Raw genomic sequence first — 72,089 nt, 5'->3', positions numbered from 1 at the left:
TCAATCACTAATTAGGAAAATCCCTTATATCTGGATATGGTGGGATCATTTTCTCAATTAAAGTTTCCTCTTTTCTGATAAATCTAGCTTGTATCAAGTTTGACATAAAACTAGCCAGCATATTAGTTTGAGAAAATAGTTCATGCTAACTTCAAAATTTGTCACAATGCTAGTAAAGAAATGCATTTTGAACTTTGAGCTTAGGTATGCAAATTTATAGGAAGATATGACACCCATTGAGTCAAAAGTATTTCTTCTTTATGGATGTGGAGAAAGGGAGTCCTCATTCACTGTTGGTAAGGGTGTAAACTGGTCCACCTATTCTGGAAACTCCCCAAAGAGTTAAAAAACAAACCTGTTACATGACCCAGCTCTATCACCCATCAACATATTCCCAAAGTATTCAATATTTTACTTCACAGATACTTGCTCAGTCATATTTATTGCTGTTCTAGTCACAATTGCACAACCAAATTTCCTTCAACTGAAGAATGGATATTAAAAATGAGGTACATGACTGCTCTGCAGGGAGTGATTTTGGAGGTCAGGCCACCACCATTTTCTCTCTGCTGACCAAGTGTGAAAGTACAGCCAGGAGGCAGGGAACAGGAGCTGCAGAACAGCTGGGTCCATCCATGCTCCACCTGCACCTAGGGGCTGGGCAGCTCCACAGTCCTCTGTGCACTGATTCTGCCAGGGGAGTACCACTCTGCAGGGAGTTATTTGACTCCCCGCTTTGGAGGTCAGGCCTCTGCCATCTCAGCGGTCAGGTTCAGACAGAAGTTCAGGGAACACAGCAGTGGCAGAGCAGCTGGGGTAGAATCAGTCCTGGCTCCACCTGCACCCAGGACTGGGCGGACAGCACCACAGCACTCTATGCCAAGGGAGAACCAGTTACTGAGGGGTGATGAGACAGGCTTGCAGGCCCACAGTAGGGACACGCACCTGCCAGAGACAGCAGGACAACCAGAGATAACCAGATGGCGAAAGGCAAATGTTGGAACATTACCAACAGAAATCAAGGCAACATGGCACCATCTGAACCCAATTTTCCCACAATAGCAAGTCCTGGATACCCCAGCACACCAGAAAAGCAAGCTTTGGATTTAAAAATCACAGCTCATGATGTTGATAGAGGGCTTCAAGAAGGACATAAATAAGACACTTAAAGAAATATAGGAGAACACAGGTAAACAGGTAGAAGCCCTTAAAGAACTACAGGAAAGCACAACGAAACAGGTGAAGGAATTGAACAAAACCATCCAGAATCTAAAAATGGAAGTAGAAAAAAATAAATCACAAAGGGAAACAACTCTGGACATAGAAAACCTAGGAAAGAAGTCAGGAGTCATGGATGCAAGCATCAAGAACAGAATACAAGAGATAGAAGAAAGAATCTCAGATGCAGAAGATACCATAGAAAGCATCGAAACAACAGTCAAAGAAAATGAAAAAAATGCAAAAAGCACCTAACCCAGAACATCCAGGAAATCCAGGACAAAATGAGAAGACCAAACCTAAGGATTATAAGTATAGAAGAGAGTGAAGATTTCCTACTTAAAGGGCCAGTAAATGTCTTCAATAAAATTATAGAAGAAAATTTCCCCAACTTAAAGAAAGAGATGCCCATGAACATACAAGAAGCCTACAGAACTCCAAATAGATTTGACCAGAAAAGAAAGCCATCCCTTCACATAATAATCAAAACACCAAATGTACTAAACAAAGAAAGAATATTAAAAGCAGTAAGGGGAAAAGGTCAAGTAACATATAAAGGTAGACCTATCAGAATTACACCGATTTCTCACCAGAGACTATGAAAGTCATAAGAGCCTGGGCAGATCTCATGCAGACCCTAAGGAAACACAAATGCCAACCTAGGCTACTATACCCAGCAAAACTCTCAATTACCATAGATGGAGAAACCAAGGTTTTTCATGACAAAAACAAATTTACACACTATCTTTCCACAAATCCAGCCCTCCAAAGAATGATGAATGGAAAACACCGTCCTGGACTCAGGCCATGTGGTGGGGCAGCCTCTGATGACAGGTCCGTTTCTGACTAGTTGCCTGAAGAGTGGATTTTTGTTTTTGTTTTTGTTTTCTTCTAGTAACTGGCTTGCCTGGGCTTGTCTGGACTAAGGCCTAGTCTCCTAAACTGCCAGCTTATCACGAAGTCAGCCTAGTATTCTCAAAACCTTGATACTTTTACTGATGCCATGTTCTAGCATGGCTCTACCAGCAGATGACTGAGACAGATGCAGATATAGCCAACCATTTGACTGAGGTTGAGGATCCCTATGGAAGATTTAGGAGAAGGATTTAAGGAGCTGAAAGGAATGGCAAATCCACAGGAAGTCCAACAGTATCAACTAACCCAGACCCCTGGGAGCTCCCAGAGACTAAGCCACCAATCAAAGAGCATATATGGGCTGGTTTGTGGCCCTGGGCACACATATAGCAGAGAACTGCTTTTCTGGTTTCATTGGGAAAGGATGAGCCTAATCCTATAGAGATTTGATGTCCCAGGGAAGGGGATGAGGGTTGTGTGGGATGTGGTGGGGAAGGGAGGGTGGGTGAGTGGGTGGGGAAGCACACTCTCTAGGCAAAGGGGAGGGGGGGATACGGTGAAGAACTCTTGGAGGAATGCAGCATTTGGTATGTAAATAAATAAAACAATTAAAATATCTTTTAAGAGAACTGTAAATATTATTTTTGAAAAAATAAAAGAGAGTAAGTCTATTAAACTGTGATGAAGCCATTAATTTTCTGGCCATAGATGGTCAGTCTTGCATGACACTTTATACATATTCTCTCTCTCTCTCTCTCTCTCTCTCTCTCTCTCTCTCTCTCTCTCTCTCTCACACACACACACACACACACACACACACACAGGCTCAGAGACCAATTCTCACCATAAAACTTTTTTTTTTTTTTGGTGTTTTGGATTTGGTTGTTTCGAGACAGGGTTTCTCTGTGTAGCCCTGGCTGTCCTGGAACTCACGCTGTAGACCAGGCTGGCCTCGAACTCAGAAATCTGCCTGCCTCTGCCTCCCAGAGTGCTGGGATTACAGGCGTGAGCCACCACCACTCGGCTCATAAAACTTTTATAAATAACATTAATTTTCAGGGTTTTGCTATTGTGGCTTGAATTCTTGTTCTTAGAAACTAACATTCATGGGGGAAAAAAAGGAGCAGAATGTTCAAATGTCAAAATCATAAGAATTCTATTTCATAAAACTTGCCTGTAGGAATTAAAGCATATTAATTGTAGCCGCCCGCGGCCACATGTGAACTGGAGACCTGGAAGAGAATTCTGGGGATAAACGGGAAGGCGACGAAAGAGATTTGAGTCAAGACGACAGTTTGCCGATCAAGACTGACTTTACTATTATTTAGCCAAAATATATAGTCTTTAGAAAACAACCCTGCGCTCTTCCATTTCCTTCTTCAGAGTCTTGAAGTTCTTGTCATACAGATCTTTCACATGTTTGGTAAGAGTCACCCCAAGATACTTTATACTGTTTGTGGCTATTGTGAAGGGGGTCATTTCCCTAATTTCTTTCTCAGCCTGCTTATCCTTTGAGTATAGGAAGGCCACTGATTTGTTTGAGTTGATTTTATAACCTGCCACTTTGCTGAAGTTGTTTATCAGCTGTAGGAGTTCTCTAGTGGAGTTTTTTGGGTCCCTTAGGTAGACTATCATATCATCTGCAAATAATGATAGTTTGACTTCTTCCTTTCCAATTTGTATCCCTTTGACCTCCTTATCTTGTCGAATTGCCCGAGCTAGTACTTCAAGTACAATATTGAAAATATAAGGAGAAAGGGGGCAGCCCTGTCTAGTCCCTGATTTTAGTGGGATTGCTTCAAGTTTCTCTCCATTTAGTTTGATGCTGGCTACTGGTTTGTTGTATATTGCTTTTACTATGTTTAGGTATGGGAAAACCTCCCATGCTCATGGATCGTTAGAATCAATATAGTTAAAATGGCCATTTTGCCAAAAGCAATATACAGATTCAATGCAATACCCATCAAAATCCCAACTCAATTCTTCACAGAGTTAGAAAGAGCAATTATCAAATTCATCTGGAACAACAAAAAACCCAGGATAGCTAAAACTATTCTCAGCAACAAAAGAAATTTTGGGGGAATTAGTATCCCTGACATCAAGCAATACTACAGAGCAATAGTGTTAAAAACTGCATGGTATTGGTACAGTGACAGGCAGGAGGATCAATGGAACAGGATTGAAGATCCAGAAATGAACCCACACACCTATGGCCACTTGATCCTCGACAAAGAGGCTGAAAACATCCAATGGAAAAAAGATAGCCTTTTCAACAAATGGTGCTGGTTCAACTGGAGGTCAGCATGCAGAAGAATGCGAATTGATCCATCCTTGTCTCCTTGTACTAAGCTCAAATCCAAATGGATCAAGGACCTCCACATAAAGCCAGACACTCTGAAGCTACTAGAAAAGAAACTGGGGAAGACCCTTGAGGACATCGGTACAGGGAGAAAGTTTCTGAACAGAACACCAATAGTGTATGCTCTAAGAGCAAGAATTGACAAATGGGACCTCATAAAATTACAAAGTTTCTGTAAGGCAAAGGACACCATCAAGAGGACAAATCGGCAACCAACAAATTGGGAAAAGATCTTCACCAATCCTACATCAGATAGAGGGCTAATATCCAATATATATAAAGAACTCAAGAAGTTAGACTCCAGAAAACCAAATAACCCTATTAAAAAATGGGGTACAGAGTTAAACAAAGAATTCTCACCTGAAGAACTTCAGATGGCGGAGAAACATCTTAAAAAATGCTCAACTTCATTAGTCATTAGGGAAATGCAAATCAAAACAACCCTGAGATTTCACCTTACACCAGTCAGAATGGCTAAGATTAAAAATTCAGGAGACAGCAGGTGTTGGAGAGGGTGTGGAGAAAGAGGTACACTCCTCCACTGCTGGTGGGGTTGCAAATTGGTACAACCACTCTGGAAATCAGTCTGGCGGTTCCTCAGAAAACTGGGCACCTCACTTCCAGAAGATCCTGCTATACCACTCCTGGGCATATACCCAGAGGATTCCCCACCATGTAATAAGGATACATGCTCTACTATGTTCATAGCAGCCCTATTTATAATTACCAGGAGCTGGAAAGAATCCAGGTATCCATCAACAGAAGAGTGGATGCAAAAAATGTGGTATATCTACACAATGGAGTACTATTCAGCCATTAGAAACAATGAATTCATGAAATTCTTAGGCAAATGGATGGACCTAGAGAACATCATACTAAGTGAGGTAACCCAGACTCAAAATGTGAATCATGGTATGCACTCAATAATAAGTGGATATTAACCTAGAAACCTGGAATACCCAAAACATAATCCACACATCAAATGAGGTACAAGAAGAAAGGAGGAGTGGCCTCTTGTTCTGGAAAGACTCAGTGAAGCAGTATTCAGCAAAACCAGAACGGGGAAGTGGGAAGGGGTGGGTGGGAGGACAGGGGGAGAGAAGGGGGCTTATGGGACTTTCGGGGAGTGGGGTTCCAGAAAAGGGTAAATCATTTGAAATGCAAATAAAAAAATATATCGAATTAAAAAAAAAAAAGAAAACAACCCTCCCCCCCCATCAAGGAGTAGGCTGTGAACTCCTTGGCCCCACTTCTCAGCGGGTAGTCTAGCAGGTCTCTGCTGGTCTCCAGGTGAGACTGCCCTGAGGCAGCCTTGGTTGTCAAGGTGAAAGCAGCTGTATTGTTCCCAGCAGAACAAAGGCCATAGATAACACCAGCAGAAGGCTAGGCGCTGCCAGCCAGGAATGTGGGGAATGGGCTGGGAAGTCCAGCTCAATGCTGTGGGGGAAGGGACAATTAGTAAGAAAACACAGTTTCCTATATTTACTCTGAATAGACACTCACCATGTGCCTACTAAGTGCAAGGCACTCGTAGGAGTCTGACTTGTTTTAATGTTCACATTCAAGAGATGCTGAATGGACACTAGGAATTTATTTTTTATGAGTACTTTGAGTGAGTCCAATCAGACACACTGTTTATCATTTGAGCATTTCATAGCATACATGATGTATTTTGATCAACTCCACTTACCCCACTCCCCTCACTCCCCTCAGACTCCTACCCTGCCCCCTAATACTTTTCTTACATGTGCTTCATTTCGAACATATTCAGTCCACTATTACTATAATACTATCTAATACTAATACTAACACTAATATATACTAATACTCAGTCCACTATAACACTATAATACTTTAATACTACCACTATGTACACTGGTATAGGTCAAAGTACTGAAGCAAGGGCAGTCTATCAGAGTCATATTCCTGAATAAAACTGACTTATTCTTCTGTAGAAGCTACCAATTGCCAATAGCCCCCCAAAATTTAGATGAGACAGTGTGATCCCTCCCTCATCTATGCTAGAATTCTGGCCAACTTGGTTTTATATATGTCTTGTATATACAGTCATAGCTGTTGTGAGTTCATTTACATAGTGGCCCTGTCATGTCCTGAAATACTGTTTTGTAGCAGTCGTCACTACTCTTACAGTATTTCTCCCTCATCTTTTGTGATGATCCTTGAGCCTTGACAGGGGTGGTGATGGTGGTGGTGGTGTGATACATATGTGTCATTTAGGATTGAGTGCTCCATTCTTAGTCTCTGAACATTGACTAGTTGTGCATCTTTGTATTAATATTTACTGCCAAAAGAAACTTCTCTGATGAGAGTCGAGAGATCCACTAATCAATGGGTATAAAGATGTATACTTTGGAAGTAGTTTAATACAATGGTCTAGTTATCAGAATAATAGTATAAAACTTTCCCCTATGTTCTATGACCTACCCAGTCATGAGATCTTGATCCAATTAAAAGTACCAGGTTTGAATTCTGTCTTGTGGAGTGGACTTTAACTAGCATCAGAAAATGGTTGGTGACTCCCATAATATTCATGTCAATATTGCACCAGAGAAAATATAAGGGCAATTATTGTAACTCAGGGTTTACAGTTAGGTAAGACTAAGGTTTCTTTTTTATCCCCCCCCCCAGTAACATTCATAGAACTTTACAACTTAATATCTGTTGAAAATTGGTTTGTTGAGAACTAGGTGACAGAAAATTCACAGTGGGAAGCAATAATAAGCACATTGTGATGATGTCTTCTACCCTGAGTTTCTGCGTATTGAAAATCTGTTGTGATCTTAATCAACCAACTGGTGACAGAGATGGCATTTCAGAGAGAACACTAAAGAGCTTCTTATCTATTCTAGCTATGATGAAAATTCAACTCAAAGAAGCTTCAGAAATACCTTAGTATATCAAAACTTTTCTCTAAATAAAAAACCCCAAATCTTTCTATTCAAGTGCTTAAAGTAGCCTTTTTTGATGTCACCTAATTATTCAGAATGGCCCTTTAAGGATGGAGCTGGAGAATATCATACTAAGTGAGGTAACCCAGACTCAAAAGATCAATCATGGTATGCACTCACTAATAAGTGGATATTAACCTAGAAAACTGGAATACCCAAAACATAATCAACACATCAAATGAGGTACAAGAAGAACGGAGGAGTGGCCCCTGGTTCTGGAAAGACTCAGTGAAGAAGTATAGGGCAAAACCAGAATGGGGAAGTGGGAAGGGGTGGGTGGGAAAACAGGGGGAGGGAAGAGGACTGATGGGACTTTCAGGGAGTGGGGGGCCAGAAGGGGGGAAATCATTTGAAATGTAAATAAAAAATATATCGAATAAAAAATAATAATTAAAAAAAGATATTCATGTTAAGGTTTTGAGCGCTGCATCTTAGTATGAATCTTGAACCATGATTGGTCTTTAATTACAAAAAAGTTAAGCAATTGTTTCAGTTCAATAGGGAAACTTGGGTTAAGGTATGAAGTAGTGTGATGACTAAACTTGGTTGTCAGTTGATACACTTGGGAGAGGAAGCCTCGACTGAGGAACTGCCTCCATCGAATTGGCATGTGGGCATGTCTACAGGGAAAGTTCTTGATTAATTCTTGGAGAGGGCCAAGTTCACTGTTATCAGTGACATACCTGAACAAGTGGTCCTGTGTTGTATAAGAAAGGTACGTGAACAGCCATGAACAAGCCAGTAAGCAGAATTCCTGCATGGCTTCTGCTTCCTTCCCCTGTATTCACACTCTGCTTGAGTTTCCTTTGATGGTGGACTATGGTATAGAACTATGAGCAGAACTAAACTCTTGCCTCCATTAGTTGCTTTTGATTATGGTAGTTTTTTTTAACACAGCAATGGAACTTTAAGAAGACAGGAATCAAGAAATTAGCATCATAAAAATTAATGTTTTTGATGTTAAATGAACCACAGTCACTGATCCAATAAATAGAAGTACATATTCAATGATAATCTTCTTTTTCATTCACTAATTGGCTGGTTGCTCCATTAGCCATCTAACCAATCTTAATGTACTCAATCATTTGGAAATTCCAACATACAAGATAGACATAATTCTTGACCTCCTAGCACAGTATTCTTCTCTAGAAAAAATGGATAAGAGATGATGAAATATTATTTAGCTGAATAATTACTTGGCATAGCTGAGAATTTTGAAGATTAATAGATTTTTCTACAGTACTTCCTAAAAATCAAAATTAGCATCCTGCTCTCCTGGAAAGAGGTAAAGGAATTTAAGTTTTTGCAATAGGCATCTCTTGATATTCAAGAGTCTATGGATGTTGCTAGGATACAAGCTCCATGAGGGCAAAGACTTTGATTTCTTTGATACCTTATGTTCCTTGAGAAACAACTTGCTGATTGGATCCAGATGGGGTGAGGAATTAAGTTACATTTCTTGGTTTAGCATCAAGTTGGTTGAAGAGAGGAAGAAAGATGTTTTGTTCAGACCCTAACACCTGTTGGCATCTAGCAGACTCAGATCTTCACAAATCAAACATTTTGTGATGACTCTTTCTGGAGAAATCACACCCCAAACAATCAGTGCTTGGTTCTTGTAATACTTAGAATGGTCTTAGAGGGTAAGAGATCTTGGAGAATATTCTGAACTTCCCCGTTTGAAAGGATATCACACAAGTTACTCCAGTTTGTCCTACTAGCTTGATTGCATATAAAACTCCAATTAGTAGATGATGATCCTCAACTTCTATTTCCTTTAATGTGAGAGACAGACAACTGTTGGAATTTGTTGTGGGATATATTTAGTCTCAGTCAAGGGGTTTCTACCCCTCCTTAGACCATTCAGTTCCTGGATAAAGGACAAGTATAACCTTTATATTTACAACAAGCCTTAATCAGCAATAGAGCTGGACAGATATCTATCCTGTTTGCTCCTATGTCTTTTTTCCTGGCAATAACCCCGCTCTATGATTTGCTGTGCTTTGTTTGGTCTGCTCTTAATGCCAGTTAGCCAGCCTTCATGGCCCTTATTTAAAGATTCTTAACCCACGGTGTCTTCTCCTCTCTACCTTCCTCTTTCTCCTCATGGTCTCCTCAGACACCTAGCCCAGGAACCCCAGACTCCACATAAGTCTCTTCTGCCAAGGATCCTTCTGCCCAGGATTCTTCAGGAATCTTTGTGAATTTCTATCACAACTTTCCTGGATAAAAATTCCTGATATATTTCATTTACTAGATTAAAAAAATAGGAAAAAGAAAAAGAGATTTAGTTGAGACACAAGTCTGATAGGTAGGTTGTGTTTATCAGAGCATATGGATTTTATTGCCTAGGGTTCTCTTCATAGTAGTTTTAAATTGCTTTGTGAACAGCACTGCTACAAAGTTCCATGTACATTTTTAAAAATTAAGGTGTCATGATCTCTGAGGGAGTGGAGTTGGAAGATCAGAAAAAGTAATTTGGTTCTTGATCACAACTGTTTTCAAAATGGACAGTTTTCAGAATTGGACTGTTAATAATTGTGGATGACTTTAGTTAATATTAAATTCTTTATTAGATTTGACAAAATCTGTTTAGAGAATAGAGTATGAATAGCTTGAGATAAATAATCAGAAGAAATAATCAAATATTTATTGGGGACATACTTAGTATCCAAATCATCATTTTGTATTCCTTAATAAGATTAATAAAAATATAAACTTCTTCAAGAAGGTAAAATTGATATTAGTAAAAGTTATTAGAAGGCTAAAAAGCTGGTAAAATGGTAAATAATTGCTGATGAGTAGTGAATAAAGACAGCATATAATAAAAATAACTAGCTTCTGAAATCATGAGAAACATTAAGATTTTATCCAAGCAGTGAGAAATACATTGGAGTTCTCTGTGCACCTAATAATGTTCTTTGAATGCAGATGACAGACCTCTAAAATTCTCCAGAATCTCTATTGGCATTCAGTGGATCAGTATGGGTATTAACAACCATGATAAAGTTAGTTCAGATGGACATACAAAGCATTTCAGTTGTTTTTTCCCCAGAACACCAAGCGTAGAGAACCAAGGCCCAGGCTTGCTGTATCATTATACTCCTTTTAAAAATAAGGTTGTTTGCATAAATTGAATCGAACGTTTATTGTCATATTCCAGACCATAATGCTTTAATAAATAATGAAACTACAAACAGGATGAGTTCTTAGTGGTGTTAGTAGTGAATTATCAATCTAGGAGGATACATTAATGAAAGCTCGCCTTACAAAGAAATTACACAATTTTTGTTTAACTTAAACTTTGCTTGTTTTTGTTTGTTAGTTTGTTTTGGTTTTGATTTGGCTTAATACTTTAAATCGAACAATATTACATTATGTTTTTACATTATTTCCTATACTATGAAGGAAGAGCTGTGCTTACAATCTAAAGTCAGCGTTATTTGAATCTAGTGGGATGAGGTTGTATGTCTTCATTGGGAACAGTTTCTATTTGGTGTTGACAAGATGCATTGTGTAAATGTACCACATTTTCTGTATCCATTCCTCTGTTGAAGGACGTCTGGGTTCTTTCCAGCTTCTGGTTATTATAAAAAAGGCAGCTATGAACATAGTAAGTGGAGCATGTGCCCTTGTTATATGTTGGAGTATCTTCTGGGTATATGCCCAGGAGTTGTTTATCTGGGTCCTCAGGTAATATGACCCCCTAGAGCTCCCAGTGACTAAACCACCAACCCAAGAGTGCACATGGAGGGACCCATGGCTCCAGATGCATATGTAGCAGAGGATGGCCTTGCTGGGCATCAGTGGGAGGAGAGGCTCTTGGTCCTGTGAAGGCTTAATGCCCCAGTGTAGGGGAATACCAGAGTGGGGAGGCAGGAGTGGGTGGGTGGGAGGGGGAACACCCTCATAGAAGCAGGTGGAGCAGGAATGGATAGGGGGTTTTCAGGGCGGTTGACAGAGAATGGGAATACCATTTGAAATGTAAATAAAGAAAATATCCAATAAAAAAGAAAAAAGTTTGGGGATGAACAAAGGCCAAATCGTGAGTTTGTAATAATAATTGAATTACAAATTTGTTTTCGGCTTGCAATGAGTGACACATAGTGTTAAAAAAAAGGTTCACATCATTCCTTTATGTTTTAATACCTAAAAATGCCTTTACTGTCAGAAATAAGAACATTAATTCAAAAGGAAGGTCCTGACCAAATTTACTATGAAACATTTTATGTAGATTCTGCATAACCAACATGGATTATCAAGAGCTGAAAATGCGGAGGGATAATTGTTGGCTATTTAAGATTTAAAAATGTACAATTAAATATGTTGGGCCAGCAAGATGGCTCATGGAGCAAACTCCTTGACAAGCCTGATGACTTTTGTTTAATAATTCCTCCAATCCACGGTTAACTCTCTGGCCCCTTCAATCCGTCCCCTTCTTCTACGGGATTTGCCCAGCTCCGCCCAATGTTTGGCCATAGGGCTCTGCATCTGTTTCCATCAGCTACTGGGTGAAGCCTCTCAGAGGACAGTCAGTTGTAGGCTCCTGTCTGCAGGAATATCATTAGTAGGTGGGCTCTCTCTCATGGCACTGGGCCACTCATTTGTTGGCCAATCCCTTGATTTATGCTCCATCTTTACTCCTGTACATCTTGTAGTCAGAAGCGTCTGAGGGTCAAAGGCTATGCAGTTGGGTTGGAGTCCCCATCCCTCCATTGGAAGTCTTGTCTGATTTCAGGAGATGGCCATTTCAGTTTCCATATCCCAAATTGTTAGGAGTCTCAGCTAGGAGCGCCCTCATAGATTCCTGGGAGTTCCAATGTCCTAGGTTTCAGGCTTGTCTCAGAGATGCCAACCACTGATGCCAGTCCTCTATTTCTCTGTCCTCCCCACACTTGATTTCTCCCGCTCCCCTCCCTGACCCCTTTCCCACCTGGATCCCTCACTCCATCTACCTTCTATGTCTGTTTTATCTCCCCTTCTCAGTGACATTCAAGGATCCCACCTTGGGCCCTCTTTGTTACTTTTATGGATCTATTGTTTTGTAGCATGGTTTATGTTGTACTTTATGGCTAATATCCACTCATAAATGAGTACACACCAAGTTTGTCTTTCTGGGTCTGGGTTCCCTTACTTAGGATGATCTTTTCTATCTATTTACCTGAAAGTTTCATGATGTCATTTCTTTTAAAGGCTGAACAATATTCCATTGTGTAAATGTTCCATGCTTTCTTTAGTATTCATTCTTCAGTTTAAGGATGTGTAGGTTGTTTTTAGTTTCTGGCTATGGAGGCCCACATCTCATAGCCTTGTCCCAAGGACAGGAACCAGGCCATTCTGTTCCCACCATGGCCATGCAGGACTCGGCAAAGAACATGGGAGATCTTTCCATCTTCTTTAGGCGTGCTATAAATTGCCTCATTATGTTTAGGTATGTCCCTCGTTTCTCTGATCTCTCTCCAGAAATTTACATCATGAAGGGGTATTAAATTTTGTCAAAAGCAGAAGTGGCCCAAATCAGCTAGAATCACCTAAGTCCTTTGGTGAATTTCTCTCTACAAAGTGAAGATAGGCGAAGACCAGCGCAGACCAACAAAGCTTTGCATGGCATGGCAACACAAGAGTGTGCTCTCACTGTTCATAGGGTTCTATCTATATTCTTTTAAACATTACATGCCTTCTAAAGCTTCTGTTTACAGGAAAACATCACATGCGCTCTCATATGACAGCATCCAGAAAACATTACGTGACCACAGCGGAGCTGTCAAAGGAACCAGAAACTTCCACTCATGTCACCTTGAGTAGCTTCAGCCCTTTGCTTTGAAGAGATATGGCAGCTCCCTGAAACAGACCGAAGATCTAAGATCCTTTTCTTCTGATAACTTGGGCTGCAGCTGAGGAACGAAGCCCCAGCAGAATGGAAAGCCCCTTCTCACTGCCTTTTCACCCCACCGGATGGCTGAAGGAAAAGGTTTGCAATTATGCTAACGACAAAAAAAAAAAAGGTTTGCAATTATGCTAACGACCTGGTCCGACCAAGCATCTAACGGAATACACCTTTTCTCTGTGTTAGTGTGAGTCTTTGAGTAAAGAAACTGGTGGGTAGGCTTTCCTTTCCCCATCCATGTGCCTACTTAGAAAGTTTTCTGTCCCCTGAAACAGTTCTTTGGAAAATTGGAGCAGAACCTGTGATAGTTTAGTTAAAATCCCAGCCATCTCTTACGCAGAGCTGAGACCTTGTCTAGAGAGACGAGCCAGTGTAAAGTCTGCCTTCGGGCTATCTCTGTGCTATGCAAACACACGGAGCTGAACATTACATTCCTCCTCAGCGCTACACATCTGCAGATACGGTGTGTAGCTCATCAGTCAGAATAAAAGTTAACTAAACTGGAAATATGCTGAACAGCTTGGCTTTAAGAGATGAGGATAAATCTATTAAACGCAACTGTGTTAGGTATTCATGACATTCAGGACTGTCTTTAGAGTTAGAAAGCTATCTTCTTCTCTTCTTCCTCACCAGCAAAACTTTGAACCCTTTGAAAAACCATTTTAATTACAGGACAACCAGAGTCCATTTTAGGGGCGGGACTGCCAGATTAAAGATGGCGTTTCTTCTCACCTTGGTTTAAACTGAGAAGCATAAAAAAAGTGCAAGGTAACAATGGGAGTGCATAGCCTAGCCGTGTATCACTGCCACAGAGCTCCCGGTGTCCTGTCATGGACGTGATACCTGTATGCCATGACATCACTTTCTTTTGTCTCTTGCTGTGAAAATAGTTTATATTATTTGCAAATTGAATGCTTCTTTAGTTAAAATTCGTTTTGGGTAGTGCCATAATCAGTTTGTGGACTGTAAGAAGTAAATAATTATTTAAAAATTTTAAACATTTTATAAAGTTGGCATACAAAGTGATGGGTTTCATCATGGGGTTTCCATACATATTTGTTTATGCTGACCTTTCTCCAAATCTTCTCGTCCCTCTCCTGTCTTCTTCTCCCAGGAGCTCTGTCTCCTTTCATGTCAAGTGATGTTTTTACTTTTCTCTCAGTGGTTTTGGCTCCCACCTTGTCTACCTCTCACTCTTGTCTCCACCCTGAGATCCCTTTTTGCTCTTTCCTGGTTTTATGAATGATAATGCCATGCATATAAGTACAAGCATGTAAAAATTAAAATCTAGGATCTGCATATGAGAGAAAATGAGCAGTCTTTCTTATTCTGAGTCTGGTTCTTTTGTCCGACATACTCCTAGCTCCACCCATTTTTCTTCCAATGCTGTTATTTCATTTGTCTTTATACCTGGGTAAAATAGTGTCTATGCAGTACACATTCCATACCCATTCATCTATTGGTGGACATCTGTGTTGGTTCCATTTCCTAGCTATTGAAAATAGAACAGCAATAAGCATTGCTGTGCCAGTAACTTCCAAAGTACTACAGCCGGGCCATGTGCTAGTCCTATTTTTAGTTTTCTGAGAAGTCTACATATGATTATCATAGTGTCTGTACTGGATTATACTCCCTCTGTAGTGAATAAGGCTTCTCCCCTTCACTCCCTCACTAGGATTTTTTTGTCATATGTTTTCTAGATGTTAGTTACTCTGACATTTTCCCCCTGGCGAAGGATATTGAAGACTTTTTTTTAAATAGTAAAAAGCAAATATCCTTAGCTAAACATATAAGCAATCATACCAGCAACACATGAAAATTTATTGATATTTCAACTGCAGATAGAAATCTACATGAAGTGTGTAAGTCCTGAAAGTCTTGATAGAACACGAATTTTATAACTTCTGAGCACTTACTTTGGACAGCCAGCTAGGTTATAAATTTTAAAATTGCTAACAATTCAAATTTAAGTGCAAAAGCATGATGCAATTTAGAAAGATGGTGCAGAAAAAATTAAATGTGAAACCATTCTCCCCCTCCACCCCCCCCCCCAGAACACCCACTTTCTTAGCTGGAGAGAAAATATTACTTTCTTACGTTGTGATTCATCAAAGCTATTGTTTTTTTATTTTAGGTAGTTTAGTGATTGGATCTGTCCGACAAGCTGCCACTAATTTCCTCAGGTTTCTTTGTAGTGTGCTTGTCACACACTTCTGTAAGGGGAAGTTTGGGAACTTTAAATGAAAGTGTATAAAGTTTTCTCTGCTGAGTGTTATTAACCGAGGGACTCTGGATTAATTTAGCATCCAGGTCTGTTCTTCCAGCCATAAGCCTTGCTGTCAGGGAAACTTAATTACACTTTAAGTGGTATGCAAATGAGTTGTGACACTACATCATTTCACGTGAAAGGTTCATTACTTACATTAACTCATGACTTACTAAGCTCCCTCCTATTGTAACCTCATTACAATATTTTTGGGATTACTTAAAAAAACATATTTAATGCAAGTAGGTTTTTTTAAACTTTTAATAGCCTGTTATTTTCCTAATGTCATTTAAGACTACAAATGTTCACTTTATTAAATGACTATGAGTTGAACTCCTGGTACATGACTGTACTAAAGCTGTAAGAAAAAAATTTCTAGCATATATCGGCTCCCTTGCATGTCTCAGGACCAGTTATCCTTTAGAGCTACATTTTGTAATTCCTTCCTTATCATTCCTACACATGATGAGGCAGAAAATTAACAAACCTTAAAATCAGAAGTCTACCAACTTTATTCCAAGATATAAACAGATTTTTCTGAGCATAAGTTAGGAAAAGAAATATGTAAATATAATGGAATAACTTGTTCCTTATTGATAGATTAACACCTTGAGATAAATCCATTGTGATTATCTGGCAAAGTGTTAGGTGTACAGAATATGTTTGTTCCCTCTTTGAAAAAAAATAGGTAAATGGTTTTAGAGAGAATTCACTTTAGATTTATATCTCTATTCTCTGATGTGGTGATTAGAGAGTTTTAGAAGAAATTAGTTGTTTCTTCTTACCTTAATCAGCCACCATAATCAATCAGGTTTTTGACAGTTATTCTCAAGTATATACATATGTAGTAAAAATGGTAATGAATATTTATTGAGCACTTATGTTCATGATAAAGCCCTAAGTGCTTTGCTTACATAAGCTTACTTACTGATCTCTCTCTTCTCTCTCTATCCCATCTCTCTTTCTCTCTCACACTCTCTCTCTCTTACACACTCATGTGCTCATGTATGCACACACACACTCACACACACACACACACACACACACACGATGTTGTGTTTGCCTTTGAATCTACCCTTCATTGTTTGTTTTCTGTTCATAGAGATGAATTCTGTAAGCTTTTCTTTTGCTAGCATGCACAGTACTATGTTGTATCAAACAACTGTGATCATTGGACAGACAAAATAAAGGGAATTGATATTGTTACATGGGCTTCTGGTCTCCTCTCTGCTTCTACTGTATGTTTTCAGTGACATATGGGTTGAGGACATCCTGTTGTGCTACTCCTTACAAGCGCTTTGTAATCTTACCATTTTGGCCCTGACTTAGTGACATCATCATTTCTATTATGAACATGATAAACCCTTACTGATATGTAAAGTAACATGTATGTGACATTAGTGAAGAACATTATCATATAAAAGAGTTGAAATCTTAGGAGACAACTACTGTAATTCTTCATTTTTTTTTCAGGAATCTTGAGAAGCTAATTCTCTTTTTCTACAGTTTTGTTTTTTATTATGTCTTTGAGAATTTTATATGTTGTATTTTGATCACATGCATTCCCCTCATTCCTTCCAGATAATACACACATACCCTACTCACCCAACTTGGTGACCTCATTTTTATGTGACAATAAACACTATCTTAATCTTCTCTTTAAGAGCTTTTTTTTTTTTTTGAAATAATGACACCATCTGGGTTTATTTAAAGCTATCATTGTGAAATGCACATTTTATTTTGGAATTCAGTGTGTATTTATTGACTTGTTAAACTCCCAAAGTGATTCATGAAGCCTAAGATTACAAACTATGTTTTTATAGCCAAGACTAAAGTAACAGTTTAAGACTTCAATGAAATAATAATATAAGTTGGAATATAATAAGAATGGCAAAACTTGTTTAGAAAGAGATTGGAGTTATATTTGTGGCAAAAGGGAATGATTTTTTGGTAACAAAACAGGCATTTAAAGAGGCCTTATGGTACATATTGCTTTATGTGTTAGACTAGAGGCATCAGAATTATGGCCCTGTGAACAGGATGTAACAGAGATCAGACATAGAAAAAAACTGACTTTAATAGTATTTTTACTACATTTTATTTATATATTTTTCTGTCCATTTATTTTTGTGCTACCCACTGTAGCACATTGTGGATGTCAGAGAAGAGTTTGTAAGAGTTGGGTCCCTCCTTCAACTGAGTAGGTCCTAGGGATTGAATTTTGTCAGGTTTGGCATTAAGCACTTTACCCTCTAAGACATCTTGTCAACCCTAGAAATTTTTTGCTTGACTGAGGGATTAATCTGTTTTGCATCTCCATGATAAATCACTCAAAGCAAGTTACTTTGTAAAGAAAAGTATGCTTATTTTGTACATAGTGATATGAAGGTCCAAGACCAAAGGCCCCCATTTAGTAGTGATGTTTCTGGTAGAATCCTGAGGTGCTTCTGTGCATCATATAGTAAGAAACAGGGTACACATGTCTCTGTGGTCTATGTGTCTGTTTTGGTCTCTCCTTGAAAAGTAGGATTCAATCACTGGAATTCACCCTGATAGATTTACCTAATCTTCATGGTGTTCACAAGTATCACTGCTAAATTCCATAATTAGGTTCTTTGCATTTTTTTGAGACTTCAAAACAGGGTTTAAATTTCATGGACTCTTTGAGGGTTGTTGTGTAATAATTTTCTTGAGGAGAAATGAACCAATGTCTACTTACCCTAGATAAGAAAGATATGACAGAACAAGGTAACAGTAACATCACTGTCCAACTTAACAAAGCAATGTTTATTGGGATTACCTACAGGGAAATGGGTGTGTCAGTGTCTCAAAGGCACATGCACCACTGAAATCCTGCGCCATTGTGGTTGATGACCCAGGCAAGTTGGAACTGTGGACTTCTTTTTATGACTCATAGGCAGCATGGCAGTTTAGACAGTTTCCTCTCCTCAGCAGTTTCTACTGCTCATATAGCCTTGAGAGAGAAGAGGCCTTGTGGATGTGCTGCATATCAGAGACATCCAGAGACTTGTGAGTTGTCCTTTCTTGAGCATTAATGAACTTTCTTTTAGAACTTGTTGAGTCTTCAGGAGCCTCCCCTCAGAACTTCCCTAGTCTTTACAAGCTTCCCTCCTATGTTGCAATTCAGAAGATATCGTTATATAACACAGACACACTTAATTGTATCCAAACACAAATTTTGAGTGAAATAAAACTTGGAACTTTAAATTTGGTAGCAACACAAGTGGTTGGTAGAATGCCATCTTGAGATACTGGTGAATATCCTTTGGACAAATGACTTTAGACAGGTGTTCATGTTCTTGTTACATTTTTCTTTCTCTACTTGAATAGAATTACTCACTACACAGTAGCAATTCTAAATGCTGGGATAAATATATTTTTCTAGATCAATTTGTGTTTATTATGTTGTAGCCTAGCTCTGGGCCCAAGGGACTTATGACTCAAGATATGTAGTTATATTTTTAAATTATTTATGTATTTTTTCATTACAGAAGTAATGCATATTTCTATGTATTTAGAACTATGTATTTCAGGAAAGGAAGATGCTCTATTCATAAGTAATAATATCATTACAAATGTATTTATATCTTGAACACAGAAGCAGACTGAATGTTACTAAAAAGCACTGAATGTTAACAATAGATAAAAATTATCCCATATATATATAATAGTATATATATACACACATATATACTATTCAATAATATGTATAGTTTCTTTATGTTTGTCACTTCATGATCTTTATCATGTACTAACTTTGAAGACACATTTTCTTGCACATTTGACACAGATATTTTGTCTTTTAATTTTTCAAGTTCTAGTTAATTTTAGCAACCTTTTCATTATTATTTATATCATTATATAAGCTTAAAACAATATTACTTAACACTTTAACAGTTATTAATTTTGTGTGTGCACATGTTTGCCATGTGTGTGTACACAGTGTGTTCTCTCTTTCCACCTTCATGAGAACTCTTGGGATTGAACTCATGATACCAGGGCCTGAATTGATCCTCTACCACCTGAGCTGTCTAGCCAGCCTTCAAACAACATACTTGAAATCAAGACTATATCCATATCTGCCTTCATTGGAATACTTTATTAATTTATTTTTAAATTTAATATCTCACCAAATATTCGGAAGTGTATTTTATTATTGAATTTTCTAGTATTCTTTTCAAATACGATTTTTAAATCTGTATAACTCAGACATTAATGTTAAACCCAAAATTTGTTTATTATGACTAGCTTTTATTTATTCATGGCTGTATCTTGATGTATCTTGCCTGATAAGTTAGTACCGTAGCATTCAGGGTTTACAGATGGATAAGACCCTGATGGCAGTGAACATCATCACATCCCAACAGTAGGAGAGCTAGGAAGGACAGTTTCAGGTCAGTTACAACTTCGTTTTTCTATATCCTTAAACCAAGTGTGTTGTATCTTCAGTAATAAGGCCTTACTATCTAGCTATGGTGGGCAAAAATGAATGGCAACTTGTTGTTTGGTGATTTGCAGAGAAGACTCATGCATGGCTCTGAGATTTTCATTTAATAACCCATGTCTTCTGTGCTTCTGGGGCAAACACTGTTCAGTCAAACAGGGCATCTGTGTTCAAATTACTTTTTACAAGTTTTGTATTTTAAATTAGCTTAAAAACACATACTCCTATAAAAATTCTTCATATATCCTTAGTTTTGGTTAACTTACTCTCATATCCTATACACATAAGCATTCATTTTATTTCTTACTAATTATTTTATTTATATTCCATATGTTGACCCCTTTGCTGGTCTCCCCTCCACGAGTTCTTCATCCTCTCTTCCCTCCCCTTTGCTTCTGAAAAATGGCTATAGATAAAAATCTAAGACTAGTATGATACTGGTGATTGTGGCCATTTCAACCAAAAACCAAAAATTTTTGAAGTTAGGACATTTAGAGTTCACCTTCCCTAGCTTTAAGGATGCTTTTTGATATATGATAAAGCCCAGTTCACATTGATCAAATAATTTACTCCTATCTTCTTGGGTAGATACCTCAGAAGCTAATGCTTTTGTTTCCTAACCCTGAGTTTTGATGGCAATACATTAAGCTTCCCTTTTGGTAGATTATAAAGTGTGACATAAAAAACAGCCGAAACCACACTTCTTGTTATCTTTGATATTACATTTTTATTTTTGGTTTTCCTCATTTCATGCATCTACACTTCTAAAGTTTAACAAGCCACAAATTACAAAAAAATGATCGACAATGGGAAACACACCAGAGAGAGGGTCTTTCTTGTTTCACAGCTTTGCTTTTGTGTAGCCACAAAAACACAGGTAATGCATTGTTAATTATGAAATCTGACCAGTTTGTCACAAAGATCCTGGTGTCCAAGCACCAGTGGACTTAGCTCTCTATGGCCACATCAGCAGCTCACACCTGAAGACTTAATGACTCTTGGCCACTGTACCAGTGATGGAAAGTGTGCGTCAGGCCACTGGAGAAGAACCTTAGGAGGAATCTCCATCTTTGTCCCTGTCTCTCAGACCAGTTGTTAACTATGCAGCCCTGGCTGGCCTGGAATTCAGGCTTCCCTGCAGTTCACAGAGACTCACATGCCTCTGCCTCCCAAGTAGTGACACTGATGGTGTGTACCAACCTGCCTGGCAGAAGGAAATTTAGTTTTACTCATTTGTACTTTAGAAGAGCTGCTTCTCTGAAGGTTTTCTGAACCATCTGATGTCTTTGGAGGGCAAGGCAATGTCCAGTGGGATTTGGGGCCTGAAAAATGGCCCAGGTGTAATCATCACTGTTCTATTACCAGCCTTTAATCTGCTCCCTCTGTCTTTCACTGCTGGGGAATCCTATTTTAAGATGACTTTCTCTTTTGGCAAAAATATCACGCTCCCTCGCAGCAGTTTTTCCTGAAACAATATCTTGAGAAAGCAGACTTTGGGGAAGTATTATTGCAGAAATGAGTTTCCTCAGCCTCTGGTTACTTTTAGACTCAGACCATTTTAAACTATGCCTAAGTAAGAGCTGTTCTGGCATGTGCTGTGGGTACTCTAATTTGTGAATTTGTGATACAGAATGAACGAAGTGACAGGATCTCTGCAGCTGATTTTTTTTTTCTAAATAACCACTCAAACCCTCATGGTTCCATACATGGACTAAGATGAAAAATCAGTGCAATTGGGGGAAAAACAATGGTTTAAAACGTTTGGAAGAAAGAAAGTATCCCAATAAATCACTTGTCATTGCGGATAATGGAATACTGCATCATCTCCTATCAGCCAGAATGAAGGTGAGGATGCTGCTTGCCCCGGAAATGCTGGTCCGTGCCGGCATATTCAAGAGCAGATTCCATCATTACTGTCCTTTTGGTAATGGAGACACTTCTCTTTTCTGTAATTGTTTGTAATTCTGAAGACTCTCAGGGAATGCCATCTTCTCTAATAAGTAATAAATTCTCTGCTGAGTGGGTACCAGCAAGCAAGCGAGCAAGACATTTCCTTTTCCAACACGCATAAAATACTGACAGAATGCTTCACAAATTATTTAAAACATTTTGCATTAAAAGGGGGACTTTAGAAAAGAAAGGTTGTCTTGCTCTAAAAAATGATAGGGTTAAAGTACAAGGGTATAGCATTGAAAACTTAATTTGAAAACCTTGAGGTATTCTAGCCAGGCCATTATCAGCAGCAATCTGTCACTCAACCCAGCCATTAGTTCTTCTGAAGTTTACCTCTTGACTCCAATCATCTCTTGGTACTTTTTCTTTTTTCATTTCCATCTTCTTTTTGAAAAATTTTGAAGACTTAATTTAAATGTGCATTTCATTTAAAGAACTGAAATATTCTTTTTTGATTACTACAGAAGCACTGGTCTGCAGATACACTTCCCACTCTCGTATACCCAGTGAGTGAACTCACACCTGAATATTTGGCCATTTATTTGATGCTTCTAATAAAATGTTTATAGTGCTGAATTTAGTTGTTCTATTTCAGTTGTCATCTCTTACCTTTCCACTTTAGGATAGAGCTATAGCTCTTTTTTTTCTTCATGTGTCTATCATACACACACACACACACACACACACACACACACACACACACACACACACATTCATATACAGACATATTCAAATATGTACATTCATATCTGTATACATTGATATACATTCACTGACACTTTTTAATGAAGTTCCTTTATGAAATTGGATAAATGAAATCCAGTGATTTCACATTGATAGGTAAGTAGCTAGAGAAAGCTAAGTTAATAAACTACCTTTTCTAAATTGCTTCTCATTTTCTCACAAACAAACACCTCATTTCTTTGGTTTTGTTGTTCTTCAATGAACCTTTTCAAAAAATAAATTTAATGCCCTCTTTAATTGCTCACATGTTTAGATCCTCCACAAATTATTTTAAAAATATTTCTTTATTCTTATTTTTTGGTGTATGGGTGTTCTTAATGCCTGTATATACATACATAATGATGTATATATGTCTAGTGCCCAAGGAGGGCGGAAGACAGTGTCAGACTCTCTGGATTCTGAGTGACAGGATTGTGAGACAACATATAGGTGCTGAGAATTGAACCTGGGTCATCTGGAAGAACGTCCAATGCTCTTAACAACTGAACTATCTTTCTGGCCCCTAATAAATCAGTGTTTTTGGAGGCATCTTTTTAAATTGCTCCAATATGGGCTGCTTTCCTACACATCTGGATACAATTGTTATATATACTGTAAGTTGCATAAATCATTAATAATGCACATGTGATTATAAATGTATATGTCTTATAAGCCACCCAAATTAACACATAACACCTCCATTAGTTAAAAGGGTTAGTTCCCAATACCATTCAGTAAAACACTTTATAGACTAATATTACTATGATTATGGCATTAATTTTATCTTTGAAAACCTAAAATAATGTTAATGTATTTTTGTGTGTGTATATATATATATATATATACACACACACACACACAAAATGTCTGTATATATACATTTATATATATACAATTGCTTTTCTGTATACAATGTATGTATTTATATATATACACACACAAAATAGGTATTCATTTCAATATATATATATATATATATATATATATATATGGAAACCTGGTATGTTTTGTCATTAATTTATATAATACTAATTATAGGACTTTTCACTTGTTTAATGTTATACATATGACTAGAACATAAATGCCTCACATTTTTTCTAGAAAATTTAAAAAATGTAATTTACACTTAATACTTGCACCTCTCTAATTGCACATCTCTCTAAAACTATTTTTGCATGTGGCATAAAACAAGGATCAAGATTTATTTTTCTTACGGATGTTCAATCTCTAGCAATATTTATGAAAAAAGCAGGATGTACTCTACTGAACTGCGGGAGCATCTTTGAGGTCAATCAGATAGCTACCCTGGAGATCTTCATCAGCCCTCTCCTCTAGTCTCTTGACCTATTTGTCTGTCGGAATTATTAACATTGTCTTGGTAGCTGTGAGTTTGATTTCTAGACCTATAAATATGCCGATTTAATTTTATTTAATCTTATTTTCATCCCAGATTTTTGCTATTTTTAGGAATGTTATTGTTTAAGATGTCATTTGTCAATTATTTGTTGATAATATATACAATACAACTAATTTTCATATGCTGAGCTAATTTTTATATGTATCCATAGCTCTTACTCCATTTAGCCACTCAAACAATTGCTTTTTCTGTATTATTTTGATTTTCTACATACATAACATCATATATAAACAATGACAATTTCTTTTTTTGCTATAAATTATATTTTAATATTTTTATTTGTTCTCTCAAATTTTTTATTTGATATATTATTTATTTACATTTCAAGTGATATCCCATTTCCTGGCTCCCCCCTCCCCAAAAGTCCCATAAGCTCTCTTCCCTCCCCTTGTTCCCTAATCCACCCCTTCCCATTTCCCTGTCCTGGTACTCCCCTACACTGCTGCACTGAGCCTTTCCAGAACCAGGGGCCACTCCTTCCTTCTTCTTGGGCATCATTTGATATGTGAATTGTTTTTTGGGTATTCCAAGTTTCTGGGCTAATATCTGCTTATCAGTGAGTACATACCATGTGTGTTCTTTTGTGATTGGATCATCTCACTCAAGATGACATTCTCCAGTTCCACCCACTTGCCTAAGAATTTCATGAATTCATTGTTTTTTATAGATGAGTGGTATTCCATAGTGTAAATATACCACATTTTCTGTATCCATTCCTCTGTTGAGGAATATCTGGGTTCTTTCCAGCTTCTGGCTATTATAAATAGGGCTGCTATGCACATAGCATGTGTCCTTATTGCATGCTGGGGAATCCTCTGGGTATATGCCCAGGAGTGGTATAGTGAGGTCCTTTGGTAGTATCATGTCCAGTTTTCTGAGGAACAGCCAGACTGATTTCCAGAATGGTTGTACCAGCTTGCAACCCTACCAGCACTGGAGGAGTGTTCCTCTTTCTCCACATCCTCGCCAGCACCTGTTTTCTCCTGAGTTTTTTATCTTAGCTATTCTGAATGGTGTGAGGTGAAATCTCGGGGTTGTTTTGATGTGCATTTCCCTGATGACTAAAGATGTTAAACATTTCTTTAGGTGCTTCTCAGCCATTCGATATTCCTCAGGTGAAAATTCTTTGTTTAGCTCTATGTGTTCATCTAGTACCTATAGTGTAGAACCCCCTCAACAGTATTTGACACATGTAGTGATTATTTGTTTGTTTCTTTATTTATTTATCTCCATTTGACTTAGGGCGACATAACTTTTCTTTAGTGCCTGAACTCAGTTTGAGAAATAAGAATTTTCTTATTGCTAGCTTTTTGGGAGTTTTTAGTATTAATGGATATTGAGTTTTATTTATTGCTTTTTTTGTTTAGTGATATATTGTCTTAGTTGGTGTTTTATTGCTGTAGAGAGATACTATGACCATAGAAATTCTTGTAAAAGAAAGCATTTAATTTAGGATTACTTAAAGTTTCAGAGGTTTAGTCTATTTTTGTCATGGTGGGGAGTATAAGGCCATGGTGATAGAGAGGTTGGTGAGAGTTCTACATTTTAATCTACAGGGATTGAGAAGAGAGGGCCACAGGGCCTGGCTTAAGCTCTTGAAACCTCAAAGCCAATTGAGTGACATACTTCCTCCAACAAGGCCTCCAACTACCCCTTTCAAATAGTGCCACTCCCTGATAGTAATGCACTTAGATCTATGATGCTATGGAATGCTATTTTCATTCAAGCCACCACATAAATATCAATCTATAATATAATATATGATATATGATGTGTGATATACGATATGTGGTATGTGGTATGTGATATGTGATATATGATTGATATATGATATATGATATAAATTTTCCTTTATCCTATTGATGTAGGAATATGTGCTGATTGTAGTTCAAATGTTAAGTCAATCTTGCATTCTGAGAAGGAACTGGATTCTGATTGTCTGTTTGATTGGTATACTGCTGTGTTTGTTTTGCTGGCATTTAACCTACGAGAGATCTTACTCAGAAGTTTTATTTTGTAATGTCCTTATCAGGTTCTTTTATCAGGATTACAACAATTTCACACTTGAACAACAGATTAATTGGTTGCTGAATACTAGTGTGGAAATAACTTTGCTTAAACATTTGAATTGTTGCCCGACTTTCTTCTAACATCCAATAAGCTCTTGCGGATGGTGCGGTGACTGAATTATATTGTAGTTTACAGTGTCTTCTGAGTTTTCATTGTGCTGGGGTTTGTTGTGACTTGGCTTTCTTCCTGGTTGTGTAGTTTAACAGTATCTTTTATTCACCTGATGTAACTGTCATCTTGGAGGCTCACCTAGTCCTAGTTCTGGAAGCTTCTGGCCTCTACACACTCTAATCTAGGCCTAAAATGTTTTCAGATTCTGAGACTGACTGCTGAATAAGCTAACACTTTCTAGTTATTTCTGAATTCTGGATGGCTGGTTCAACTCTGCTGTTATGGTTTAAAATCCTCTCCAAGCAGATTGATTCAATCTGGCTTTTCTCTTTTTGCTGTGCTTGGCTTCAAACTATCTCTGGAAATCTGTTCTAATCTTCTGGCTCCTTCTCATTCTATGGCTTGTTCTGTCTTTACCTGGGTCTAGCTTGTTCTCTCTTCCACATGTCTCTAAAACTCTCCTATTAAAACTGCTTCCCTCACTCCACTTTATCTCCCTTTGTATTGCTCTCTTAAGTAGCCTCTCTATTCTTGTGCTAGAGCTGAGTGACACCACAACAGGAACAGTTTTTTTCAGTAAATAACATAATCTTGGGTTCACAGTGTGATCAAATGTCCTGTAACAGTGGAGAGTAAGGTATCTTTCAAGTTTGAGACTAAAAATCTTTGGTTGTGGGAACTTTCATGACTATTTGGAATAACAGTTAGTTAATCAATACCCCATCTCACCATGCTAAAGAGGGATGTGTCACCAGATATAGCAGAAAGGACTTCCCAGACATTATAAGTTTATGTAGCTTAAGATGAGAAAATTACTCTGGGTTGTTTGAATAGATCTGGTGTGGCTGGAGGGACATAGGAGGAGTCACAGTTACAAAGAAGGTAATATGATGACAATAAAATATAAGGTAAAGCTCTTTGAGGATGAGGGAAGAGTCACTAACCAAGGAGCTTAAGAAGTTTCCATCAGTTGAAAAATGCAAGAAAACTGATTTCTCCAAAGGGCCTTCTGAAGGAGTCAACACATTGCTGTTGGCCTACTAAAATGTATTCTGGACTTTGTGCATCTGGAATTAGAATAGAATAAATTTCTCTTGTGTTTGGACATTCAGTTTGAGTTATTGGTACTGGCCTTGAGAATCAATAGCAATGAGTCTCTGCCTCTGTCTTCTGTTCTTTCTGTAGGAAGTCCTCTCTTACTGTCACCTCTAGACCATAATGTATTTTTCCTCATCTTCATTTAATCTTGTTTTCTGTCTGATTTCCTAGAACATTTCCTAAATTCCTCTTTAAGCTCTTATAACAAATTGCTCTCTTTTGGTTCTGGAATTTTCTGTTTAAAATAAAAAATGCTATTTTCTTCTTATTCATGGTTGCAGTATTTTATCTCACTTTTCTTAAAGAATATTAATAATGATTTCCTTAGTAGTTTCATTCCCCTTGAAAACCACACAGAAATCTAATACTATAGAAGTTTCCTAAAATATGGACATACTCAAAAATAATTTAAATATAGTTACTATGATGGGGACTGCAATGACCCAACAAATAAGACTTCCAATGCCCATAAATGGGCTACACCCTGTTGAGTAATTGAGCAAAAGTGTCCCAAGACACCTCCCACACATCAGAGTTATTGTTCTTTATAACTTGATAGTAAGACCCTGTTATAAGATGGCACTTACCCATCTCATTGATGACAGAGACATCAATCTGGTACTTGACTAGAACTTCACCCCTACTGACTAGCATTTGTGGTGCTGGAGCAGACTCTGCATGCTACCAAAAGAGAAAGGAATATCAATAACACTGCTACAAACCCTGCAACCTACAATATTGACCTTCCTACAAGATATGCTGCTACAACAGTGGCAAAATATTATGGGAGTAACTGACCCTTTCCTGGTTTGGTTTAAAGCCCACTCCATGAGACAGGACCCACACCTGACAATGCAAAATTGGTCAAAAACCTGAGAATAGATGGGTCATGGGCCTAGGGAAGACCTAATGCCTGTATTCTACTGAAGTAAGATAACAATAAAATGACTCTGAAGGAAATGTTGCTATACTCATAGATCCACTGAAGCCTTCAGAGAAGGTTCTTCCTGAAGTAGATGGGAGTTAACACAGAGACCCACAACTGGACAATGTATAGAGAATGAGAGACTGCATATTACTCAGTCTTAATGGAGTGCTTTTATCAAACCCCTTTTCTCAAGGCTCAGGAAGAGAAAGTGGAAATATTCTAAGAGCCAGAGGTAATGGATGACTCCAAGGAAACAGTGTCTCCCAGAGACAAAAGACTGATTGATACACTTATGAACTGATAGAAACTGAGGCAGAATGCACAAGAACTACACAGGTTGAAGGCAGGTGGGGTGTCAGCACTGAAAGGGGAAGTAGACACAGGGTCCCACCCATAGCTAAGAAGCTATTTGCAATTGGCACTTGCTGGCAAATGGAAAAATAGTTTTCTTTAATGAAGTGTCACTTGGTGTATTAAAGAAATTTTAGGGAAGGCTCCATGTCCAGGAATGGCTGGCCAACACAACATAACACCGCTGTGGTGTGTGTGTGTGCACTTTTTTGTCTCATTTTGTTTTGGCACTTTTTTGTCTTACTGGGATTTTGTTTGTTTTGATTTTGATTTTTACTTTTTTTATTGGGGGAGAGAGAAAGAGAATAAGAGAGAACATGAAGTTGGGGGTATCTGGGAAGGAAATATATAATCAAAATATATTGTATGAAAAAATTTAAAACAGAAAAATAAGATAAAAATCTGTCTGCTTCAAGTCTTACTCAAGTACTCTAACTTTTTATAATTTATGGTAGAGACTTTCTTCGTAGCTTCATAATACTTCATCTGCTACAAGTTAGATGAGTACTTAAGTTTAAATAAAAGTGATGAGTGTATGGACAGAGCTTTTTCCCAACCCTGAGTGTAAGGTGTCTTTAGTTCTTCCTGAACCATATGCTATGATGGTGCTTATGCTGGTGTGATTCATGGCTGTCTTCAGTACTGGATAAGATTCCAGTGTGTTTATCCCCTCATTCAGTAATCTATGTTTGTCCAGACACTCTCTATCTTCTACAGGTCTGTGCTCTTCTCTTCTCTTGCTATTATACTGCTTATTCTGAGTCTCCTTTGAACAGAAATATTTGTGATCTTTATCATAGCACGATGTAGAGTAGGTCTGAAAGCAGACATATGCTTAGTTTTCCAGTTTGAGCAGAAATACTAAGGATTCTGTTTGTCAGTGCATAATGGTTAACATAGTGCTTCACAGGTAGGCACCGTTTGCTCCGTTTTCCTTTCCCTCCCATGTGCTTTCTTCTCAAGCTTATCCATCTTCGCCACACTAACCACCACACTTCCAACTTTGTCTCTACTTTGATTTAGAGGTTTACTTCCAGAGGAAGTATTTGTTCAGCAGTTGACTCTCTTATTGTACACTCAAACTACATATATTCAAAACTAATATCATATGCTTTCACAGGCTAATTGCATTGCATCCACACACAGCTTGATGGAATTTTTGGGAGTGTGGCATCCTTTTCTATTAGCATCACTCACCATCTAGGATTCTGAACTGGGGACCGTTCTTAGCTATACATACACACTTAGCTCCCATGATCAGTGCAGTTGCCGAATTTATTGTGTATATATCTTTCAGTGTACTCGTCATTCCTCAAACATTATTTAACACGCCCATGTTTGTCGAAGCTTTCTGTGTCCATTGCTATAGACTGTTGTGGCAACGTGAGTTCACACTTTTCCTCTGATCTCTTACACCCTCTATTGGTGTAAACCACCCAAGAGATACCCACAGAATACCAAGTCAGTGCTGTGGATATTGCATCGCTGCACTATTATGGGAGAGAGATATGATTATTCTCTGTGCTAATAGAAAATGTAGTTTTCTGGTAAATTATTACATTTGTGGGGAATCTCAAAAGTCTGTCAGTATTATATAGATAAGGGATGTAGAAGGTACTGGCTAGCCATATAAAAGGAAATTCTGAATTCTTGAGTATATTTGGAAATTATTTTAGATGAAGATTACCATATTTAGACCAAAAACTAAGACATATACTCCACATAAAAGAAAGATCTCCTGCCAAAGATCTAGAATGGTAGGTATTCTGATAGACTGAAAAAAGCTTCATTTAGGTCTCAGAGAAGAAACAGGGATAAGGCTGGAGAGATGGTCAGGAGCCAGTTTACTCATCATTCAAGCAATGTAAGGTGATTGGGATTTTTTTCTAAGAAAGCAAGAAACAGATCACTTAATGTTTTAATTTGCATTTGATGGAATCTAACTTGTAGGATGAATGGATTGAATTATTAAGATTAAACTAGCAGAGAGAGACTAATTGCAATAATCCAGATGGGAGAGAACAATATCTTAGAGGAGGTAAAGACAGTGGAGTGAGACTAGAGTAGATAGCTTTTCAGTATATGTGGCATATAGACATGGAAGATTAAAGTACTAGGATGGATGTAGAACAGAAAAGATTTGATGGTTCAGTTTCCATTATGTCATATAAAGTATGGTTGGACATCTAAGTATATAGAAATATGCCCTCAGACACGAGCATCCTCCATGTACTACTGAGTGGTGCTATTCTTGTATGAATGGCTAAATTCATCCACTACTATGCAAAAGCAACTGCTCTCTTCAGACTTTGGTTAACTTGTTTATCCATCATACCAAGTATTTCACATTTTATATATCTTTATCTATATATTAAGTATATAACATATACATAATATCTAATATATTAGACATATATGGATACATATATATTATCTAATATATGTACTATTACATATATAATAACATATATATTAAAAATGAATTTATATAGTGAAAATAAAGCAATTCAAAGTCCAAAGTATTTGCAGGCCTATCTTTAGTACCCACTGCACTGTAGTGTGATTGCTTTCCTTTGAATGGTCTATGAACAAAGAACATATGTGACTCATCTTTTTGTATATAACACACAGTAGCAAACACAGAGCAGGTCTTCAAAAAAAGGACAAACCGTTAACCAACAGATTGGGAAAGAATCTTCACCAACCCTAAATCCGACAGGGGGCTAATATCTAATATATACAAAGAACTCAAGAAGGTAGACCCCAGAGAACCAAATAACCCTATTAAAAAGTGGGGTACAGAGCTAAACAGTTTTCACCTGAAGAACTTCGGATGGCTGAGAAGCACTTTAAGAAATGTTCAACATCATTAGTCATTAGGGAAATGCAAATCAAAACTACCCTGAGATTTCACCTCACATAAGTCAGAATGGCTAAGGTTAAAAACTCAGGAGACAGCAGGTGTTGGGCAAGGATGTGGATAAAGAGGAACACTCCTCCACTGCTGGTGGGATTGCAAGATGGTACAACCACTCTGGATATCAGTCTGGCGGTTCCTCAGAAATCTGGGCATGATACTTCGGGAGGACCCTGCTATACCTCTCCTGGGCATATACCCAGAGGATTCCCCGACATGCAATAAGGACACATGTTCCACTATGTTCATAGCAGCCCTATTTATAATAGCCAGAAGCTGGAAAGAATCCAGGTGTCCCTCAACGGAGGAATGGATACAAAAAATGTGGTATTCTGAAAGCCCTAGAACAAAAAGAAGCTATTTCACCCAGGAGGAGTAGAAGGTAGGAAACCATCAAACTCAGGGCCGAAATCAATCAAGTAGAAACAAAGAGAACCATACAAAGAATCAACAAAACCAGGAGCTGGTTCTTTGAGAAAATCAACAAGATAGATAAAACCTTAGCCAGACTGACCAAAGGGCACAGAGAAAGTATCCAAATTAACAAACTTAGAAATGAAAAGGGAGATATAACAACGGAAACTGAGGAAATCCAAAAAATCATCAGATCCTACTACAAGAGACTGTACTCAACACAACTGGAGAATCTGGAGGAAATGGACAATTTCCTTGACAGATACCAAATACCAAAATTAAATCAGGACCAAATAGATCATCTAAACAGTCCCATAATGCCTAAAGAAATAGAGGGAGTCATAGAAAGTCTTCCAACCAAAAAAAGCACAGGACCAGATGGTTTCAGTGCAGAATTCTATCAGACCTTCAAAGAAGAGTTAACACCAATACTCTTCAAACTATTCCACATAATAGAAACACAAGGAACACTACCCAATTCCTTCTACGAAGCCACAATTACGCTGATACCAAAACCACACAAAGATCCAACAAAGAAAGAGAACTTCAGACCAATTTCCCTTATGAACATCGATGCAAAAATACTCAATAAAATTCTTGCCAACCAAATCCAAGAACACATCAAAACAATCATCCACCATGATCAAGTAGGCTTTATCCCGGGAATGCAGGGTTGGTTCAATATACGGAAATCCATCAATGCAATCCACTACATAAACAAACTCAAAGAAAAAAAACCACATGGTCATTTCATTGGATGCTGAAAAAGCATTTGACAAAATTCAGCATCCTTTCATGCTTAAAGCCTTGGAAAGAACAGGAATTCAAGGCCCATACCTAAACATAGTAAAAGCAATATACAGCAAACCGGTAGCCAGCATCAAACTAAATGGAGAGAAACTTGAAGCAATCCACTAAAATCAGGGACTAGACAGGGCTGCCCCCTTTCTCCTTATCTTTTCAATATTGAACTTGAGGTACTAGCTCAGGCAATTTGACAACATAAGGATGTCAAAGGGATACAAATTGGAAAGGAAGAAGTCAAGCCATCATTATTTGCAGATGACATGATAGTCTACCTAAGTGACCCAAAAAACTCCGCTAGAGAAATCCTACAGCTGATAAACAACTTCAGCAAAGTGTCAGGTTATAAAATCAACTCAAGCAAATCAGTGGCCTTCCTATACTCAAAGGATAAGCAGGCTGAGAAAGAAATTAGGGAAATGACCCCCTTCACAATAGCCACAAACAGTATAAAGTATCTTGCGGTGACTCTTACCAAAGATGTGAAAGATCTATATGACAAGAACTTCAAGACTCTGAAGAAGGAAATGGAAGAAGACCTCAAAAAATGGGAAAACCTCCCATGCTCATGGATCGGTAGAATCAATATAGTTAAAATGGCCATTTTGCCAAAAGCAATATACAGATTCAATGCAATACCCATCAAAATCCCAACTCAATTCTTCACAGAGTTAGAAAGAGCAATTATTAAATTCATCTGGAATAACAAAAAACACAGGATAGCTAAAACTATTCTCAGCAACAAAAGAAAGTCTGGGGGAATCAGTATCCCTGACCTCAAGCAATATTACAGAGCAATAGTGTTAAAAACTGCATGGTATTGGTACAGTGACAGGCAGGAGGATCAATGGAACAAGATTGAAGATCCAGAAATGAACCCACACACCTATGGCCCCTTGATCCTCGACAAAGAGTCTGAAAACATCCAATGGAAAAAAGATAGCCTTTTCAACAAATGGTGCTGGTTCAACTGGAGGTCAGCATGCAGAAGAATGTGAATTGATCGATCCTTGTCTCCTTGTACTAAGCTCAAATCCAAATGGATCAAGGACCTCCACATAAAGCCAGATACTCTGAAGCTAATAGAAAAGAAACTGGGGAAGACCCTTGAGGACATCGGTACACGGAGAAAGTTTCTGAACAGAACACCAATAGCGTATGCTCTAAGAGCAAGAATTGACAAATGGGACCTCATAAAATTACAAAGTTTCTGTAAGGCAAAGGACACCATCAAGAGGACAAATCGGCAACCAACAAATTGGGAAAAGATCTTCACCAATCCTACATCAGATAGAGGGCTAATATCCAATATATATAAAGAACTCAAGAAGTTAGACTCCAGAAAACCAAACAACCCTATTTAAAAAGAAGTTAGACTCCAGAAAACCAAACAACCCTATTAAAAAATGGGGTACAGAGTTAAACAGGGAATTCTCACCTGAAGAACTTCGGATGGCGGAGAAGTATCTTAAAAAATGCTCAACTTCATTAGTCATTAGGGAAATGCAAATCAAAACAACCCTGAGATTTCACCTTACACCAGTCAGAATGGCTAAGATTAAAAATTCAGGAGACAGCAGGTGTTGGAGAGGGTGTGGAGAAAGAGGAACACTCCTCCACTGCTGGTGGGGTTGCAAATTGGTACAACCACTCTGGAAATCAGTCTGGCGGTTCCTCAGAAAACTGGGCACCTCACTTCCAGAAGATCCTGCTATACCACTCCTGGGCATATATCCAGAGGATTCCCCACCATGTAATAAGGATACATGCTCTACTATGCTCATAGCAGCCCTATTTATAATTGCCAGATGCTGGAAAGAACCCAGGTATCCCTCAACAGAAGAGTGGATGCAAAAAATGTGGTATATCTACACAATGGAGTACTATTCAGCCATTAGAAACAATGAATTCATGAAATTCTTAGGCAAATGGATGGAGCTAGAAAACATCATACTAAGTGAGGTAACTGAGACTCAAAAGGTGACTTATGGTATGCACTCACTAATAAGTGGATATTAATCTAGAAAACTGGAATACCCCAAACATAATCCATACATCAAATGAGGTACAAGAAGAAAGGAGGAGTGGCCCCTTGTTCTAGAAAGACTCAGTGAAGAAGTATGGGCAAAACCAGAACGGGGAAGTGGGAAGGGGTGGGTGGGAGGACTGGGGAAGAGAAAGGGGCTTATGGGACTTTCGGGGAGTGGGGGGTAGAAAAGGGGAAATCATTTGAAATGTAAATAAAAAATTATATCGAATAAAAAAATAAAAACAAATAATAAAAAAGGAAAAAAATGGGGTACAGAGTTAAACAAAGAATTCTCACCTGAAAAACTTGGGATGGCAGAGAAACATCTTAAATAATACTCAACTTCATTAGTCATTAGGGAAATGCAAATCAAAACAACCCTGAGATTTCACCTTATACCAGTCAGAATGGCTGATTAAAAATTCAGGAGACAGCAGGTGTTGGAGAGGGTGTGGAGAAAGAGGAACACTCCTCCACTGCTGGTGGGGTTGCAAATTGGTACAACCACTCTGGAAATCAGTCTGGCGGTTCCTCCGAAAACTGGGCACCTCACTACCAGAAGATCCTGCTATACCACTCCTGGGTATATACCCAGAGGATTCCTCACCATGTAATAAGGGTACATGCTCTACTATGTTCATAGCAGCCCTATTTATAATTGCCAGATGCTGGAAAGAACCCAGGTATCCCTCAACAGAAGAGTGGATGCAAAAAATGTGGTATATCTACACAATGGAGTACTATTCAGCCATTAGAAACAATGAATTCATGAAATTCTTAGGCAAATGGATGGAGCTAGAGAACATCATACTAAGTGAGGTAACCCTGACTCAAAAGGTGACTCATGGTATGCACTCACTAATAAGTGGATATTAACCTAGAAAACTGGAATACCCAAAACATAATCCACACATCAAATGAGGTACAAGAAGAAAGGAAGAGTGGCCCCTTGTTCTGGAAAGACTCAGTGAAGCAGTATAGGGGAATACCAGAACAGGGAAGTGGAAAGGGGTGGATGGGGGAATAGGGGGAGGGAAGAGGGCTTATGGGACTTTTGGGGTGTGGGGAGCCAGAAAAGGGGAAATCATTTGAAATGTAAATAAAAATATATCAAATAAATAAATAAATAAAAAACAAACAAACAAAAAACATTTGTTAATGATGCAATTAGTCTTTTATGGATTAAAAGAAAGTACTAGCTAAACTTAAAATTTTATTATTAAATTTATTTATTTATTCACTTTACATCCCAATACTAGCACTACCCAGACCACCTCACGAAGATCCTCCCCCTAGTCCACCCCACCCCCCCTTTCTCATATGTGCAGGGGGCCTAGGTCCAGCCGGTGCTTGCTCTTTGGTTGCTGATTCTGGCTCTCGGAACCCCCAAGGATCCAGTTAGTTGACTCTGTTGGTCTTCCTATGGAGTTCCTATCCTTTTCAGGTCCCTCATTCCTTCCCCTCACTCTTTCTCAAGACTCCCCAAACTCAATTTAATGTCTGTCTGTGGGTCCCTGCATCTTTTTTCATTGGTGGCTGGGTGGAGCCTCTCAGAGAACAGTTATACTAGGTTTCTGTTTGCAAGCATAACAGAATATCATTAATAGTGTCAGGGATTGGTGGGGGAAGGTTCCAAACTAACTAGTCTTGGTGTCCCTAAAGGCTTGCATGGGGAGCAAGATGCTTGTGGGGTTATGCAAGTCTTCTCTGACTGAAGAATGAGCCCAGAGCTAGACAATGACTTTCTGGGGACTGCGTACAACTCACCTCTGCAGGCTGTTTACCTGGCAGACCCAGCTGGGAAGGTAAGTTTAATATTTGTAAATGGAAACTTGTCAGGTATGAATTGAGAACAGCAGTAAAAAAGGCTAAGTATATTTCTATCCCTTAATTTTCTTTGGGCCATATAGATTGACCTGCTGATGACCACGTTAAGCTGCTTATTGCATCTTTGTCACAAAGTCTGGACTGATGTTCTTTTGTAGTCATAGGAATTGAATCAGAGAAGGAGCCTAAATCAATAAAATTAACAGACAAACTAGAAAAGTAGAGCCAGTCACTTAAGAATTTGTGGAGATAAAGGATGTATTGACAATTGTAGTAACTAAGGAGACTAATATTGACAGCAGAAACCACTATGAAGTGGACGCTCATTGGAGAGTGTGTTGACATCAGTTGTCACAGACAGCAGCTGCTTGAATGTGAATTCCACTATAGTGCTACCCTTGGCCCCAATAGGGACGCAGTATTAGCAGTTACCGATACAATTTCTTTAATGTGTGTTTTAAAATTTGAAACAAACATGCTGACTTCATATGCTGCAGCCCCCTAATGATGTGAACTTGGCCCGCCCTTCAGAAGGAAATTTCCAGAGAGGCCAAGCATAAAGTGGTTTGCTTAAAAATGAGAATATAAATCGAACTAGATTTCTCCCGTGGCTTAGGTTCATCTTGGTTTTTAAAAACGTTCAGAAACTGCGTAGAAGTTTTTAAGAGCACATATTCTATACTGTCAAGTGTTAGCATGGTTTCTTTTCAGGGGAGAATATAGGTTTTAAGAGAACGAGAATAGGCAAAATCTTGCTTTGATTTTAGGCATTCAATCTGTTAATGACTGAAGTTGTGATGTTTCCAGTTATGGGGTGTAGCTTTCCAACCGAATAAAGGGTAATATTGAACATGGAAGTAACTAGTTGAAATTATGTATCTGAGAGGCAGGGTGGCCTATGGCAGAGCTAGGGTGGGCAGATTGCATTCTTCCATGCCTGAAAAGTCTCCCTTCCCCTTGATCACACTCCTCTGAGAAGAAAAGAGAAGTCTAAGGATATGTTTGCCACTCCATTACTCATTAGCATCTAGGGAATGTTTTGCCAGGGCTGGGTGTGCAGAAGAAATGAAGGAACAGTGGTCACCACCACCCAATTTACAATGTCTGTTTCTGTCAATAAGCCAGCAATCAATACTTAAGAAAAGTGTGTGTGTGGGTGTGGGGGTTGTGTGGAGCTCATGCTAGGTGGAAATCAGAAGATCATGTGAGGAAGACAATAGAGAGAACTAGCCAGTTCTCTTTATCATGTAGGCCCAGAGATGGAACTCATGTAATCAGACTTGGCAGCAATCATGCAATCACGCAGTCACAGCAAGTACTGCTGCTTTCATTCAAATCAGAAAATTTGCCAGAAATAGAAAACATTTGACATGTCCTCTCCTCTCCTCTCCTCTCCTCTCCTCTCCTCTCCTCTCCTCTCCTCTCCTCTCCTCTCCTCTCCTCTCCTCTCCTCCCCTCCCCTCCCCTCCCCTCCCCTCCCCTCTCCTCTCCCCTCCCCTCCCGTCCCCTCCCCTCCCCTCCTGTCTTCTTATTCCTTCCCCTCCCCTGTAATGCACTGCTCTCTCCTGCCATTTCCTGCTCTCTCCTCTCCACCTGCTCCTCCCCTGCTCTCTCTTCTACTTCCCTCCCCTATTCTCCCTCTCCTCTCCTCTCCTTTTCCTATTCTACTCTTCTTCATTGTTCTCAAAGCATCAATGAGGAGCCAGACAACTCTTCCCAACAATTCAGAGATGTTATAATGTGTCTCAAACTCCATGGAACATTGTATTTTAGTGTAACATCAAGTTAAACTTGGGAAAGTAGTTTACTGCAGTAAATTATGCACCACGAAGAACAACCACTATTTCTCTCTTTTAAAACAAACTCCTTATTCTGACAAGACACACCATACAGCGTCAGGATGGCTAGTAGGCTTCCTTGGAGGGCTCATGGGCATCACCATCTCTGTGTGTCACAGACTTGCAGAGGTGATACATACAATCAGATAGAGAAGAGGATTAAATAGAGGGAAAAGAAGGGAAGAGGGTCGACTTCCATTGACCTATACAGATCTGTCTTTGGGACCTGGGATTTGAGGACCCAAGTGGGAGGAGCAGCCCTTGGACCTGAGGGGGTTCCATGCCCCAGTGTAGGGGAATGCCAGGGCCTGAGTGGTTTTGATGCCCCAGTGTAGGGGAATGCCAGGGCAGGAAGGCAGTAGTGAGTGGGTGGGTGGAGGAGCACCGTCATAGAGGTAGGGGGAGGAGGGATGGGATAGGTAGGTTCTGGAAGGGAGACCTGGAAAGGGGATAGCATTTGAAATGTAAATAAAGAAAATATCCAATTATAAAAAAGAATTGGGCAAACTATAATCTAATGCTGCAGAAACCCTTACTTCAGTTTTACTGTGTTTTTATACACAAAAGTAACAGAGAAAGCAATGATCCAAAGAATCGTGTATGAGCCCGGAAAACCATGATCAGGAAAAAAAACATGTAAAAATGCCCATAAGCACATACTAAATATTAGCAGGGCAGCTCCTTCCCAGAACTTTCTTGGGGCAGACTAGGTTAAGAACAATTGCCTTACACAGACTGTAGATTATATTTGGGAGAGCACAAAAGAATATGTTCAGAAGCAAAGTACACAGAGGACAGCACTCTGCATATTTTTTTTTATCAGACTGGGTTCTATACCTATGTTCTGACTTCCAACAAAATGAACATGTCTTATGAATTGAATATAAATATTTAACACAGATTCAGAAAATTCACATCCAAGAACAGTTCAGGGGACAAAATGTACCCAAGATAAAAGAATGTCTGCCTTTTCCATGGGCCTCCCCCACAGTTCCGCAAGGCATTCTTCACCATGGGTCATTCTTCTGACCATGTTCCCACAAGGATCTGAGAAAGGAGGGAGAGAAAGAAGAAGAGAGGGAAGAACAAAAGAGGAAGAGGAGGAAGAGTAAGAAGAAGGAAAAGAGAAAAGAGAGTAGTTAATAGTTGATTTTATATAACACTGGCCACCAGAAAAAAGATCTTCAAAATATGGAAATTGGCCAGGGCAGTAAACCTAACTATAATTTATCACACAACAAGAGAGCAGAACAGGAGAGAATAGTAATTTTCATTCTAATGCTTCTGTGACTCCAAAGCCATTTTTCATTAAGGAAAGTTTTTAGTTATTCACAATATTCATTCTCTCTGAAATTAACAAACTCTTAATCCCCACACTTTAAAATTTTCTTTGTTCTAGCTGATCACTTTGTAGTTCTGTTCTAGAAAAGCCCAGAGTAAATATTCCTTCTGAAGTGTTTCTTTGCCTTGTAAAGCAGAGAAGACTGGTGGACCAAGAAGAATGACCGAAGCTGGAAGCCATTCTGGGCTTCCAGAGCCAACCTCTGAGCCTCTTCCAGTCCTTGAGACAATCTCTACCTAAAGTGCTGGATCTCACAAGGAGCACATTTGAAATAACTCCTTCATGCACACTGAATCAACCATGAGAGGAAGTCACATCGCATAGCATTCAACTTAGGTTTAGAGAGAGGGAGGGGGATGGGGTGAAGAACTTGGGGAGGAGGGACCAGAGAGAAGGGCAACATTTGGAATGTAAATAAATAAAATAATTAAAAAAAATAGAAGCAGAAAATTCTACTAGGAAACTGTAACTTCTAAAGAAGACAAGAACTTCTCTACCCTCTCCCTCAAATTTATGGTGTTTTTTTAAAAAAAGATTGTTATTTCATGCACCTATCATTTGCGTAACATATATATTTCTAAATATAACAGTTGAATCTTAATGAATAATGATGTTCTTCATATGTATATGTTTTCAGGGATAACCACCCAAACATTAGCTGAACAAAGATGACACCAACAAATATGGCGCACTGGATGGAAAAGACCATGAGTTCTCAACCATACCTGGAGAAGTACAGGCAACCGATTAAAATTGCGAGTGGAACAGATGGTCCACCCCAGAGAGCACACCAATTGGTTGTCCAGTAGCAGACCTTTTATAGAAGGTGGGAATACGTGAGAAAGCATGGATTTGGGCCAGTCGCTAGTTACCTGATCACAAAAATACTGTGTATAAGACAGAAACTTCCCCGAGTACACAATCAGTTTAATTTTAGAGGCATCTCGGGTGATTCTTAGAGAGAGGAGATGCAGTTTCCTCTTGGCATTCTTGTTTACTTTCTGTCCTGTTCTGTATCTGCCCCTTGAGTTGTAACAGAAAAGAAAACAATTGGTGTAGCTTTAAAGAAAAAGGAAAGAACTATTCCGTCCCAGCTAGGCGTTTCTGTCTCTGATCCATGTGTGCTCTGACTTGACCTGACTTTCCACAGCATCCTATTCAAAGAGAAGCTTCTAAAGAGAATGGCACTCTTTATGATAACTAATGCAGGTGCCAGGCCTTAGACGACTGTCCCACCTGCTGTGTGGACTAGTCCACCTGCTGCATCATCCTGGATACAGGAAGAGAGACCTTGGCTAAGTCAGAAGGCTGGCCTATAGGTTAGTTATCTGGGTGGGAATAAACCTGCCAGTCTTCACCAGCTGACTTCACAACTATAAAACAGTGACCTCCCGATTCCCTGATTCCCTCTCAGTCTGTTGCCCACCACCCTTTATTCTCAGCTTCTTTGCTGCTCTGGTCACTGGTCTCTAGAGTATCTCTCACAGTCGCTTATTTGCATACCAGCCTTTCCTACACTTTAGCTTTTAAGTTCAACAAGGACAGGCTTTGTTTTATCAGCACCTCCCACGCATGGTAGGTAAATGTTTGCTGAATAAATGAATTGATTGTGTTTGCCTCGGTGAGAGAGTTTAGAGTGTGGCTTAAATGTATATTTTGAATAAATAAATAGGATTACCTTAATAGTTGTGCTGTGTAAACACCTGTAAGAATACAGAACTGGAGGTAAGTGATGCATGCAGATAAGATTCAAGTATGAAATTTTAATGTTACCTTAGCAGAGAATATCAAAATGAAATTAAAATAAGAGAGATAGGGCTGTCTCAATGCTTTAGGTCATGCTAAGCACAGGAAACAAGGAAGCAGCTGCAGTTATAAATTATCTTGCATGGTGCTTTGCTTTGAAGTATAGAGACAGCCCATGGAGTATAGAGACAAAGAACATACACAACAAAAGAAGCTCATAGATCTGTTTTCACTGTATTATTAGCAAAGGCAATTACAGTGGGTCGTCACTCTGTTCAGGTTAATGTGGGTATGTGAAATGAATATTTAAGAGCATTGTTGGAAAAATATGAACATTTTTGGTTTTCTTTATTTTAATAAGTCAGTGCCAAGATTATTGTAAGAGTGCAAAATGGGATATGAGTATTCATTGTTTTATTATTTAATCTGATTTGATTTATTCTTCTTTCATACATTGCATCCTGAGCACATCTTTCTCCTCCCCTTCTACCATCCTCCCAACCCCTGAGTGTCCATTCTTACCGAGTTATTCTCTAGGAAGTAAAATCACAAGTTTTGTCAAATTTAATAAAATAGTTCTTTTTGAACATTTTTTGTGGTGCAATCAAAAATAATTATATTGTGTAATTATACTTGGCTATAAAATGAATGATAACTATAAGGCAGCTTAGTTTTTCCATGAGATAAAACAGTAAAATGTAAAGCAATATCTTCGGAAATTCTCTCAGCAGTGCATTGTAAACATGTTAGAGGCGAACTGGAGCCTTGGGCAAATTACTTATTTTATAGATAGGTAAAGCACTGAAGTGTTAAACTGTAAATCATTATTTGAAGTCATAAATAGAATTATATTTTGATTTGCACGCGGCTTTATAGATGTTAGGGACCACTCTAGCCCCACCCCCCATTCAGTCTGACATATCTTGCTGATATTTGACCTAAGGTGTGTTAAATTGTATCAGCTGAAAAGGAAGTCAAATGTAGGGTACAAATGAGGCAGCAAAGAAAGAACAGTTTTTTTTTTCATTTTTCTCCATTAATTTATTGTTTTCATTCACTGTACATCTTTTTTTTTCTTTTCTTTTTTTTTTATTCGATATAATTTATTTACATTTCAAATGATTTCCCCTTTTCTAGCCCCCCCCACTCCCCGAAAGTCCCGCAAACCCCCTTCTCTTCCCCTGTCCTCCCACCCACACCCTTCCCACTTCCCCGTTCTGGTTTTGCTGAATACTGTTTCACTGAGTCTTTCCAGAACCAGGGACCACTCCTGCTTTCTTCTTGTACCTCATTTGATGTGTGGATTATGTTTTGGGTATTCCAGTTTTCTAGGTTAATATCCACTTATTAGTGAGTGCATACCATGATTCACCTTTTGAGTCTGGGTTATCTCACTTAGTATGATATTCTCTAGCTCCATCCATTTGCCTAAGAATTTCATGAATTCATTGTTTCTAATGGCTGAATAGTACTCCATTGTGTAGATATACCACATTTTTTGCATCCACTCTTCTGTTGAGGGATACCTGGGTTCTTTCCAGCATCTGGCAATTACAAATAGGGCTGCTATGAACATAGTAGAACATGTATCCTTATTACATGGTGGGGAGTCTTCTGGGTATATGCCCAGGAGTGGTATAGCAGGATCTTCTGGAAGTAAGGTACCCAGTTTTCGGAGGAACCGCCAGACTGATTTCCAGAGTGGTTGTACCAATTTGCAACCCCACCAGCAGTGGAGGAGTGTACCTCTTTCTCCACACCCTCTCCAACACCTGCTGTCTCCTGAATTTTTAATCTTAGCCATTCTGACTGGTGTAAGATGAAATCTTAGGGTTGTTTTGATTTGCATTTCCCTAATGACTAATGAAGTTGAGCATTTTTTAAGATGTTTCTCCGCCATCCGAAGTTCTTCAGGTGAGAATTCTTTGTTTAACTCTGTACCCCATTTTTTAATAGGGTTGTTTGGTTTTCTGGAGTCTAACTTCTTGAGTTCTTTATATATATTGGATATTAGCCCTCTATCTGATGTAGGATTGGTGAAGATCTTTTCCCAATTTGTTGGTTGCCGATTTGTCCTCTTGATGGTGTCCTTTGCCTTACAGAAACTTTGTAATTTTATGAGGTCCCATTTGTCAATTCTTGCTCTTAGAGCATACGCTATTGGTGTTCTGTTCAGAAACTTTCTCCCTGTACCGATGTCCTCAAGGGTCTTCCCCAATTTCTTTTCTATTAGCTTCAGAGTGTCTGGCTTTATGTGGAGGTCCTTGATCCATTTGGATTTGAGCTTAGTACAAGGAGACAAGGATGGATCAATTCGCATTCTTCTGCATGCTGACCTCCAGTTGAACCAGCACCATTTGTTGAAAAGGCTATCTTTTTTCCATTGGATGTTTTCAGCCTCTTTGTCGAGGATCAAGTGGCCATAGGTGTGTGGGTTCATTTCTGGATCTTCAATCCTGTTCCATTGATCCTCCTGCCTGTCACTGTACCAATACCATGCAGTTTTTAACACTATTGCTCTGTAGTATTGCTTGAGGTCAGGGATACTGATTCCCCCAGATTTTCTTTTGTTGCTGAGAATAGTTTTAGCTATCCTGGGTTTTTTGTTGTTCCAGATGAATTTGATAATTGCTCTTTCTAACTCTGTGAAGAATTGAGTTGGGATTTTGATGGGTATTGCATTGAATCTGTATAGTGCTTTAGGCAAAATGGCCATTTTAACTATATTGATTCTACCGATCCAGGAGCATGGGAGGTTTTCTCATTTTTTGAGGTCTTCTTCCATTTCCTTCTTCAGAGTCTTGAAGTTCTTGTCATACAGATCTTTCACATGTTTGGTAAGAGTCACCCCAAGATACTTTACACTGTTTGTGGCTATTGTGAAGGGGGTCATTTCCCTAATTTCTTTCTCAGCCTGCTTATCCTTTGAGTATAGGAAGTCCACTGATTTGCTTGAGTTGATTTTATAACCTGCCACTTTGCTGAAGTTGTTTATCAGCTGTACGAGCTCTCTAGTGGAGTTCTTTGGGTCACTTAGGTAGACGATCATGTCGTCTGCAAATAATGATAGTTTGACTTCTTCCTTTCCAATTTGTATCCCTTTGATCTCCTTATGTTGTCGAATTGCCCGAGCTAGTACCTCAAGTACAATATTGAAAAGATAAGGAGAAAGGGGGCAGCCTTGTCTGGTCCCTGATTTCAGTGGGATTGCTTCCAGTTTCTCTCCATTTAGTTTGATGCTGGCTACCGAGAACAGTTTTTTAAAAATATTTTTTACCTATTCTTTGAAAGTTTTATATGCTTATATAACATAATTTGGTCATATCCACCCACCACTTCCTCTCTCAAACTCCCTTTTCTGCTCACTGGCTTGTTCTCCCAAATCCAGGTCCTCCTTTCTTTAGCACTGATAACCCTGAGTACAACCTTTCTTTCTGCCCTATTCACACAGGCACAGAACTGCTTACTCAAGTAGCAATGTCCCCAAAGGAGATTGACTTTCTGTTCCTCAGATAGCATCAAAGGCTAATAGTTCCTTCTCCAATGGTGACTCTCCTTGCCTACTCACGCTGGCAGTTTTGACTTTGATCTTGTGTGGGTAACCACAGTTGCTGTGAATTGATGTGTACAACGGCCATGCCTGCCAAGAACTCGGCATCTCACAGCCCTCTTGCCCATCTGTCTGCTCATACATTCTTTCTCCTTCCTTTACTGCAATGTCCCCATAAGAATTACCTGGAGAAAAAACTGGGCACCTCACTTCCAGAAGATCCTGCTATACCACTCCTGGGCATATACCCAGAGGATTCCCCACCATATAATAAGGATACATGCTCTACTATGTTCATAGCAGCCCTATTTATAATTGCCAGATGCTGGAAAGAACCCAGGTATCCCTCAACAGAAGAGTGGATGCAAAAAATGTGGTATATCTACACAATGGAGTACTATTCAGCCATTAGAAACAATGAATTCATGAAATTCTTAGGCAAATGGATGGAGTTAGAAAACATCATACTAAGTGAGGTAACCCAGACTCAAAAGGTGAATCATGGTATGCACTCACTAATAAGTGGATATTAACCTAGAAAACTGGAATACCCCAAACATAATCCATACATCAAATGAGGTACAAGAAGAAAGGAGGAGTGGCCCCTTGTTCTAGAAAGACTCAGTGAAGAAGTATAGGGCAAAACCAGAACGGGGAAGTGGGAAGGGGTGGGTGGGAGGATAGGGGGAGAAAAGGGGGCTTATGGGACTTTCGGGGAGTGGGGGGCTAGAAAAGGGGAAATCATTTGAAATGTAAATAAAAAATATATCGAATAAAAAAAAAGACAAAAAAAAATAATTACCTGGAGAAAGGTTAGCATAGCTGTTGCACCCACAGCAGAGTACCCTTAGTTACTTACACTTAATGATTTGACCAGTTATGAGTCTCTGCATTAACACACTGCAAAAAGAAGCTTCTCAAGTCGATTTTGAAAGGCACATAAACCTATGGATATAAACATCAATGTTCAGGGGACAGTTTGATGGCATGACCGTGTAGCTTAACAACAACTGTACCATCTTCTACTTGGCTCTGATCTCCCCAGCCATAAGCTTTGGACTGGTTTACAGTACCAGATGTGAAACCCCTGCCGCAAAGCAGCTCTCATATTCAGTTAGAAAGCTATAGGTTAACCCTACAACTCTCAAGCCACACTTGGACCAGTGATCACATTATGCCAGGCAGGTCAGTATAGTAGCACAGAGGGTCCAGCACTGGGTGAGACCACCAGTCTTTTCTTTCTGAGCAGCTTGGTACTTCCTTCTGGAAGTATGTTAACTAGTCATTAGGAAGAGTTTTCTGGTCAGATGAAATTGATTTCTTTTAAGTCCAGAACTGAGAGTGGGTGGTGTCTCAGCAAGAGGGACTTACTACCTACTTTTAGTGGACAGATAACTAGAAGAATGGCAAGACCTTTGTTGTTTGAGTGTCTCTGGGACCTCCCAAGTAATGCATACAATGGAATCCCTTCCTTGGCACTGATACTTTCATTTAATAACCCATATCATTAAAAATAAAAAGATATTGAAAATTAAATGTCAAAATGGTTCACCTACTTCTTGCAGAACATAATTTGGTTGTTGACTTTATGACATTTTATACCTAAGAAATGTTTTTGTTTTGTTATAGGAAAGAATTTTAGTTATTGTCCTTATGGCTTCCATGATTCTTTTATTGCTGAAGGGTTTTCTTATCTTTAAGTATATTCTAAAAAAAAAATGCCTTGCATGTTTTAGAAATATACCTTACAAGAGTTATAGTTTAAGTTATTGTATTTTTTTAGATATGTGTTTGAATTTTCCATTTTGTTTCATTTATCTATTGGCTATTTTATGCCAATATTATACTTATTTGATTAATTTTCTTTATCTATTAGCCTTCCTCTTTCCAATAATTTGATATTGATCAGTTATTGGTTCTTCCATATGAACTTCATAGTATTCCCTGCTTCTTAGGAAATTCATGAATAATCCCATTAAATATGGGGCTTACCTTTCCTCAATATTTAGTATATACTTTGTTCTAAAAATTCCCTAAGGTCTGACAGGTTGTCTAAGATGTATTAGCCACTGAGTTCTTGGTGATTCAACCTTGAACTGACAATGCACTGTACCCACCAGCATCCAGCCAAGCTTCCCTCCCTCCCACCCGAACAAGCGTCATGGCTACCCTAGGGCCGAAGCAGACGTGGGGTGGCAGTCTTTTCAGTGTCCCGGATTGCCTGGATGTTTTGTGTTAGGGAGTTTTCTTAGATGTAATGTTTTCTTTAACTGGTATATCTATTTCTTCTATCCTATCTTTAGTGCCTGAGATTCTTTCTTCTCTCTTCCATCCCTTGTATTATATTGCTGATGCTTGCTTGTACTTCTTGTTTCCTTATCTAGATCTTCTGTGTCCCAAATCCCCTCATTTTGTGTTTTCTTTACTGCTTCTGTTTCCACTTTCAGGCCTTAAGCAGTTTTAATTCTTTCCTCCCACTGTTGTTTTTTCTTTTCTTGGCTTTCTTTAACAGATTATTTTCCCCATTTCCTCCAATTGTTTATGTTTTTCTGGATTTCTGTAAGGGATTTATTCATTTTGGCTTTGAGTGTCTTTATCATCTTCACGAAGGTGGTTTTAAGGTCATTTTCTTCTGCTTCAGTGGGGCTTAGTATGACTCAGTAGGATATTCACGGCTTTGTAGGATAGCTGGGCTCCGGTGATGACATATTGCCCTGGCTGTTGTTGATTCTGTTCTTATACTGGCATCCAGCCATGTGGGTTTCAGATGATCATTGGTCTAGGTGCTGATTTCTCAGTTTGTCTCTGTTAGATGGGTGTTTTATCCCTGGGTTTCTGTTTCCTCTTTGGTCTTCTGGTCTTGTGGCCTAGATTTCTGGTGGCTGGTGTGACTCCGGTCCAAAAGGGAAATGCCCTACAAGTTTGGGACTTATATTCTTGGGGCTAGTCTACTAGCCTTTGGTCCAGCAGGAGGTCACTACTTGAGTTGGGTGGTGATAATGAGGGAAGTGTGGATTGAACATTGCTTTATGGGGGTACACTGGGAGAGTAGATGAAGTTTCTGAGTGAGCTACCTATCTTAAGTTATGGTGGTGGTATGGTCTTTGGTCCAGCAGGAAGTCTCCACCAGAGCCGGGCCTGGAGTTCTGGTGGCTGAAGTAACCTTTGATCCAGCAATAAGTTCTGCCTGAATTCTCTATTTGTTTTTCTTGCGACTGTGCCCTGTACCTGTTCTTCAGACTGGTGTGGCCTCATATGCTGATTTTTATGTTCTTGGGTCAATGGACCATGTCAGGAAACTTGGTAAGGTTGAGGGTGTTGGAAGCTCTAGAGCCTCTGAAGAAGATGGTAGGAGTTTCACAAGCTTCTGGCCAGGCCCTTGTCACATGACCTCAGTACTCTATGGAGAGGATCTTGGCCATCAGCCAATTAGGGGCAGCGCTCTAAGCCCCTCCACATGCAGATGAGGCATCCCTAACATCTCAGACCAAGCCAATAGAAAGCATCTGCTGCCAGACCCCACCCCACCCCAAAATGTGTGTGTGTAAGGTCCTATCCAGAAGGAATAAAGGTGTATGAAAATTACTCCATCCCCTGAGAGCATCTTTCCTCTAAGGGCTGTAATACTTCCTAGCTCCTCTGCACCTTGCTTGCTAGCTCCCCCCATAATCCTCCTGATCTGTGCAGTCTTGCTGGCCAGGCCAGAGATAGCCCAGGATAATGTCTGGGACACAGACTGGCATTATGAGATGATATGTTAAACAGAGAGAACATCAGTGAAGACAAGGAGCGAGACAATGGAGAAGCTACACACGATCACCACTGCTGTAAAACTAGCAAACTGAGTACACAAGATCAGATTGGGAGATCATAGGCCAATTGGTTTCCTGTGAGTGTGTCAGCGTGGTAGTGCTCATCTTTAGACACTTGGATGCTATCGAGGTCAGAGCTCAAGAGCCTGAATCATTTCAAAGAGATTCTGTCTCAGCTGCGATAGCTTGTCATGGGAAACAATACATCAAGGCACTGTTTTGTCCTTAAGTATAGACTGTCCCAGAGCATCACAGGTCTCGGTAATTCTTTGTAGCATTTGCTTCCTCTCCCTGATCAGCAGGAGAACAATTCTTCTACACTGTAGCTTGGCCTTACATGTTCACCAACATTATGCATCTAGTTATCATGAGAACAAGGTAAGTGAATTTATTTCTAGAAAAATATTTCACAGTTCCACCTGCACCTGTCATTCTATAGACAATGTTCCCATATTACACTTGAGTCTACAAGCTATCTTCAAACTACCATTAAGTTCTAGAACAGCCTGCCTTTTTAAAAGGCTGATTTATGTTAAGCAATAGATTTGGTTTAGTGCAGACTTGAAACTGTACCTGCATTCTATTTTGTATGCTAGACAACCAAGATTTTCTGCAACTACTTTGGCATAAAAACAACTTCAAGATTTGAGTAGCCCAGCATGATGCCCACTTAATCAGCCTGAATGTATTTGGTAGGTTGTAAGGATCAAATTAATTGTCCATTGTTTTGTCTGCCTGTCTACCTGCCTTCTTTCTTTCCTTCTTTCTTTCCTCCCTAGTTCCCTCTCTCTCGATCTCCCTCCAGACTACCTCCCTTTCTTTGTGGTGCTGGTAATTGAACTCAGGGCCTTGTCAATGCCAGGAATGTGTTCTCCCTCTGACCTAGCTTCTAGTCTTTGCTCTGATTGTTATTGACTTCAAAGACGAAATTCAGGTAAGTAATGTGTACAAAGGTTTTCTTTTCAAAAAGCTAAAAGTAAGAAATTTTAGAGAAAGCCATAATGTAAACATGATAAACATCACTGGAAAATAAGCAGGCATAGAAAAATGGTGAGATAATTATTGTTTAAATCAAGACAGAGATTAAGGTTGTGAGCAGAGATGTCTGAAGTTCAAATAAGTCATAAGAATAGTTGGGAAATGGACTCCTGAACAATTTCAAAGTAAAAGTCTTAGTTCAGACTTAGTAAGACTTTCAAAGGTTACTTAAAGAGGACTGTTTACTCCTGTCTCGTTCTCTTGAGGTTTTCATAGTCAACCTTAGCCTATACTTCATAGATGCTTAAAAAAGACATAGCCCAATACAGTGGCTATGGAGGAGGGAGATAAGAAGGTGATTGGTTGTGGGTCATCATCCTCACCACTGATCTGGTTAGAGACCATTCATTGTATCACATCTGGAGCGCACTATTCTCCGAATCACAAGTAACCCTGCGCACCTTGTAGTCTTTCCTTACAGTATGTATTATGGAAACATTGATTATAACTGTTTCTGTGGTTGCAGCTAATCCACTTACGAAATGAGACTTTTGCTTAACTTTTAGACATAAACAAAAGTATTGGTTTAAATATGTGTATGTGTTGTGCTTAGTAGAGATTATATATGTGGTGACCTTGATAGTCTGATGAGTTCAGGAAAAAGCCATATTCAACCTAGCAAAAATTAGTAAAGTACCTTTATAAGTAGTTTATGTATTTATTGCTCTAATGGGTTTAAAAATGTTGCCTTAAAACAGACTACATTATAACATACAAAGGAATGAGTGGGCAGAAAAATGTTTAATTAATGAGAAATATTTTCCAGACTGGATTGAACACATTTTTGGGTAAGTCATAGGATATATGGAGAATACTGCAATATTCTAGCAGTATTTATGGTGTGAATCTTAGAAATCTTAATTTTCCTTTGTTGGGCAGATAACATTGGAGCCAATCAGTGAATGCTTAAGAGAAACACACTTCCCAGCTTAGCTGTGCATGCGTGCTAGGACACCGGCTCTGGTCTGCAGCCGAAGCATCAGAAGATAAGCTCTCAGATCCTGGCATTGAGATATCAATGTCCTTCCTGTAACAAGTGGAATGCATCCTGAGGCCCTGCCCTTCTGTATGCCGTGTCCCTAATAGGAAGAAGGCTTATTATCTGAATAAGATAAGGAGTGAGCTTTTCATGGTTCACTCATTCAACATGGCTTCATTTCAGGAAGTCCATGCTGCTGGGACAGCTCAGGGGGGACTATTTTCTGAATGACAGTATAGTGTAAGTTTCATGTTTTTCACCAACTGGCACTGAGGACTGGCTCATCAATGCCTTTGGCCTGCTGTTAAGAAAATGGTAAGAAGAGTAGTGTGAATTTTAAGAATGGGTCATTTTCCTATTGGATGGAGTAGACAAAAGTAAGAGCTAAATTTGACCGCACTCTGTGACAAACCAAACTGTATGGCAAACTGTTTTTGTAATGGAAAGATGAGAAAAGCGATAACCATCAATTTATACCACTCTTCCTTGATGGCTTAGTGACTATAGCTGGAGTCACAGAGCCCAGACGTTGATCTGGTATGAATCTAATATGGTCCACTGGAAAGTTTGATATGGATTTAGATTTTGAACATAGGTGATGCAGATTTTTTTTATGTTAAGAATTTCTTAAAGTATAACTGTTCTAGTTTAATTTCTGTTGTTATGATAAGATATCTTGACAAAAAACAACTCTGAAGGGGGGAAGGGTTTATTTGGGTTACAATTTTGTGTTACTGTCTATCATTGAGGGGAAGTCAAAACAGGAATATAAGCATTGGCTTCTCCACTGCCAAGAGTAGGGGCAAATGAAGGCACAGGCAATGTGCTCTACCCCTATCTTGCTTTCTCTTGTTCTATATAATTCAAGACTCCATGCCTGAGGAACAGTGCCATGCACAACGGGTTGGTTCTACTATACCAACTAACAATCAAGATAATCCCCTACTGACATGCCACAGGCCAACCTCATCTAAATAACCCCCAACTGAAACCTGATCTTAGGTATTACATCAAGATGGCCTTCAAAACTAGCTATCACAGTATTCGAGGGTTTATTCTTTTTGTGTTGTATATTGAGAATATACTTTTTCCTGAGAACCTATCATTGAGAGTTTATCTTAAATGTAGGTATATAATATTCATATACTGAACATTGTCTACACTATAAGGAGCTGTGCAGTCATCAGAATGTGTGTGTGTGTCTGTTTTTAAAAGTCAATCACATATAATCAAAGCCAAAGCTGACATTCTTCCTTCTCCCAAATCCTTAATTTCCCTGTATCTTGACACTGTGAACAATGCGTCGTGCCTTGTTATGCATGCTATTGAATTCCCAGGTACTTGCTTCATGCTCATGGATAAGAAGTACTCCAGGCTTTCGCTGGAGGCTGTAAGAACATTTTCCCTTCTAAGTATGAGATCCAGGGGGCAGTTTTAGGAGTAACCATTCTATAGAAAGAAGTTTAGAAAATTTAAAGGTCTCAGAACTCCTTTAGATTTAAGGTGTTCTCAACAGAAAATACAGATTTCTGCCTGCCTTTAGATTTTTTAATGCTACCCACTTATAGTCACTAGCAAATGGAGTCTCAGTACATACCCCCTCCCTACGGAGAACTTGTTCACAAAAATGATTTGAATGTATAGTTATCCAAGCTTGCCAATAAAGATCAATTCATCATGAATGCTTTGGACTATTGCAGACATCAGACATTTATGACAAACCTTTTTTTTTTTTTTTTTAAAAATTATATGTAACTGAGTGGAAATCAGTGGGCTTATTTTCATTATTTTTTTTCATGATTTTGGCATTTTGCTAACGAAGCTTTTATTTTAGCATGACTTATTTCAAACCAACAATAAATAGCTGCAAATAGTTCAAATCTCTAAAATATTTTCCTCCCCAAAGCAGGGCTTTTCTATTATTATTACCGTTGACTGTACAAAGCCTTGCCGGCTGGGCTGCCTTTGTCTTCAGACTTTCCTGGAGATGGCAGCAGAGCCCGCAAAGCTGGGGCACCAAGCTACCTCATAAGCAATTGGTAAAATTAATGGTGCTCCGTGGTTCCGGGATGGCTCTGATGAAAGGCGTCAGCTTCTTCTGCTCTCAGATGACAGGGCGGGGAAATAGAGAGCTGATGGATGTATTAATTTGATTTTTAATTGCATTGGGCCATTTCCAAAAAACCCTGTTCACGCTGCAACTTCTGCTTTCCACCTGTAGCCAGTCTCTCTCTCTCTCTCTCTCTCTCTCTCTCTCTCTCTCTCTCTCTCTCTCTCTCTCTCCCTCTCTCTTCTCTCTGTGTGTGTGTGCACTCGTGTGCACGCGCGTGCACGTACATCCTGCTCTTATTTCTTTTCTAGTGAAAGCATTGAGAGATCTTCAAAACAAAAATCTTGCGAATCCCTTCTTTCCTGGGTCCACCTACAACATTTGCTATCCTTCCTGCGTTTTCATACAGCTATTTCTAATCTCGTAGCACAGTGCGTTTCCATCCCTCCCGGCTGTCAGATGTTTCGAATCTATAATGGGATGATTAACTGGCAGGGCAATGCACAGCCTAATAACAGATTGCAAAGGACATCATATTAGACATTGTAAAAGCCCTCTTTATTCCAAAGTATACATCCAATAATGCCCCAGCAGACATGAGTAATGAGCACTGTTTCCAGAATAACAGGGACCCCATTCCTTCAGAATTCGTGCAGAAATGTTATTAAAATGAAAAAGAGAGAACTTCGCCATACTGAATTGCAACTGTTGGTTTCAATGCTAAACTTGTTTGTCAAGCACCGTTGCCTGGGATCAGTGAAAGCACGCACAGGAGCCCAAAATATGTCACCCATAGGTTGAGTGCTAGAAGAAATCCGGCTTTGGAGGAAGCTAAATGGAAGACTTTTTAGTTTAAAGATCTTTTTTATTTAAAGATCTATTGCTATTTTTTCAAAGTAAGACGCATGATTGTATCTTGAGAGTACCCTTTAAGTCGTGTGTACTCTTACTATGAGGAGAGAGAGCCCTGTGAGTAAAAGATGCAAACTCAGCTATAAGATGAGATGCATTGTCACTCCGTCAGACAATAGATTAAAAATAAATGAATTGACCAATTCACTATTTTTAGTTATATTGTCCAGCTAGAATAATTTATTTTTTGTTTTTGTTTTTGCAATGGGGAGATCATGTTTTTTTAACCTGCAAATATTCCAGGAGCATTATTGTGTAGATGTATAATATGGGGATTCTGAACTATTGATTTACATTCTGATAACTGTAGCTGAACAGCAACCATTTCTGCCTGTCCACTTGTGTGTGTGTGTGTGTGTGTGTGTGTGTGTAGGCAACTGATCTAAGGGAAAGGAGCACTAGAAAAAAGACTTCCACTGAGCTTAAAAATTTGGATTTTTTTAAAATGCAATCATTTAACCCAAAGATGTTTTGCAGTTGGGTGAGGGCTTGCGTACCTGTCAGGGAATCATCCTTAAGGTAAGATGTCATTATATCTATTGTGATGTAATGGACAGACTTACAAACCCAAACAGAATGGTAAAATAGAAAGATATACTTAAGCATGGACACAGTCAGAGTTTAAAGGGTGTACTATTGAAAAAAATCCACATTGGTCTTTATTTTCTTTGTCCTATCCCAATGAAATGTTTTGAGAGAGATGGCTTAAGAGCCGAATTTTCTCCACATTTGGAGGCTCTTTGCCTCAGTGCCTTGTGAGGTGTGTAGGTAAGAGAGTGTTGTAATGGGAGGTAAAGTAGCCATGTTTGGGAGTATGGGGAAGGAAATACTGAATGAGCTTGAGATTAGAAGCGGTTTGGAGGTTCGTGGTCCCCTTTAGCCTCTCTTGGGTGGGAGCTGCTGCAGGCTCTTATCCTGGGGATATTGGAAAGATAGTGAGGTTTCACTGTAAAGTTGTCAAGCTCCAGGTATTGTTCTTTATGAATGCTAACAAATTTAATTCTCAACAATGTTCCTTTGTGGAAGATTCCAGTATTTGTACCACATTTTTTTTTAAATGAAGCATCAATGAGTTAAATAATTTAGACCTGTCAAAACGTAAGTGACCTTGAATGTGGTGGTTAGAGCCTGTTCCTTAAATGACTGGCCACCTGAAGTGTGGCCTGGAGGCCACCTGAAGTCTTCCCGTGGACAGTTCAGGGCTCTCAGGGCTGGAAGGCCAGTTCTTGACGAGAAGCAGTAGTGTTAGGGGTCAGTGCGGACGGAAGGCCTGGCCCTTCCCTACCTTTCTGGACTAAATATGAACCTATGGTTCTGTGCTCAGGGGAAAGGAAAGCCGTCGTGATGGCGAATGAGCCTGGATTCTCTGCCAGCCAGGCAGGTGGGAGCCTGCAGCTGAATCTGCCAAGCATACATCTGGATGCCTCCCGGATCTCCTCACCAGAGAGCAGGCATGGTGAGCTAACCATGTCCAAAATTAGACGTGTGACCTTCCCTCACACCACTTTCCCCGGCAGTCCCTTCCATCTATCAAGCCCGGCAACTACATTTCCTTCTTGTTTCTCACACTCAGATTAATCTCCCAGCCCTCTCGGAGTCTGGGCATTCCTCACTGCCCCGTGGATAATGCCGGGTACAAATTGCCATCGCGTCTGGATGACTGCAGTAGCTTTTGGAATGGTTCCCACTTCCTTCTATGATGCTGTCAGTGTAGCAGCCAGGCCGACTCTGTTCGCTCCAGTCCTTCGCTCCACACCAGCCCACCACCTTACTCTTTCAAAAGGAGAAAAAGCCATTGTCTCAATTGTGGCCTCAAACCTGTCACCCTGCTCTGGTTGCATCGCTGACCCTTCCAGCCCTGTCAATCAGCTCTCATGAGAGCAGTTTGCTTGCGCCTGCCTAGACACTTCCTCTTCATTCAGCCTTTTCGCGTGATTAACTGCTTCCTTCTCAGCTGAACGTTTCAGTTAAGGGATTCTCTGACTACCCTGTCCCAAATTAATAACTTCATGCTCCAACTCTTCATAACCCTTTCCTCTCTTCATTTTTTCCTCTGGATCCCAAATACTGTCTAACATCTTATTTATTTACCATGTATAATGCCAACATTATATCAATTGCTAGCTTTCTATAAAAGCCAGGAGTTTGTTTGTTTTATTGTCATTGTTGTTACTGTTGTTGTTGTTGTACTTGTAGGAGCTTATGTGGCCTAGGCTGCCCTCTAACCTTATTACACACAATGTAGCTTAAACTTCTGATCCTCCTGCCTCCACATCTCCACGGCTGGGGTTACAGGTGTTTACCACCAGGCCCATTCTGCAGGAATTATCTCATCTCCCCTTTGTCTTGGACACAGAGTCTGCACACTTATATATGCTCTATGACTGTGTCCTGAGTGAGTGAGTGCATTTGACATGCCCTGCACCTGTGCATGTGGCAAAGTTCTGCTTCCTGCAAAGATGTTCAGTGTACAGTGGAAGTTAACTCTGTCGTCTAAGATGACAAGTAACCTGATCAGTGAACAAACCGATAGTATAACCTGCCAACTAAACCTCTAAGGGCTTTAAAATACATAATAGAAAAATAATAAAAGGCTTATTGTTGACTTGTCAGATTGATTTAGACAAAGACTCTCTCTCTCTCTCTCTCTCTCTCTCTCTCTCTCTCTCTCTCTCTCTCTGTGTGTGTGTGTGTGTGTAAGTGTAGGTACCTACAGAGTTTGGAAGCAGATGTCAGATACCCAATAACTGTAATTACATGTGGTTATGAACATCCTGGGTACTGGGATATGTATGCCCTGACAGTAGATCTGAGAACCCTTCGTATGAATCAAGAGTGTTTTCCCAACTTTATCTGTTCTCTCCATATAATTCTATGTATTAATAATACAAAGCCTATCACTTTTCTGGTTTGTAACACCCAGTAGCATCTGAGTTTACAAAGTACTTTTAAAAACCAGGCAAATACTAGGAACACAGCTTAAGTGATTTTATAGTATTGGTTTAGTTCATCTATGCAATTACATCTATGTAATGTATGTATTAGTCAGCTAATAAATAAATAAAATCTAATATTTTTACAATTTTTCTTATTGTTAAACAGCATTTTCTTAAATAACTCACTCTTGTAATAAAAAAGTATAGCAGAATCAGGAAACAATGCTGTTTAAATTTTGTTTTGGTCCAGAGACTAGAACAAGAATGGCCCAACAGTGTGAAGCCTCTGTACTATTTCTCTAAGTCATATTCATTAAGGTCTGAGGGCTGCACACAGATCGGGCTCCTTCTAGGATAATGTCTTCCCTACCGTTACAGCTCCTCCGATGAACCCATCTGTGAGCATATACAGGATGCTCATGACATGCATTTAAATTGCTTGTTGTGTTCCAGAAACCTCTTCCTCTTACAAACAAGTGGTGACCTCTGTGCTCTGTGTTCATCCAAGGGGCAGACACTGGGCATCATCCCAGGCTGGCAACCAAATGACGGCCACATCCTGTTCTACGCAAAAGCACACATTTTCATTACACCAAGATAATTAGAAAAAGTAGCATAGAGGAATATGAGTAATTCCATCAGTAATTACAGCAATTACACCCTTAATTGCCATGCCACCTCCGGTGTCACATTATATGTATGTGCTGGCATTTTACTGAGAAAACATTCATATGCTTTCTGTTAAAAATGTACCTGGTTGTGTCAGCTTCCTCTCTAGGTTAAAAGATAATTGAAGTAAAATGGTTTCGTTGCCATGATCAAAGCAAAATGCATTATACTGTTATGGTCATTGTCACTGAGCCTTTTTAACACAGGGATTTCTGTAATTTTGAGAAAAGTGGGAACAAAATCCAAGGTACTAAAGAACATCATTTCAGACAGGGCAAAGCTGAGTAGGGGAAGTGGGTGAGCTGGGGGAAGAACTTGACAAAGGGAATGGCTGTGCAGGGGTGAAGTTGTGCAAGGGAAGGAACTGTGCAGGGGAGGAGCTGAGCAGGGGAGGAGCTGAGCAGGGGAGGGGATGTGCAGGGGAGGAGCTGAGCAGGGGAGGGGTTGTGCAGGGGGGGAGCTGTGCAGGGGAGGATCTGTGCAGGGGAGGAGCTGAGCAGGGGAGGGGCTGAGCAGGGGAGGGGATGTGCAGGGGAGGAGCTGAGCAGGGGAGGATCTGTGCAGGGGAGGATCTGAGCAGGGGAGGGGTTGTGCAGGGGGGGAGCTGTGCAGGGGAGGATCTGTGCAGGGGAGGAGCTGAGCAGGGGAGGGGCTGAGCAGGGGAGGGGATGTGCAGGGGAGGAGATCTGCAGAGGAGGATCTGTGCAGGGGAGGGGCTGTGCAGGGGAGGATCTGAGCAGGGGAGGATCTGTGCAGGGGAGGATCTGAGCAGGGGAGGGGCTGTGCAGGGGAGGATCTGAGCAGGGGAGGGGCTGTGCAGGGGAGGAGCTGAGCAGGGGAGGGGTTGTGCAGGGGAGGAGCTGTGCAGGAGAGGAGTTGTGCAGGGGAGGAGCTGAGCAGGGGAGGGGCTGAGCCATGGAGGAGCAGCTAAGAGTAGGAGCTGTGCAGGGGAGGGGCTGTGAAGAGGAGCTGTGTCTGTGGGGTGGAGGGTTGGAGCAGAATTTGGAGTTGGGATTGGGGCGGTGGCAGACCTGGGCAGGGGAGGGGCTGTGTAGGGGAAGGTGCTGGGCCAAAAGAATAAAATCTGCATACAGTAAAATAGGTGGCATTTTACAGGTTGATGAATTTGGAGAAAAGCCCTATTTATAATAGCCAGAAGCTGGAAAGAACCCAGATATCTCTCAACGGAGAAATGGATACAGAAAATGTGGTATATTTATACAATGGAATACTACTCAGCTATGCAAAACAATGAATTCATGAAATTCTTAGGCAAGTGGGTGGAACTGGAGAATGTCATCCTGAGTGAGACGACCCAATCATAAAAGAACACACATGGTATGCACTCACTGATAAGTGGATACTAGCCCAGAAGCTCAGAATTCCCAAGAAACAATTCACATATTAAGTGATGCCCAAGAAGAAGGAAGGAGAGGCCCTGGTCCTGGAAAGGCTCAGTGCAGCAGTTTAGGGGAATACCAGGACAGGGAAGCGGGAAGGGGTGGATTGGGGAACAGGGGGAGGGAAGAGGTCTTATGGGACTTTCGGGGAGAGGGGATCCAGGAAAGGGGAAGTCATTTGAAATGTAAATAAAGAATATATCTAATTAAAAAATATGCAAAAAAAGTGCCTGAAATTTCAACGAGCTGGAGATAATTTCCACCATTACCCATGGTGTCTGTGGTCTCATCTCAGCCTGAGTGTGTTCTGTGGTTGACTGATGCGCGCTGCTGAACATCTTTGCCTTTGCTCACCAACCATTCTGTCTTTGTGGAATACACTCAAGTTACTCTCTACTTTTTAAATGGACTTGACTTTTGTCACCAAGCTGACAGTGAGATGTGAGCTACTTGACACACTTGACCATTGCGAAGGTATCTCCCAGACTGCGTCTTGCTTTTTAATTGTTTTTGTGGTTTTTATTTTTTCCTCTGACAAATTTTGTTTGAATAGAGTTATTATTTTACAATTGTTACTATTTTGTTTCTTAGGAAACGGTTTCCTACTTCAACTAATGAAAGCATTCATTTTAAGAGTCTAAAATCTATGAGTGTGGGTTCAAGCTGTATACATGTGCATCTGTAATTGATTTCAAATCAGTTTTGAGCAGTGGCTGAAACAGGGGCCAATCTTCTTACATGTGTTTGAAATTCCTCCAGATTTGTTTAGTAGCAAGCCTTTCTTCATCGATTTCCCCTGAACTGTGTATGAAATGCACTGACTATGCACACATGGGCCTGTGCTCGAATACTATAGTAAGTCACTTATGTATTTGTCTGTCATTATTTCAGAACTACACTGTCTTGACTTTTGATAATGTACTAAATAGTATTGATTTTTAACTTACTGTCTTCCTTTTTTAGAAGATTCTGATCACTCTTTGTATGTTGACCTTATATAATTCTAAGTTCTAGTAGCTTTTTTCACCTGTAGACTACCTTGATTTTTATCTTCATAATTAGTAACCCTACAAATGAAAATTGCTTGACTTTTCCTTTCTAATCTTGATGCCTTTTGCCTTTCAGTTCCAAATACTGATTTTAACAACAACAAGAAAATGAACTTAAATTTCCTAAAAACAAAAAAAAAATTTGATCACCCAGTTCTCTTGCTTTTCCTCTCAAATGGACTCCTAGGACATGCCTGATTTGTTTGTACTGTGTAAATTGTCTTTGGGAATATTTTACCCAGAGAAAAATCCTTCACGATCTGAAAAATCTAGAAGGGTGAATCCTATTGCTGCTTGTCTGGATTCATCATCCCAGTACCATGAGCGAGAATATGTTCTGTGGATAGTCAGGGACTGAAATACATGATTACTCCCAGTTCCAGTTTTAAGATCTCACAATTTCACAGTTTTACAAGACTTGTACTTCATAGCTTTTCATATCCCCAGGCCCGACTATCTTTTTACACGTTTTATTAACCACATTCAACACAGAAGAAAATTTCGTAGAACGTACTGAAATTCATTAGCAACACCCAACAAAAGAGATAAAGAGTTTCTACACTGGGTTACACCTCCTCCAGCCAGATTCAGTGAGATATCTAAGTCAATCTAAGTGACAACTCTCCCACACCCCAGAAAAGGAAATTAAAAGTTTTAAGTGAAGGAGTGTGTTTTGTCTGTGTGCTGAGGTGCCCGTGGAGGGAGGTCTTCCGATGCTCTTTCATTATCCTAGGCAAACAAGCACCAGGCTTCAGTGTGTGCTTTAGCACAGCCCGAATTAAGGTGCATTGTTTGCCCAGTTAATGTGGGCTTTGGAGGCACCATTATTTGCTTATAAAGCTTTGAAATCCCTTTGTAGATCCATCATCTTGGATGACAGCTTTGAGAGGTGGAGGCTGATGGAGCGCTTTCTCCAGCAACTCTGTTTGCACCGCCATGGGCACAGCCCACAGGGAGGGGGCCGCTGATGGGCGATGCTTCTTTCTGTCACCCTGGTGATGGCATCGCCAGAAATAGCAGACAGCATGTGTAGAGACGATGATAGAGTATGAAGGAGACCCAGAGCGACAATTACCCAGAACATGGCAGGCCTGTTCCTCCAGTAACTGAGAACTGGCGGAACCACCGCTCAGAGAGGCTCAAAAGTGGGGATCCTTTTATGTCCTGCTTGCGAAAAGCTCTTCTCATATTCAGCAGGAGGGAAACTCTGATTATCTTCTTCCCTGTCCTGCTCAGTGTCCTAAAAAATGATAGGGAAGACGGAGTTGTTGCTTTGTGCTGAATTATGGACATCTGGCTATTCCAAGTGCAGACATAATCACGGCTTCCTTTCTCCTCACTTCCAAAGGTTGGCATGCTGCAATCTGGGCTGATGGCTTTGCATTTGAAAGCCTGACAGATGTATTTAACATCTTCCTATATCAAGGAGTGTGGCCTCAGAGTAACACTGCATGTGTTCCATGCAGATATAAATGATTCCTAGATTATGTGGTTTGAATGTGAAATGTCCCCTGTAGGTTCAGGGATTTAAAAACTAGGTCCTGAGTTGGTGACACTGTTTGGAGAGTGTGTGGAAGGAACCTTTATCAGGTGGAGTCTTGCTGCACACAGTGGGTGATTGGGAGCTGGATTTGAGGTTCGATCTCACCACTGTCCCCTTTCTGCTCCTTAACGGTAGGCCTACTGTGGCTCACACACCTGCTTCCCTACCTTTTATGCTCTGATGGTCTATAACCACCCCTTTCCCCCATTCATGAGCTAAGATAAGCCCTTTCCCCTCAAGATGTTTTCTGCCAGATGATACTGACTGTATCACAGCAAGCAGGAAAGTAAGTAGTACAGGACCTAATCAGGAACTTGGTTCCATACAAGTAAATGTCACCTTGACATTAGTTAGGAGCACTAGGTGTCTTCTAGGGATGGACAGGAGACTGCAAGTCTGGAGTGCTCTGAGCAAAGCCCTCTCCGTGTTTAATTGATATTCATCTTATGATAAAACAGCCCATCAAGTGTGTTGTACAGACACATCTCCTAATCCTGTTTCTGTTTATTCGGTTCAAGAGGAAGTGCACAAATACAAAGGCATAAAAACACAGAAGAAGTTCGAGTAAGAATTTAGTGATAAGAACAGATAGCTTATTCTGTACATTTTCTGAGGAAAATATATTTGACTTTTGTACATTCTTCATGGAACTAGTGTGTTGGGGAGAAAATTGTAAAATCAAAAGTTTTGAGAGGCCTGGGGAAATGGCTCAGTCAGTAAAGTACTTGCCACACAACGATAAAGACCTGAGTGTGAACTCCACCTCCTCTGTAAAAAGATAATCATGGTAGCACAGCTGTAAGCTCAGCATTGGTGAGACAGAGACTGCTAGTCTAGGCTGTTCAGTGAGCCCCAGATCCAATGGAGAGCCCCAGTCTCAAAGACTAAGGTAGACTCCTGAAGGATGACACCAGATGTTTACCTCTGGCTTCTGCAGAAACACACACACACACACACACACACATGCACACACACATGCACATACACACACACACACACACACATACACACAGACCTTGAAGTGTGGTACACTACACAAATGTATAAATGAACTTTCTCTATAACACTAAGCTCAACTGCTCAAAAGCACAAAGCCAAGCTTCTATACCTGCCATTTCCTTGAAGTTGTCCTGTTGCTTTCATAAAACTAAACTGTGGCATAGTCATCAGGCAGACAGGAGCACAAGGGTCCCCATTGTGGACATATTCCATCTGAAGGCCATTAAGAATCTGCTCCATCAGCCCCATGTCATTCTCATTAAACACTAATCAAAAGGCTTGGCTCATCCTTTGCCATGTCCCCTATTTCTTTTAATGCACCTGCAAATAAAACGAAATAGACTTAATAGACTGAGCCTTTGACTGATTCTCCTAGCTCAGCCGCGTGGTCACGAGTTGCTTCTCCTGGTAATTTACAAGGTTTCCTGCTGTATGATAAAACACAGGTGCTCAGCCTGTCATCCAGAGCGATGATTTATTAGCTTTAGTGGTACCACAGACCTCAGGTAGCAGGCACTAAATCAAGAGAATATATACTGAAATAATGTGTTTTCCAATGGTGACCCATGGAGACTCTTTAGCTGTTCATGCCCTCTACCCACCGTGGTTGGTTTTGCCATTTCTCCTCATTATTTCAAAGCCCACAGGATTCACTTCCTGTCTTAATTTCTCACCTGCCAAGATGGTCTCAGCACTGGCTTTATTGCTATAGATTTCTAGTTGATCTCTCAGACCACCAAAGAGTTCCAGCTAATGAGTAGGAGAAAGGGGACCTCAGGGACTTTGTGGGCCTCTGGGACTCAGGATCTGTGTTCTGGTTTTACTTTAATATAGTTACCAGACACCAAACACTCACATTGGCCTTTCAAATCACTCTTCTTTGAGTTTAATATGTCTGGACATCTATTTAAAACTTTTGACATACTAAATTTTTTCTTTATGGAAATTTGTTAAGAGGGCCTGCCTTCCTGTTTTCACAACAGTGGCTATCAATCAAAGTGACTCCTTGATTATCAGAGAGCCCTGTGAACATAGTAGAGAAATCTCTAATTACTGTTAAATGGCTGCCAAACCTGGAAGAGGGAAAATAAAAATCACCTGGTCAATGAAAATGGAAGCATGGCATGGGTTCTGAATGTTTAATGAAGGGACAGAGTATTGTTGCAAAAGAAATCTTAGGTAAGAAAGTGAGGAGAGTGGGGTAGGGGAATGAACACTACTCGAAGCCCGAGTAAGGTTAGAAAAGAGTAGATCTGTGCCAGAAATATGCATTCTCAAACAAGGAGCTAAGAAAGCGAACACTAGTTAGATTTATCACCAAAGAAGCCAGAACTTAAATTTTCTCATACTATCAGCACACAGGCAAAGTCATGCCAGGCCTCAGCTTCTTTGTGTGAATCTCACAGCCATTTCTTCCCTACTGACGTTTCCTCAAGTCTTGCCTTCTTATTGGAGAATGTAGGAAGAGCCGGCACTTTGACCAAAGCCTTGAGTTGGTGAGTTTGCCTTCTGTGTAGCTAAAGGTGACACGTTTTGCTGTTCCCAGAGCAGGGGGCATGGAGGTGTGCAGCTTCTGCGAGATGACAGCACTCAAGTGGAGCATCTGCTGGGGACGGTGGAGGAGTCCGCTGAGGAGGCTCAGTTGCTTAAAGAGAAAATATGTATGGTTTTCAAGGGAACTTCAAAATACCCAGCTCTTAGTGAGTTAGTGCTGTGACCCTTTGGGAGGACAGCCACAGTAGCAGGAGACAAGCCCTAGATTTCAGGATGTACCGTGTGGATGGTAGACATGGTGGTGGCTGTGTGGCCAGGCCAATGAGCAGGGCTTGAGAGTTTGAGAGACCCGGTTTTCACATGCTGATGCCACTTCAAGGAACCAATCCATACCAGTTCTTTCTGCTCTTCTTTGGTAACTCAAAATGTTGCAGAAAATTTCTTTTACTTGTCCCTTTAAAGTTTGCAATTGAGAAGTAAGGGGGAAAATGGTGACTTTTAAATTTTAATTAATTACGTTTTTACACGACAGAGCCTTATGTAACTCCCGGCTGGATGGCATTGTAATTCCATTCCTGACTTTTATCTCCTGAGAACTAGGATTACAGGCATGTGGCACCATGCCAGCTGATGTAGTACTAGGGACCAAACCCAGGGCTTGTGCATACTAACTAAAGTTCACTCCTTACTTCAAGAATGTGGACCTTTGAGATCAATAAACATGGAGGTCTTTCCTCTTCCAACTCCTTGTGTATCCAGCCAAAGGCGACTTGTGTCCTGTGTTCCTGGGCAGCTCCATCAGAGATCGTCTCCAGCCACGTGGGGGGGCTGTTTCACCTGCTCAGCTCCTTCCTGGTGGGTGAGTTTTGGATCGTAGCTTAACTCTGAAATGCCACAGAAGCCAGCATCTCAGATTTTCCTAAAGAACGAGAGTCATCGCACTTACTATATTTGGAAAGGAAATGAAGCGAGAAGGGACTTTGTATAGCTACACAACTTATTTTCTAAGGTAGGATACTAAAAATAATTGTTCACTAGATGAGGGAAGGAAGGAATTCAGTGGAATTACACCTACGCTATACAACTAGGGAAAATCAATCCATGTGTGTAGCATTCATTTATGTCCCATTAGCCATTGGTCATAATCATTATCATCATAACTCATCTCCTTATTCTGGGTAGTTTGAAATCACTACAAGCAAGTAATAAAATGTGTGAGAAATGTCTTTTTTCCCCCATTTTTTAACTATACAGTTTTTATTGGTCAGAAGAAGTGTGATTTCTATAACCTAATTCTCACAGATGGATAATTTATTTTTTCAGTTATTAGCAAGTCTATAATATTTAATTAAAAAACCTTGTTCAATGTTTGCTCTAAGATACATCTTAGGAAAAGAATATGCACATTTCAAACTGTAATTCATGTTGCCAGATCACTGTGAAATTTTATACTAATTTATTCTTTTATTCAAAATTGATGAGTCTTTAACCCCCTTCTCTTTTCAATTTCAGCAGCAGATACTGATGATATAGTTTTCCAAGGTTGTCAATGTGCAAAGTAAAGAATTTACCTCATTGTTTACTTTAAATCCTGCCAGTTACTGGTGAAACCAAACATCATTTTATCTTTAGTGGCATGTTTCCTACAAACTCTACCTTATGTCTTTTGCTTCATTGTGGTGCCTACAACTCACTGTTTTTCATATTTCTATAGTGTGTGTGTGTATATGTCTGTGTGTGTGTATATATATGTGTGTGTGTGTGTGTGTGTATACATGAAGCAAACCTCAGATGTCATTCCTTAGGAGATGTCCACTTTGTTGGTTGGGATCATTTTTCGCTGGGACTGGGGGTTAGGCTATGCTGGCTGACCAGGTGGCTTCAGGCATCTTCCCAACCCTATGAGCCCAGCCCTGGGACTGGTGTTTTTTGTGGCTATACACATTTGAGAAGTTACTCTACATATGAAGTCATCTTCTCAGCCCATTTGCATTCTTGAAAGTTTGCTTTTCAACTTTATTTCTGTTGTATTATGTGGTATTTTTTTTCTGTGTAGAATTTTGGATTTATACTGTTATTTTTAAATGGATTTTATGTCATATTCCAAATTGGACTAAACATGACTGTGGGTCTCTATTAGTTCTTATATATTTTTTATGATTTTACATGTGATTCTTTATTCCTAATTTATGTTTAAAGAGTTCTAGAGAAAAGCTAGTAGAATATTCAATAGCACAGCAAGAGGAAACTTCAGGATTCAATGTCAAGTGGGTTACATTGTTGGAATCAATGTCCCACTTTTGCTGGTTTTGTGCATAAAGAGGCACAAATATGCTATCCATTTTTCCATGAGTATCAATCTGTTTTCTTTCCCACTTTGGCCTCTCTCTGCCTTTTTGCAAAATTCCTGGCTCCGCACTGCCTGTCCAGGGCTTTGGCCATCTGCTTTCCTTTGCTCTGCCATAGTCCTACCTTCCTGTTGTTGGCTTGCCTGCTTGACTCCTGACCCTGTATTTGTCTGACTCTCCAGGAGCTGTGCACTTCTGCCTTCCTTGTGTCTGCTTAATTCCTACCTCACTGCCTTTCCCTGCCCTTTGATGATCATTCATTCTGGATGCGTGTGTGAAAAACTGCTCTCCTGTCTATCTGCTCTCCTGTCTGTCTGCTTGCCTATTTTACACGTTTGCTCACCTGCCTGTTTGCTTCTTTGTCTATCTGTCTTTCTGTCTCTGTCTGTCTGTCTGTCTGTCTGTTTGCCCGCCTACATGCATGCCTGTCATTTGGCTGCTTACTAGTCTGTCTGCTTGCGTGTTTGTCTGCCTGCTGGCGTATCACACTTTAACATCAGTGAATTCTTGGTTTCATATTCTCATCCACTTAAACGTTCCACATTCTGTTCTCGCACAAAACCCAAGCATGATGTTTAGGGGACAAGACTACTTTTTATGTATTTCAGACATGACTGTACAACAGCAAAGGCATGAGGGCTTGTCAAGGAGACAAGTCCCACACAAGGCATATACCCGCAGGAGCACTGTAAAGTGGCTCCCTTTACTCAGGCATATACTTTGTGCATAGCAGTACATTTTCTGCTTGTTTCTGTTAAGAGTGCCCCCTCCCCATTTCATGGAACATTATCCTAAAGAAAAAATGTATCCAATTTTTTCTTGAAATCTTTGGAAGTAGAATTCTTTAGAATTCTCTAAGGCATATGGCCTTAGAGCCACTATTTTAGCTCCAAATCAAAACAATTCTATTTAAACCTATTCAACTCTAGCCTATGAGAGTTCTGTGACCATTCTGCCAACCACACCATCCCTTGGTGTCCTCTCCAACACTGCAGCCTTAAATTCCATCATCTGCCTAGACTGTACAGTTCGTTCTTTCTGTTCCCACTTCATCCTGTAATGAACTTACAAGCCCCCAGGGAACGAGGCTTCTTCGTGGCTTTGGCCACAGCACTGTCAGCTTCCAAGTGAGAGGTTCAGGATCTCCATGATTCTTAGCAAACGAAAACTCTCTGCTTTCCACATGCCCAGGACTCACAGTCAGGATGAACTTTAGCCTTTCCAAGTCTCTTCTTCATCTCTGAGGTGACAGCGGAATGTCTAGTGTGTACAGAGCATGTATGGAATGGCGACTTCCTCACACTTCCTACCAACAGGCTTGCTTATTTCATTTCATTTTGTCTTAGGAAATGAATTTAAAAAAATTGACTCCATTACTTGTTTTTTTTTAATAGGAAATGTATCTTTTAGTAAAATATCCCTTCCAAAATTTTATAAAAATGATGTGGAAAACTGCAGAAAGAAAGGTTGAACCTATTGAGTGCAGAAAGAAAAGTAATACCTATTGACTAAGTATTATAAACATGGATGTTCTGTTGCAAAATTTAGAGAAGTAATCTGTAATTGTCACTGATATCTTAAGGGCGTGTTTTCTTTTCAATGCATACATGCTCTTAACAATTATTTTAGTCTGCTTTATTTATTTATTTGTTTATCTATTTATCTATTTATTTATTTATTGGATCCATGATCCCAGTCTCCTCTCCTCAGTTTCTCTTAAGGTATCACTGTGGTCATGCAGAAAGGAGAGTCTAGTCATGGTGTGCAAATGTCAGGGCTAGGATTCTAGCTGCTAAGTGTGTGCTTCACTCTGGATCCCAGAGCAGAGCCCTCTAGAAGCCAAGGGCATCACCTATATCATTAATTTAGGAGCACCGCAATTCAATTAGGTAAGATATGCTAAGTGCTTAAAACAGGCAGGCACAGTAAGTACTCAGTAGATGGTATTTATAATCTTTGTTGTTTTATCGTCATTTAAAGTTGAAGCTGGATGCCCAGGCATAAAACTGTGCACAGTGAGTTTCATTGATGGAAGGTTTTGTCACTTTAGTCTCTACGGGAAAGTCTTTAGAGTGGTATTTACCCTACGATAGCTAAACAGTGTTTTATCGATAGCTACACAGAGAAGCTCTCCACGATTTTGCATTAGGCTTGCTTCCTCAAAGCTCCACAAAGAGGTCATAGGAGAGTAAGGCTGAGGTTCCATGAGGAACATGTGGCCTTTAAGTCAGTAAGAATGAGCTGTGCTTTGACATGTTTGATTCCAGACCCAGAGTAGAGGTGTTCAATGACTAGCTGTGAGGCAGAGACTCAGAACAGACGCAGAGACACACGGGGAGCCTGAAGTTTCCTTTAGTAACTGCTCAGCATCTATAATCCCTTTCTCTTCTATCACTGTTAATTGAGAAATAGGACATAGCATATTTTGATGCAAAACAAGCATCCTTAAGGGAGCATGAGATGTTTTATTTTGGACCCAAATGTGAGTAACCATAACTAATGATCATGACTTTAGCTTGCTTCAAATACCATATCCTGAAATGGCAGAAGTTTCATAATTACAGGGCAAAGGGTTATAAATCAGGGTACTTTTCTAATAGGTAGAACCATAAAGTAGATAGGTTACCCGAAAATAAGAGAAATCCCTGCTATAGATCTCAGATGATGATATTCCTAGACATTGGGCTGGTAAAAGCTAGAGCTCTGTACATCCAGAGGGATTTACCTAATAGTCCCAAGGAGGGATGTCAGGTCAGACATAGAGGTGAACAATGAATAAGAAGGAAAGTCAATGCAAGGTAATTTGGCTCAGAACCTGAGACATTTCAGTTCTATGCAATGACAAGTTCTAATTGGTCAATCAGCCTTGTAGACTCTTTAAGCTCAATTTGGATGTTTTTGGGTATGGGTTCAGTGGGCTAATAGACAAATTCAGATTGCTCCTAGAGTTCATATGAGCTTAAAGGAAGCGAACATGTGTACAAATGTATCAGAAAACAAATCTTTCCCCTGTTCTCTGTTATGGGAGAATGTGATAGATAGATAGATACAAAGAGATTTTGTAAGGAACAGGCCATCTAAAGGAGCAGTTAGTTAGGCTGTAATGGCAGTTGGGACAAGCATTATGACCATTCTTGTTGTATTTATTATTACTTAGGACTAAGGCAGAAGGGCTCAGCAGAAACAAGAAGGAAGCCGATATGCTCTGAATTTTAACCAAGGCAATAGCTTATGCAACTCCCCTTATGGATCACATATAGGGGGAAAAAGTTGACATGAAGGCCAGCCTCCAGGAAGACTCCCTGCTGAGGTTGTCTTCTGACTTAAGGGACTGGGCAGGAAATTAGTCCCTTAGAATGAGGAGCATGGTGAACAGAATGGTAACCAGCTGTCTGGCAAAGAGCCAGTGGCGGTCAGAGGCAGGAGGCGGCTGGAATGATCTAGAAAGGCCAGCTATGTGCCATGAGTTGTAAAAGGTAAAACTTTCTCTTTCATTCTGTGAATACGTAATTACATTTGAAATCACTCACTACTAATGCTTTTGGAATTGGGATTTGGGAGTAGTTACAGGGGTAGACAGATGAAATATAGAATTTATCCACAGGCTAGGAGCAGAGGCTTCCCGGTGGTGCCAGGTTGCACCTTGACGTCCACAGTGGAGTATCAGATAAGTATAGAAGAAGCCAATCAGCTGGTTGTCTGAATTGTAAAGCTGCCATCTACATCTACAGGCAGAAAGGAGAAAGAGAAAGATTTGCAAATGGTGTCAATTGGATTGGGCTTTGGCAGATGTTATGGTGGACACTGGTTCACTGCAAATCCTAATACACCAGATGAGGGTGAGAGACATATATAGAGTGTCCATGACTTTCTGAGGGATTGTCTCTGAGATGAACAGGGCCATTCTAACTGTACCAGCTAGGTGGAGGAAGTAGCTTGGGCTTCTGGGAAGAAGGACCACCTCTCCTCTTGTTGGGTGGATGTCGCATTATGTTGAATCTGATTAGATGCTGTCAGGGCCCTTCCAGCCCCAGGAAAACAAACCTTCCTTAAAGATGGACGGAACACCGGAAAAAGCCTGGTTCTCTGCTGAGAGTGATGACCATGGAATCCTAGAGCTCTGTGGGGTGAGAAACGAAGACAGGTGTAAAAGCTCCAGGTATGTACAGGATCAGACAGGGCTTCTCCACCAGCACTTCTTTCTATACCCACTGGTCAGGTCTGCACAGCATTAAGAAATGCTAGCAAATTGTTTTGCTATTTTGGGGAAAACATTATTTTAACTTTCTGCTTGTATTTAGTATTGGATTTTAATTTTATAATATAGAATATGTAGGAAAAATAACTTGTTTGATAATAACTCACTTTTCTTAATGGTGACATAATTTACTGTATCTTTTTTTCCTTTTTTTATTATTATTTTCTATATTCTTTGTTTACATTCCAAATGATTTCCCCTTTCCCGGATCCCCCCTCCCAATATGTCCCATATATCTTCTTCTCTCCATCCCTTCTCCAATTACCTCCCTCCTTTTTCTCTGTCCTTATATTCCCTTCCAATGCTAGATCAATCCTTTCCAGGATCAGGACCCTCTCCATACTTCTTCATGGGAGTCATTTGTTATGCAATTTGTGCCTTGGGTACTCAGGGCTTCTGGGCTAATTAATATCCACTTATCAGAGATCGCATTCCATGTGTATTCTTTTGTGATTGGGTTACCTCACTTAGGATGATATTTTCCAGATCAAACCATTTGCCTAAAAATTTTGTGAATTCATTGTTTCTAATTGCTGAGTAGTATTCCATTGTGTAAATATACCACATTTTCTGTATCCATTCCTCCTTTGAGGGACATCTGGTAAAAATTGTAGAAATATATAGTAAAACATATTAAAATGAAAGATATCATGGAAATTATATAGATAAAATGATAGGCATAAAGATAATTCTAAGTTAATTGAAGGTGGAATTATAAACATTTTCAGATAACTTTGAAGATTTACGTGGAAAATATTTCTCAGAAAATTCAAGAAATAAATAGACAAACATGTTAAAATCGACTATTTCATGGAAAATTTCACATAAAGAATGGTTGATGTAAAAACTTTCTCTAAATTAATTGAAGGTGGAATTAGAAACATTTATGATAAAATTAAAGATTTACATTGAAAACATTTCTGATAAAATAGAGGAAGTATATAGAAAGATATATTAAAATTAAAGATTATCATGGAAAATAATGCAGATAAAATGGTAGACATGGTACAACCACTTTGGAAATCAGTCTGGCGGTTCCTCAGAAAACTGGACATGACACTTCCGGAGGACCCTGCTATACCTCTCCTGGGCATATACCCAAAGGATTCCCCAGCATGCAATAAAGACACATGCTCCATTATGTTCATAGCAGCTTTATTTATAATAGCCAGAAGCTGGAAAGAACCCAGATGTCCCTCAAAGGAGGGATGGATACAGACAATTTACTGTAACTTAAAGGGCTATATCAGTAGCTTTGTTGGGGTTCGACTGCATTTTCTTTATCTAGTATTTTCTTCTGTAACAAGGTGTTGTGGGAAGAGCTTCAGAGAGAATTGCCCACAGCTTTAAACCCTGACTTTGGTGATGCTGTTGATAGCTTCTAAAGCCATTTCTTCTATTGTGCCTTAGAAATCCTTTCTATTAAATGACATTGAGTTTTGCTCATCTTCTAAACTTGCTACAC

The sequence above is a fragment of the Apodemus sylvaticus genome, chromosome 4 (assembly GCF_947179515.1).
Source record: "Apodemus sylvaticus chromosome 4, mApoSyl1.1, whole genome shotgun sequence".
Taxonomy (NCBI): domain Eukaryota; kingdom Metazoa; phylum Chordata; class Mammalia; order Rodentia; family Muridae; genus Apodemus; species Apodemus sylvaticus.
The sequence above is the reverse complement of the archived record's forward strand: the minus strand, read 5'-3'. Positions refer to the sequence as shown.